Here is a 62,978-nt window from a genome sequence, read left to right on the forward strand (position 1 = left end):
AAAAAAAGAAGATAAAGAATAAGAAACCATACCGATTGATACACTGAACGATAAGTCAGTGTAGTGTGTGTTGACAGGCCTGTGTAGGTTTCGGTGATCTTTTTGTCCATCTAGAGCCCACCCCTATAGTCCAGCCTCTGTGTTTGGGAGCCCGGTTTTATGAGATGCTTTCACACTCCGCTCTTTGTGTGTATAGGGTCTGACCTCGCCTAACACAGACACGTACGAGACCATCCACGTGGACAAGAGGCCCATCGTGTGAGAAACAAACCCGCTTCAGCTCATCTTTCACTCTTTAAGTCCAGATTCATCACCACATTATGCTGCAAACACTCGCTTCAGGAAGTGGTGTCATTAACCAACGCCAACGGAGCCCAGTGTGAAGTTCAGTTCCCACGCCGTGCATTGATGTTTTGTGATTAAATCTGCACTGCGTAACTTTTCTGGTGGAGGTTGGAGATTGAGATATGATTGCTTTGTCTGGAATGTTTCTGTGAAGAGGCGACTCCGCTCACAGTCAGAATGTCTGTTTTTCTAGGCATTTTTGAGCTATAAAACCACCTGTAATTGGATAAATATAAAGTAGAGCTGTTAAATGTCATACTGTGGAACATTCCAGGTAGAGCAATGACGTATCCATAGAAACAAGAAGGTGACAAACCCCCACCAAAAAGTTACATAGTGAGCATTTAAAGGTCCTATATTACGCAAAATTCACCTTAAATCTCCAGTTCAGACAGATATCTTGTTTTGATAACACTTTACTTTATGGTCCACTTATTAAAATTGAACTAGCTGCTAATTTGCTTAAAGTTATTTAATTTGGTGTTAACTGATATTTCCTAATCAAATTGCTGCTTGTTAGTTTGATGTTAGGAATTGTTGTACATGCATTATGATGATAATAAGGATGTCGTTATGAGCTAGAACTACAAAAATATACAAAAATGAACAAAAAAGCATACTGATTAATTAGACTTAGACTTAGACTTGGGGAAATTATTTGGACATAGCAGCTCACACATCACAATATAATATAAGAACAAAGAGCAAAAATATAAATGTAAAATAAATTCTAAGTAAGTAGCAAAAAATAACTCACAATTACATAAATGTATATGTACAAGTCAAAATAAAATTGAAAAATAAATAAAATATAAAATCTCAGCTTTATACAAGAGGTCATAGGAAGACATAGGGCTATCCATTGCGTAAGGGTGAGTTGTTGTACCGTTGTAGGGAGTATTATCTGTTACATAAAGTTGAGTTTTGTGAGTTATACAAATTAGCAGTAAAAAAGAATGTAGAATAAGTTTATGTAGACATGAAAAAGGATTAAGTCGATCCTGATTAACATCAAATTAACCACTTATAAATATTAAAAATAGCAGCTAGTTAAATTTTAATATGCGTACTGTTGACCTGCTGCCAAGGTTTATTTGAACACTTTATTGTGAAGAAATAACTGCACAAAACATGACACATGACTCTTAAAGTTTTGTGGAAGTTTTCAAGTGACATTTTTTTTACCTTTAGTCCAGTAGAGATTGACGAGTCCAGATCTGAAATGATCCAAATGGTTGAACAGAGTGATTTCTGTTTGAGAGAAGAATGCTTCGGTTTTGTGTGTTGAAAGTGCACTGCAATACTTTTCTTGTTCTAGCTTCCATGGAGATGTTATTGCTTTACCTGGAATGTTCCATGGTATGACACATCCGTCCAGCTTTTATTCATTACGGGTGTTTCTGTTGCTCAAAAACACCTTCGTTCCTTCTGTGAATAGGGGAGACTCTTCACAGAGCTGAACTGTAATGTATCGTAGTGATGTAACCTGCTCGTCTCCCTCGTGGCTGAGTAGACAGCCTCACAGCAAGAAGTTTGTTCGATCTCTCTCCATACAGTGATAGTCATGAGTTAAAATACATCAATTCATATTGAGGACACTTCACCCACATTGCCTAGTAAATGTGTGTGTGTGTGAAGGGACCGATTCATCGGCCGCGCTCTGTCAGTACCCCAGGGCACTTGGCTACAATAGAGCTTACCATCATAGGAAATAATGCTTATGAATGAATGCTGAATGAATAGTGCTGAATAATGCTGTGTAAAGCGTCTTTGGGGACAGAAATGTCTAAAGCGCTAACTTACGTGTACACAGTTTACTCTATACTGTGAACATTCTAGACAAAGTTTCTTCCACTAGAAATGTTACGCAGTGCAACTTTAAACGTGTGAAACAACTCGAAGTCTAGTTATGACGAGGAAACTAAATCATAACATGTATCAGAAAATTGCGTAATATGGGCCTTTTTAATAAAATAAAATAAATAAAACTTTTGTATGTATGCTTTTATTTCATTTTTAAGTAATTTAATCATTTTGGTTTTGAATAACTTTGATCAAAACTGTCTCTTTATTCATATTATAATCATTTCTGTCACTAATATTTGTATGTAATGGGATTCTGTTGTAATGTGTGTGTGTGTGTGTGTGTGTGTTTTTTTTTTTTCATGTTTTCAAGCCAGTGCAATGTAATAATTACTAAATTAATCAGTTATAAATAAAAGCTTTGTGCATTTTTTTATTTGTCAGATTTGGTTTGTAGTCATGGCAGCAGTCACGGTTTGTTCAATTTTGTTGCTTAAAGGTGCAGTGCGTAACATTTCTAGTCAAGGGACCGCCACCTGCTGGTCTCCATGGAAACTATATAGCTTGGAATGTGAATGGAATGTTAAATGTATCCATCTTGCGTTTACTCCAACGTTGGTTTTTATCAAAAATATGAAAGTACTTATTTTGAGGTCTAATAAAACTTCAAATGTAGTGATTTTAATACAGACACATACCTATCTGCTGTATTTGTATATTTTTGTTTGCCCACATTAAGAACGTGATAAAAAAAAAAAAAAAAAACCTCAGCCTTTTCAGCAGATCCCACACACTAGTAAAAATACTTTCGAACTTTTACAAAGTTCAGAGTGTGTGTGACTTACGGACAGAGAGACCGCACAGGAAGTTAAAATAAGATGAAATGTTTTTCAAATATCTAAATATGGAAGAGAGATGAAGATCCTCCCTGTCTGTTTCACACCTCTTCAGTATCTCAGCTACAAATCGCTTTCATTTCTAAAAGTGAAAATACTACTATAGCATACAGTAGTGGTTTTTAAATCGTATAATTTGTATATTTGTATATAGTAGTAGTAGTCGTAGTAGTAGTAGAATTATTAGTAGGACATAGTAAAATAAGGAGTAATAAGTATTTGAAATAGAATGAAAAAGAGTACTGCAGTTCTCAATTAGAAGTTGAAGTAGTAGCAGCCTATTCTTTTAATAGTAGTAGCCTAGTAGTTGCTGCAGTACGGTAGTTATAACAATAGTCATAGTAGTTGTAGTAGTGGTAGTAGTAGTAGTAAAATAATGAGTTGAAGGAGCCTGGTATTAGTAAAAGTATCAGCAGTATTAGTTGTTGTGTAGAGTAGTAGTAGTAGTAGTAGTTGTAGTAGAATGAGAAGTCAGCGTGGTATTGGTAAAAGTACTAGTAGCGGCAGCAGTCTATACTTTTATTAGTAGTACTAGCCTATAGTTGCAGAAGTAGCTGTAACACTAGTAGTAGTGGTAGTAGTAGTAGTAGTAGTAGTAGTAGTAGTAGTAGTAGTAGTAGTAGTAGTAGTAGTAGTAGTAGTAATAGTAGTAGTAGCAGTAGTAGTAGTGTAGTAAAATAGTAGTAGTAGTTATTAGTTAGTAGTAGTATTAGTTGTTAGTTATTATTATTGTAGTAAAGTTTAGTTAGTAGTAGTAATAGTAGTAGTAGTATTTGTTATTGTTATATAAAGTAGTATAGCAGTAACATTAATCATTGTTATTGTATAGTAATAGGAGTAGTAGCAGCAGTAGTAGTAGTAGTAGTAGCTGCAGCATTAGTAGTAGTAGTTGTAGTAGCAGCAGTAGTAGTAGCAGTAGGAATAGTAGTAGTAGTAGTAGAAAATAGTAGTAGTAGTAGTAGTAGTAGTATTTGTTGTTGTTCTATAGGTTCGTATTAACTATTGTCATAGTAGTAGTAATAGTAGCAGTAGTAGTAGTAGTAGCAACAGCAGTAGTAGCAGCAGCAGTAGTAGTAGTAGAAGTAGTAGTAATAGTAGTAGTCATAACAGTAGTAGTAGAAATACTAGTCATAACAGTAGTAGTACCAGTAACAGTAGTAGAACGAGTAGTAGTAGAAGTGTGCCAGTAATTCCAGAGGGAAAGTCTAAACATGTCATGTTGACACAGCCACAAACACGAGTCTGCACTTGTGTATTTTCACCTGTAAGTCCCGGCCACATCACACTGCAGCTTCCTCTGTGTGTCAAAACATCTGGAGCACGAGGAGCAGAGCAGAACTATCATCTGTTCACATCTGATCTGATCATGGAGGACACACAGCTAGTCCGTGTTAGTACCACTAGGGGGCATTACTTCAGTCCTGTTTAAAAAGATAGTGGAGTAGAAAGTACAGATACCTGCTCTCAAATGCAGAGGTGGGGACTTGCAAGTTGTGACTTGGACTCAAGTGAGACTTGAATCACTATTTTTAGGACTTGAGTCTTGACTTGATAAAATGGGCTAAGACTTGGGTCTCAACTTGGACTTGAAGGTCAATGACTTGGTACTTGACTCGGATTTGAGGCCTGTGACTTGAGAAAACTTGAAGCTCTTTTAAATCTGAATTCTTTCTATTGTGACCATAATGATTCACAATAAGATCTTGTCAAAACATTTAAAAAGGAAAAATTAACTGAATTAATTTCTACAACTCTTATATACTTTATAAATACTCATACATATAAATGTACTATGACTTTATAAGCACAATTTATCTTAAAAGTCAAATAAATTGCAAAAATCTAAGCTATATTTGGTACTTTGGTTTAAAGACGTGAAATGACGTCTTTAAACTGCAAGTCCAAGTCGTCTGCTTTGACTTGACTTGGACTTATGGGCCAGTGACTTGAGACTCAACTTGGACTTGCCTGTATTTGACTTGGGACTTGACTCGGACTTGAGGTCAAAAACTTGTAGTGAAGTCAAAGTAAAAGTATCCACTGTAGAATCTACTTAAAGCTGCACTGTGTAACTTTTCTCGTAGATGGTAGATCAGCCAAGTCAAACTCAGGCCTGGGGGCCAAATTTGGCCTGAGATATAATTTTATTTGGCCCGCAAGATCATATCAAATATCTATTAAAGCTGCCTGCCAGCTACAGATAGGCTATAGAGATATTATTTATTTAAAATTGTGTTGTTATTATTATATACATTATGCTTGTTCTGGATTCAGTGTTTAAGCAAAACTATTATTAAACATTTATTTTAATAAGAAAATTTAATTGAACTGAAATTGAATGTTCTACAACATGGAGTTTAATTTAACAATCTTCATGAAAACAAGCAGCCACATCACCAGGCCAAGTTACAGGTCAGATCTGAGGAGAACTGGGTCTGCTCACCTCATGGTAGGAATGCATGTTTTTAAGATAGTTTTGAGAAATAAAAACTCAAAATTTTCAAATAAAAAATTCTATTATATTAGTTTAATGCCATATTGTGGAACCTCCCAGGCAAAGCAATAACATCACCCTCCACCCATGGAAGTGGAACCACCAGAAAAGTTACATAGTGCACCTTTAAGTAAAGTGCAGATACCTTTTTTTTTCTTTAAAAAAATCTTTCTAAAAAAAATCTTTAGCACGTTGAGTAATGCAGGAATGATCGTCTATCTAAATAATGGAGGGCAGTCACACAGTTAGTCCGTGTTTGTACCGCTAGGGGGCGTCGCTCTGCTTTGTATTAGGTAATTACGGGTCTCACTACGGCTGCTTCCTCACGTCTGTTTTGCCCCGGGTCAAAAACAAAACTACAATGCTTTAATAACCAACGGTCTCTCATTTGAATGTTGGGTAACTTTGTGCAAACCTGTTTAAGTAACACTGTCGATGAGTTGTGTTACTGGAGTTCCTTATTGGTGTATGGGAATTTCATAATGATTGTTGTGATAGGCAGGTGTGCATAGGCCAATATTGCAAATGTCCCTGGTATTTTGTATGCTGGCACGCAAAACAGTTTATTTTGAGTCTGTATTTCAATGTAGTGTTGTCACGATACTAGAATTACTAATAAAAACATGCTTTATGTAGACAACAGTTTGTAATTTTCAGTTTTAAATTGCAGTGCTTTCTTTTTTTATTCCAATGTGGCCTTATATGTGTTTAATCCCTCAGTGGTCCATGGGCGTATAACTAATCTATGTGCTATTCTGTTCTGTAAATGTGACTTTTTTTTGAGTATGGATACCTGCGAAAAATGAGGTCCGAGACTTAAAACCAGAGAGCTTTATGCATTTTAATACTTTTGATTTAATGTTTTATTCATAATTTACTTTGCAGCACTTTGAAAACTGTAGTGTTTATAAGATGTGCTATAGAAATAAAGTGGACTGGATTGAAAGTACCTGATTTTTTACTTTTTACAACATTACTTTAATATTATATATATATATATATATATATATATATATATATATATATATATATATATATATATATATATATATATATATATATATATATATATAAAATCAGGCCTATTTGTAGTAGCCTATAGTTGTAGAAGTAGTTGTAACAGTAGTAGTAGTAGTAATCGTCGTCGTCATAGTAGTATAGGCCTATAGTAGTAGTAGTAGTAGTAATAGCAGTAGTAGTAGAAGTAGTAGTAGTATAGGCCCTATGGTAGTAGTAGTACTATAGGCCTATTGCAGTAGTAGAAGCTGTAGTAGTATAGGCCCTATTGTAGTTGTAGTAGTATAGTAGTATAGGCCTATAGTAGTAATAGTAGTAGTAGTAGTAGTAGTAGTAGTAGCAGTAGTATAGGCCCTGTAGTAGTAGTAGTAGTATAGTAGTAAAGGCCTATAGTAGTAGTAGTAGTAGTAGTAGTAGTAGTGGAAGGAGGAGTAAAAGGCTAGTGCACGCAAATCGGCTATGCTGTAGGCTATCTACTATTTTATTACTTATGGATGTTGTAAACTCGTCTAGCTACAAGTTTCTCACATTATCTTACCTGCTGTGGGCAAAGTTTTATAAACTTTAGCCGTCTACTCAGGTTTGAAAAACTCATCAAAAATGTTGCAACTAAAAGGTCAAAGGTGACTGCAATACAGACCTTGCGCTAGCATTGTCTTCTGTTTTAAAGTCATTTGTTAGCTTGGACTACTTCCTGTCTGTTTTTGGTCGTAACACACTTTTCTGTGTTAGCCTATTGCCAAATCATTCAGCTGAGATCTCTCCTGTGCTCACCCACGCGTTCAAACTAGAAATAGTGGGTCTTGTGTCCGCTCTGAAAATACCTGCACGCAAAGACACCTGCAGGAGGGGGCGGGGCTTAGTGCGACAGGTGTCAGTGCTTACCTGCGTGCGTACAGTCTGCTCGTGTCCTCCAGCGACTGAAGACGTTTGAGCTTAGTTTAGCCAGGACAACGCGATTCGGACAGATACACAAGCATTTTCAATTTTGCAGATTTCTGCCGTTTTCATAACAATAGCTGCACATTTTTAGCACGTGTAGAGAAATCGCGGACTTTGGAGCAACGTGGTTTTGGTTTGATAGCGATTTTGGGAATAACTTTCGCTTAAAACTCTGCATTACGGACTTTCACGGCTTCTCCAATGAGATTTCTGTAAAGATCTTTGAAAGGAGAGATACGTTTGACTGGAGTCGATTTTAAATTTAGTTTGACGATGGATTTGTGTACAAAAAAGACGTGCCCGCTGTTGCTACTACTACTTTACGGTAAGTTTGGCACCTAGCGGCTTCATTCACAACTTAACTTTTAACACTATCTTTAACTCACTTTATCTCACTCATTAACTCCTTCTTGTTAAGCTAATCTATGCATTAGAGGCTTACTGCAATGCTGTTTTACTTGTTTTACGTAGTCTGAAATTCTTAATGTAGCTCATTTTAACATGTTTTATTTATTTTTTTTCTGTAGATTCGTTGAACAGAATCCGTGTTTATTTATGTTGAACTACATTTGGCATACAACATATATACATATATATATATATTTTATTTTTTGTATGGTATTACTTTCATTTTTCTAGTTCTGTGTGTCGCCAGGTAATTTGCAGTTGCTTTTATGCTCTGTTCAGTGTGATGTTTTGTTTTGTTTTAGCTGCTTTGCTGAGCTTAAACTGGTTCCTAAATAAGCAGGTTCATACTGTCCTCAACGTGCTATTTGCGCAAAGGCGTCACTGCACACTTCAGGGCCCCAGACGCACCCAGCCCTGGGGCCCCACGTAGTTTTATAATCTATAGTTAAATTGGTCTGAAATTGGGGAGACCGGTTTTCTTTGTCAATTTTCTAACATATGAATTCCACCTTAAAGATGCACTGTGTACCTTTTTCGCTATACTTGTCACCATGGAGATGTTACAGTTTTGTTTTGAATCTTTCACAGTCCCGTATTTTTCAGACTATAAAGAGCACCGGATTATAAGGTGCATTAAGCGAAACAAACGGACGACACTTGAGACTGATTCCTTACCCCAGGTGTCCACGATCCATTGGATGCTGATGCTTTCAGCTTTTGTCGAACTAAGGACTGTAAATTGGGCTTTACTCCATGAGACTCCTCACTATGGTAGCCATAATGCCCCGACAATCCATCAAACGGTGCAGCTTCGTAGCTTACTAAAACATTTTGACAGATTTTTGAGTGCCGTGTACCATGATTTTTGAAAAAATTGAAGGATTTTAAGTGCGCCATATAGTCCGAAAAATACAGTATATAAATAAACTTGATTAGAGTAATGGAGACAAGTTAGTGGTCAGATTTATGAAGGCCCAAGCCTGCACATATTACGAATTACTGGTTTTCATGACATTTTTGAGCTGTAAAACATCTGTAATTGAACAAATGCAAAGCAAATATCTTTAATGCCATACTGAGGAACATTCCACGCAAATAAATTACATCTCCATGGAGACAAGTTAGCAGTAGACCTTAGAAGTTACCTAGTGCACCTACAAGGGAGCTGTATGTAGCCTGTACTGCCTAAACCTGCAAACACAGGACACATACAGGTTTTTCTCAGTATCACATGCTCACATGCCTCATGCGGAAGCTCAATGTTCATAATTCCCTCTCTGAGCTGCAGAGGCTGCACTAGCACTGACTCATGCTTGGTGCAGGTGCTGGGGTTTAGGTAGTGACCATTCAGATCAGAGAGAGGCACTTCAGGTTTAAACCAACTCTTTCTGAATGGATAATTGTCTCGAACCAAAACACCAATTTAGAACATAAACAACTTGGCCATCCTGTCCCATATTTTTGTAATTAAGATTAAATCAGCTTTAGAATTTTCACTGGTAGCTCTATGTTTGATTTGAACATTTGTCTCATATCTTGGGACACAGATGCCTTTGTAATTTATTTAATCTATTTCTTTTGAAACCATTTCCACTTATAATTTCCAGTAATTAACATCAAACTTCTAACGTCTGTAATATCAAACTGCTAACGTAGGTAATAGTTTTATTATGACTATTAGTAATGTGTAGTGAGATGAACTTCTTCTAACCCTGTGATTACAAGAGTCCTATTTCCTTTAGGCAGGTCAGACACATACCAAAACTTAATCTCACTGAGAAGCTGCATGAGAAAGGTGCAGAGATACATTTTCCACACAGATATCTGATAAGGTTAATGTAGAGAACATATTTTAAATGCCATCGCGTGCCACAGTGAGGAAACGATGTGAAGTGGTTTGTGCAGTTACAAGTTAAAGTGCAAATATTGTGCAATTTTCTGATCTGTGTTCTAATGTTTCTCCATCACAAACAGAACTGGAATTGTGTTTTGTTTCATTCACACAAATCCTGTATATTTAAGCTTCTCTGAAACTGAAAACATTTTGTTCCACCTTGATGTCATGTGGTAATACAGAAAGTGCTCCACTGTGTTTTTAAACTTCATACACCATTTGAGCCCTGGAATTGCCAGTTTCTACTGAAAATGTAAAAGGAGCTGTTAACTTGAAAACATAGCATTTTGACCTCTGGAGTCGTAGACAGACTAATAATAAAGTGTTACTTAAACATGTGCAAATGAAACAAAACACAACTCCAGGTCTGTTTCTGAGGCGGCAACAACATTCTAACATGGCTTACAAGAATTAGTTTGTGTAATATACGACCTGCAGTTGATTCACATTTTGATTGAACGTACTTTGACAAAATAACATATTTACATGACCAGTACAGAACTTTGTATGGAAAAAGAAAGTTGGCACCATAGTTATTAAAAAAGGATGCTCATTTCCGTCTAAAAGTGGTTTTAAGTTAATTCTGGTAATAATTAGAGTTTAATTCATTTCAGGAAGTTGCTGCTGAAATCCTCCCCACGCTTTATTTGTGAAACCAATTATTGCATTAGTACAAAATCACTTAATCCATTAATGACTTTTGTTCAAACACTGTGCTCTCAGGAGAAAATCATGGTTTTTAGATATTTTGGAGTATGACTTGGTCTGGTGGGATCGTACCTGTAATACATATGTGTCATAGTTTTACATCAGTTAAAGCTGCACTATGTCACTTTTTTGTCACCTGCTTGTTTCTATGGAGATGTCATTGCTATGCCTGGAATGTTCCGCAGTATTACATTAAACATACATTAAATAACTCCACCATACACGCCTACGTCTGGTTTGGTCTCCATGAAGATAGAAGGGTTTAATGCCATACTGTGAAACATTTCTGAGAAAGCAATAACATCTCCATGGAGAAAAACATTTGAGAAATCCTCCACCAGAAAAGTTACACAATGCACCTTTAAGTGGCAGTTTGTGGGAAACAGTTGAGGAAAAAGGTACAAAAATGCAGGAAGTAGTGGTAAGTTGTAAATCAGAATACCTCTATATCACTAACACCGAAAATGACTGAATGAATTAACTCATCACCAATTCTATAATAACAATCTCGATACTTTTTGGCCCTTTTTAACATGATGGTTGTTCGGTAACAGTTATGTAATGACCTCTATGTACGTCATCATATCTGCTGCCAGTGTCCCCGTCAGGAAGTACAGTTATAAATTATTTAATTAAAAAAAAAGTTTTGGTAGTGTTAACTAGTTGTCTAAATCTGTGAGCTTTCATTTGAGACATTATTTACACTTGACATCATGCTAGGGGGTTCTACATATATCTCTAATGGTGAAATGTGTAGGAGTTTCCATGGCGACACAATGCCTACCTTAGCAAACACCGGTAAAGATTTAAGATTGTCCAAAAAATTGATTTAAAGAGTCTGTGATCAGTCTGAGCATTCACGTTTCTGTTTAGGAGTCTGATTTTCAACAAAAAAAAGTGAGAGTGACCAACTGAAAAACTGTCGGCATAATGTTAAGTAACTTGCAACTGTGACTTTAGGTGTGAAAGACTTGTTTGACAGCAAAAATCAGAACCGTTGTTGTAATTCCAAGTAAGTCAGCTCTTTATGGTCCGCTTGTGTTAAAGTAAAGATCAGATTAAGTCTAATTTGAGCAACAGAGCTTCAGACAGAGCAGAGCCTGCAGTTAGCATCACACCCCCAAGGAGTGTTGATGACATCAGCCACAAAATATCAAGTGAACGTTAAATCGATCGGGACAGGCGTAATGATGCTAACGATGTTTACGTGATGTGAGTGGTCCGACCCGTCAGCTTTCACATTCTAGACGTTAGATCCAGTCTTTAGTTTAAGACTTTTTGAGTAATTACAAGAGTGACACACAGGGAGAACACTACAGGGAGTTAATGAGTTTGTGTAGTGTGTTTTTCTAAAGGATCTGATGGTGTCTCAGGTGTGTGAAGATAATGACAGATGAACAAAAGACTCTTTGGATGTCAGCAGACCCTAACTAGAACTAATGCAGCTACACATTTATTAAACTGGTGTTGATTTAAGCTGTAAAAATTACATTGCGGCATACATGACTGACATTAGAAGAAAATCAGGATAGTTTTTGTTTTGACCTTTTTGTTTAAACGATCATATATTGATCTGTTTATACTAGGGGTGTAACGGTACATGTGTTCGTGCCGAACTGTTTCATACAGAACGTTCGGTTTGATGCAGGGCTATGCATGAGTGAGTTCACGCAAATTGTGTGTGTTTATATTCCACCATTACATGTGCAGCTATGCAGAAGGCTCGGCTCATTAATATTCATGAGGGACCTCGTCCGTGATTGGGGTGGCAGTGTTTCCTGCAACACTTTATAGTTAGGGCAACGCCTTAACAACAATTGCATGCTGTGCCATGCCATGACTATATCCTTCTGAACCACGTGAATCCTCGCAATACTACGGTTGTCGCGCCCCAGTCCTCTCTCTCGCCTTTCTCCGGTGTGAAATATTGTGTAAAACTTCATGCTGGAACTGTTAGTGCTGCCCTTTACTTTTTGAAAATTTTGTGTACTGTTTACAAGGAATTTATTTTTTATAATATTTCATACATTAGTTGCTTATTTTAGAATATTTGATTTAACTTATTAGCGTTACCACACAGCACTTTGCATTTATTTAATTTTCCCGTTTGTAATGGTAAAACACATTTTTGGTTTAATAAACACACAAATAAACAACAAGCAAATGGTTTAGCATTTTGTTCCCATACTATACCGAGAATGAACCAAACCGTGACCTCAAAAACAAGGTACATACTGAACCATGATTTTTGTGCACCCTTACACCCCTAATTTGGGTTGGGCATCATTAAGAAGTTGCCGATATGATACATACCTCTATACATAGGCCACAATACGATACGTATGTCTATACAGTGAACTTTCTGTACGATACGATATATTTCTAATCAATTTGATATGGTTCAATAAAAAATAAAGTCTAAATCATGACTGTGATACTAAAAGTGTTTGTTAAACCACTTCTTGTGCAAAGTGAATAAGAAACACAAACATTTCAATTCTCAAAGCAGTAAAAATGTCAGATGTGTTGCATAAACATGTTTCCTTCCTCTGAACAAGCAACAAAACTGTAGCTCTGTAACAAAATAATTTAGTAAAATATACCAAAAAACACAATGTTATAATGTTGTTTGTTACCTCCTCAAAAACAGACCTGGAGTTGTGTTTTGTTTCATGCGCACATGTTTGAGTAATCCTTTATTATTAGTCTGTCTATATCCCCAAAGCGCAAAATGCTCTGTTCCACCCTGTGATGTCATGAAGGGGTAGTTTTCAAGATAACAGCTGCTTTTACCTTTTGTTCAGTAGAGATGGGCATTTCCAGGACTGAAATCATCCAAATGTGAAGGTGTATGGAGTTTAAACACAGTGGAGCATTTCTGGTATTACCACTAGGTGACATCACAAGGTGGAACACTGTTTTCTGTTTGAGAGGAGAACTTAGGCTAAATATGCAGGGTTTGTGTGTTAAAGGTATGAATGAAACAAAACACAACTCCAGGTATGTTTGCGATGAGGAAACAAGATTAGAACAGTTTAAAATAGCGTAATATGCTCCCTATAAATGTATGTTTATTTTCCATTCATTTTAGATGAAAAATTCAAATATTAAACGTTCAAAGGCATCACAGAGGCCTTAAAAAAGTCACACTCTCGGGACAGAATGGAACCTTTCCTGAATAGCTTTAGAATGATCTTGAGCTGTATCAGAAAAAGTATAAGAGCACATGGGAATAGAAAAGAAAGTACTATGATTTGTCTAAAGAAAGAAGTGTTTTTATTATTATCATAGTATCAGAATCGGTATTGAGTATCAAGTGTGTTCTTTTGAAATGTTAGTATCGTGACGGCACTACGATTGGTTTTATTTTAAGCAGAATTCTTAAATATTTCTGTGTAACTCAATGATCGGATGTATAGTGTGAGCTTGGTGTAGTGCAGTGTGTTTTTGCTGTTCCCAGAGGCTGTTTCAGAATGTGGATGTGTGGCATTCTTCTTCTCATGTTTCTGAGGAGAAGAAGGAGGAGGCGGAATCACGAAACATTTCAGCACTTCCTGTTTTCATCTGGTCCGACCCCTCCCTCCTTTGTCTCGTGATGGAGATTAAACAGATTAATTAATGAATCAATTACGACGTGGACTGTTTCCAAATGAATCATTTTTGATACTTTGTTGCTGATGTCATGTACTTTGTCGCTGGGGGTGTGATGCTAACTGGAAGCACTGCTCTGTCAGAAGCTGTATTAGACTTTAATCTAATCTTTGTTTTAACACAGTCTGTCCAAACAGGGATGATTTATCACAGGCTCCATTTTGTAATTCCTTTTCAGAGTTTTCAGACAGTCTTAAAACTTAATTGTCTGTGTTTGTTTGTCTCCATGGCAACTGGTGAGCATTCCGTCAATAGACATACATGTAGAACACCCTCAGAATGATATAACTGCAAAGTATCAATTGACTCACAATCGTAATTTGAATGGACGCAATTAGCAAGCTTTTTACGATGATTTCCTCCTCAGAATTTCTGGTCTTATTCAGCATTTTTAGAAGATAATAATGAATTTGAAATCTTCTATTTATGGAAATTGGAATTAATTAGTTTTGATTGTTTTAATGATGAAGTGGATAGTGGTTATTTTAAGGAGACACTGTTAATGATTAATTGTTGTTGTGTATATAGTTTCCTTAATGTATTTTGTACCTGCCCAAGAACTGCAGATGGAAAGGAGCTTGTAGCTAAATCTGGAGCAGAGCATCTTTTCTCTCAGAGTTTAATGTTTTCTGTGCACTGTCCTTGTTTAAATAAATAATAATAAACAAAATGCTAACCCTGTAGTTTAGATCTGTGCAAACTGGAACATGGAAACCCGACGGAAAGCCGACCGAAGTCCGAAGGGACGGAAGGGTTCAGACAATTATTTAGAACACTTGGAACACTTGTGGGTAAAACCAACAAAATATTTCATTGGAACTGCTTTTCGTTTAGACGGTGATGGCATTTTTGGGGCTTAAAAACGCAAAAATCTGAAACCATCCTCCAGAGTTGAAAAGTTGAATACGCTCCACCGTAGTGTTTCCGTCTACACTGCCCAAGACGCAAAACTCTGGTCACATTTGCTCACGTTGTGTACACGTTTACATCACATACATCACCACCTAGCGTTATTACCCAATTGAATTCCACACATGCAGATTTCCATTTTACATCTTCTGTTCAGACCATCATCATATAATCATCATACAGCCTAAGTCGGGCTTGGGTCGGACTTGGATACATCAGCACATCAGCTGTTTCCTGTCTACAGTAAAACCACTCAGTTTAACTCTTAAGTGTTCAAAGATTAAAGCACTGCACTTCTGGTTTAGATAAAAGTCAAAACTGTCAAAAGATTACTTGTGAAATGTGGTGAAATACTTCAGATACATGATTTTTAATGCGTAGAAGTTTGGCGATAAAATCCACAGGACGTAGAGTCATTATTATATAATTATTATATTATATAATCTGCAGCTTCACCTTGATCCATGCTCTGTGTCGATGTAAATGGGCACACGTGAGGAGTCATCTCGCCTTTTTATTTTCAAAGAACGCCTTTAACTGGATTCACAGCACGGTTTTGTGGCCTGGATGTCATTATTTGGAGAGGACAATTTCAATGGATAATGTGGGTGAGATGCGGCACTTTAAATTTACAACTTTACAAGAAGTGAGGAATAAAGTCTTATTATTTTTGCTATATCCTGAATTTGCGTTTTTTTTTTTTTTGTCTCTGTGTTCGTTAGAGGCCACACAAACAATATCCTACGTGTATCATTAGTCAGCCCATGAAAATAGTGTGATTTTTAATTGTGTTGGGCTTGGGTCGGATTTAATCACTGCTCTATCGGACGCGGGCTGGGCTGGAACAGAAAAATTCGCCCTGATCCACACTCTAATACAAACACATTCTTTGTCAGTTTATGTTCCAGTCTTTTTGTCAAGTTTTCTGGTTAATGAACTGTTGCAAATGCTTTTGTGAATGAAACAAAATGCAACTCCAGGTTTGTTTTTGAGGAGGGAACAACATTACAACATGACTAAAAGCTCACAATTTCATCAGTGTCAGACATTTAAACCTCGTCAAAGCTCTTTATTTCTCATTTCGTGCGTTGATGTTTTGATTTGAGATTTCCTTGACAGCTTATTGTCACGTGACCCACAGTTGGCAGACAGGACATTACACTAACAAAGCTGATCCCAGATGATTGACAGGTCAGACAGTGCCGCCACACATCAACTCTTCCGTTAAGCCCTGGACATTGTCTCTGAAACCAGGTTCAAAACAACTGCTGAATCATGACCAAAACAGGACTATGTTCGACCTGATTTAGTCCCGGTTTAGTCCCAGTTTAATCATCCAGTGCAGTTGTTTTGTTTACTGGTCTATATTTGGTCCTGGTTAGTCCTGGTTAAGACCTATTAAATAATCTTGGTTTAGACCTCTGATTTAGACGCCTGGTGAAGTCCTGGTGGAGTCCTAATGGTGTCCTAATGGAGTCCTAATTTAGTCCTCGTAGAGTTCTGTTTGGATCCTAGTGGAGTCCTGGTGGAGTCCTGGTTTAGTCCTAGTTTAGTCCTAGTTTAATCCTGGGGTTTAGTCCTGGGTGGAGTCCTGGGTGGAGTCCTGGGTGGAGTCCTGGGTGGGCCCTAGTTTAGTCCTGGTGGAGTCCTGGTGGAGTCCTGGTCGTTTCTGGGTCAAGCCCTGTTTGGGTTCTGGTTGAGTCCTGGTTCAGCCCTGATTTAGACCTGGGCCAGCCCTGATTTAGACCTGGGCCAGCCCTGATTTAGACCTTGTCCAGCTCTGATTTAGACTCAGTTCAGCCCTGGTTTAGACTTAGTTCAATCCTGGTTTAGACCTGGTTCAGTCCTGGCTTAGATCTGGTTCAGTCCTGATTTAGACCTGGTTCAGCCTTGATTTAGACCTGGTTCAGTCCTGGTTTAGACCTGGTTCAGTCCTGGTTTAGACCTGGTTCAGTCCTGGTTTAGACCTGGTTCAGTCCTGGTTTAGACCTGGTTCAGTCCTGGTTTAGACCTGGTTCAGTCCTGCTTTAGACCTGGTTCAGTCTTGATCTAGACCTGGTTCAGTCTTGATCTAGACCTGGTTCAGTCTTGATTTAGACCTGGTTCAGTCTTGATCTAGACCTGGTTCAGTCCTGGCTTAGACCTGATTCAGTCCTGGTTCCGACTGGTATTAGTGTTAAAGTGCACTTTATTGTACCCTTAGAGAAAATGTCGTCTGCATTTGACCCGTTCTTCAAGATCTCTGGGTTAAACCTGTCAGACGACCCATCTCCAGGTCTGGGGTTAGTCTTTTTATTATTGCCCCCTCCTGCTCTCTCCTCTCTCCCTGTCTTCTCTTCTGTCTGCAGTCTGTGAAACTCTGAACAGGAAAGTCTTGAAGAACCACTGATGTTTGTGTGAAAGAGTTTATTCACCTTGAGTTTATTCTGCTCTCTTTCTTTCTCTCTCTCCATGCCCTCCTCCACTCCCCGTCTGCTGAAGATTCTCTCGTTCTCTCTTTCCCCCTCCTTTTCTCCTCTGTTTGTCTGTTCTCAATCTCCTCAGTCTCTTATCTGTGCCCTCTCTCCTCTCTGCACCCCCTCATACCTTTTCTATGCTCCTTTCTTGCTCTCCCCATTCTCTCGCCTCCTCTCCTCCTTTGTTCCACTTGAGTCTCTCCCTTTTTGCAGGTTAGTGAACTTTGCAGCAGGTCTTTTTTCTCTTTATGGAACAGAGAGATAAAATCTGACCAGGACAAAAGGAAGGAAGCGCTGCAGACTGACCCACATACACAGGAACCCAGGACTGAACCCAGGACTGAACCCAGGACTGAACCCAGGACTGAACCCAGGACTGAACCCAGGACTGAACCCAGGACTGAACCCAGGACTGAACCCAGGACTGAACCCAGGACTGAACCAAACCAGGACTGGGACCGTTACAAGAATAAATCAGCTAAACAAGTATTCATTGGTATGTCTGAGTTTGAAATGACTTGACTTTGAAAGGACTGAACCAAGGCTTAAAAATCCGTGTGTCATTCTTTCAGGTGTTTTTCAAAATAAAAAAACAACAAAACTATTTGTCTCCAAAATCAAAATGAAAAAACAGATGATGATTTGTTTTTGATTTTGTGTATAAATGAAAATAATGGAAAAAACGGATAACGGATAACGTTTCCCATTTCCGTGACCTAAGCTGAGATGCCAGACTTTTGTGCCGCATATGGACTGAACCAGGACTAAAACAAGACCAAGAGGTGCATCCACGTAGATTTGTGGGTGATCAGGACTGAGATCGGTACCAGACCGGGACTAGACCAAGACTGAGACCGGCTTAGTCCTGGTTCATTTCTGGTTCATTTCTGGTTCATTTCTGGTTTAGACCTGGTTAATTTCTGGTTAATTTCTCGTTTAGACCTGGTTTAGACCTGTTTTCGTCCTGGTTCAGTCCATTTGCGGCACAAAAGACTGGGAACTCAGATTAAGTCACTGAAACCGGAAATGACCGTTATCCGTTTTTCACATTATTCATTTAAACACAAAATCTAAAACTGAAAAAACAAATCATTATCTGTTTTTTCACTTTGGTTTTGGAGACAAATAATGAAAAAAATAGTGGTTTTTCATTTTCTTATTTTTGGTTTTATTTTGAAAAATGAATAAATGAATGATACACGGATTCTTAAAGTAGTATTAGAACCAGGACTAGGCTGAGACTCAACCAGGACTCAACCAGGACTCAACCAGGACTCAACCAGGACTCAACCAGGACTCATCCAGACTTTTTCAGGACTATAGATATTTCAGCATTTACCTGCACAAGTGAAAGAAAACAGACACTGGACAAAATTAAGAGTAAATATAAGAAAACAAAAATAGACGATAAATATACTGTGCACCTTTTTTATTCGAATGTCAAGTCAGTACAGAAATGATCGTGACAAGCCTAACTTTTACTTCAGACACATAGTAGGTCTCCTTATCTGTCCTAAGAGTAATAGTTGAAAATGTCCCAGATGCATTTAAAGTAGTAAGTCTAATAAGATGCTCTTGCGGTGCATAATCAAGTCTTTCTACAGGTCTTTATCCGGGGCTCTAATGACTCGTCCACACAACATCTCTTTGTTAAAGCTCCTCTGTGCAGTCTCCTCTCGTCTGCACTGTCGTTATGAGTCAGTGTCCTGTGCTCGTCCTCTTCAGGAGAATCACTGAGACATTCTAAACAATCACATTTAGTTAAAGGAAGTGTTATTTTGGATGTGATTATTTCTAGGTTTAGACCAGTTTCTGTTCTGCTTTAATTATAGTCTAAACTTAAGATCTGATGTAGTTGTCTTGTAGAGCCCTGGTTAAATCCTGGTTTAGTCCTAGTTTTTCTTCTGGTTTAATGTTGGTTTAGCTCTAACTTACTTAGCCGAGGTTTAGTCCTGGTGTGGTCTCAGTTTAGTCCTTTTTTGTAAATCCTTTTTAAGTCTTAATTTAGCCCTGATTTAGTGCAGTTTTAGCCCTGGTTTTAGTCCTTATGTAGTTCTGGTGTGGACCAGTTCTCGCGTAGTCCTGTTTTAGTCCTGTTTTAGTCCTGTTTTAGTCCAGCTATAGTCCAGGTGTAATTCTCACATAGTCATTTTAGTGATTTAGTCCTGGTTTAGCCCAAGTTTAGTTTAGTTTTAGTTTATTTCTGATTTAGCTCTGGTTTAGTGCTGATTTAATTCAGTTTTTTCCCTGGTTTAGTCCTAATTTAGCCCTGATTTAGTCCTGGTGTAGTCCTGGTGTATTCCTGGTTTAGTCCAATTTTAGTCCTGTTTTAGTCCTTATGTAGTCTGGGTGTAGCCTGTGTGTAGTCCTGGTTGAGTCCTGGTTGAGTCCTGGTTGAGTCCTGGTTGAGTCCTGGTTGAGTCCTGGTTGAGTCCTGGTGTAGTCCAGGTGTAGTCCAGGTATAGTTCTTGCATAGTCCTGGTTTAGCCCAAGTTTAGATTTATTTCTGATTTAGCCCTGGTTTATTGCTGATTTAATCCTGTTTTATTCCAGGTTTAGTCCTAGTGTAGTCCTTGTGTAGTCCTTGTGTAGTCCTGGTTTAGTCCAATTTTAGTCCTGTTTTAGTCCTTATGTAGTCCGGGTGTAGTCCATGTGTAGTCCATGTGTAGTCCTTGCGTAGTCCTTGCATAGTCCTGGTTTAACCCTGGTTTAACCCTGGTTTAACCCTGGTTTAATCCTGGTTTAACCCAGGTTTAGGTTTAGTTCTGATTTAGCCATGGCCTAGTGCTGATTTAATCCTGCTTTATTCCTGGTTTAGTCCTGGTTTAGCCCTGGTGTAGTCCCTGTGTAGTCGTGTTGTATTCCTGCTTTAATCCTGGTTTAGTCCTGCTTTAGTCTTGCTTTATTCATGGTTTAGCCCAGTTTTCACTCCCTTATCTCAAAACATTTCCTACCCAAGCTTATGCCGTGCTCATATCGACTTCAGGCTAATCATTGAGCAGTTTTTATGAATAAGTAACCACAGTAACAGAGGTCAGACTGGACCATTTCAGTCTAGTACACAATACTTCAGTTAGTCACAATACTAACATTTCAAACTCAATTTTGATACTAAGAAATAGACTTGATACTCAATACCTATTCTAATACCATAATGACAATAAAAAACATTCTTTCTTTAGAATGTTAGCATTAAATGGTAGTACTTTCTTTTCTATTTGTAGTCTTATATGTGTGTAATCCCTCAGTGGTCCAGGTAGGTACACATACTAGTCTATGTGCTCTTGTACTTGTTCTGATACAGCTCATTCTAAAAACATCCAGAAAAGCTTCATTTCTGTCCTGTCAATGGGATTTTTTTTTGTAACGATACCTGTGAAAAATGAGTATCTAGTTTCTATACTTTTTTTGTTATTATTCACATTTTTATTAAGCTGACAATAAGGAAGACAATGGACATAACTATAACATAATACTAATTTACAGCCCTGTTTCATTCACACTTTTATTTGAGTCCTTTGATATAGTTTGATAAAGGTAATAATGTGATACGATAGTGAAACTGTTTTTTTAGTCAGTGCAGTGAGTCATGAAGTCCGGTCATTCTGTAGTCTGGTTTTTCCAAGTAAATCATGTTGGTTTTACAGCTTGATGTGGGTGGAGAAACTACTTTTAGTTCTACTTGAGTAATATTTGACAGTGTAGCATTAAATGGTACTTAAAGGTGCATTGTGTAACTTCCGGAGAAGGGTCCATCACCTGCTTGTTTCTGTGGATATGTCATTGCTCTGTCTCGAATGTTCCACAGTGTCACATTAAACAGCTCAACTTTACATTTATTCAGTTACAGGTGGTTTTACAGCTCAAAAATACCTAGAAAAAAAAACATTCTGAGTCGCCTCTCCACAGACCTGACCTGTAACTTGGTCTGGTTTAATCTCCGTAAAGATAAAAAGGTTTAATGCCATAAAGTGAAACATTCCAGACAAATCAATAACATCTACATGGAGCATTTGGCAGACCCCCACCAGAAAAGTTACACAATGCACCTTTTAACTTGAGTAAAAGTTGTGTTCCTCTTCTCATGTTGACAATATGAAGTGATTTAAACATTTGTGTTTTTTTGTGCCGCTTCTTCAGATATGATTTAGTTTGTCTTGTTTTTGTTACTGTTGTATGTGCATTACTTAGTTTTGTTCTCCTAAATAACTTTTAATTATACATCTTCAGCCAGAATTTCTGGGAACTTCTTGAGTAATAGTTTTCAATGAAGATGTTTTGCTCTTGGCTAATTTCTCACTTTTTTGTAATTTAACATGAGTCAGACTTTTAAGTAATGGTGCCTTTTGGCTACTCTACCCTTTTTTGGTAATAACCATGCACAGCTGAATGTGTAATCTCAAATGGTACTTATTATTATATCGTTATTTCTTCACTTTATAGTTGTGACATCCACAGCAAACAATGTAGTGAATATTACGTGAAGTGTCTGCCAAAAACTGTACACTTCTTCTGTCAACAATGTATTATCTTGTGTGCATAAAAACGTCTCTTTCATGTTATTCTTGCGTAATACAGCCACATTACAGTGAAATGTGAGTGAATTATATGCACACATGAGTTTCTGGTCTGATATAAGGTTGGGTGGTATTCCAAATTTTACCAGGGTATACAGTATTATCTTGACTAATTAAGAATTATTTTGTAGCTTGCGCCTATACCATTCAGAAGCAGAAAAACAAGCATTATATTTGCCTAAAAATATTGAAAAGTATCAACAAAACATGTACATCATCAACAACTTTTATTAACATTTGTGCAAATGTACAGAACATAATTAAATAACAACAAATTGTACGAGGTGGGCTAAAGTGCACTTCCAGCTTAATCAAAACGAATCAATTAGCCTAAATTAAAACGCAGTCCTACCGCATCTTACACTCAACAGTACTTACAGGCTCATAATAAAAACACTAATAATAAAAGAACAATAAATAACAAATACAGTAAGGAAAATATATGCTATGGCCTAGGCTATAGCCTACAGTGTATTCTCAGATCATAATGGGTATGGTCAGTTGGTTTATTTACTCGTCTCTCCTGTCATTCTGCCAGAAGCCAAAATGCTGCCAAATTACTTTTTTGGGGGGTGACCAACTGACTTGCCATCTTGTCTTTGTCTCTGTTATGAGTTATCAAGTGACAACGGAACGAAACTAATTGAACGTCATCTCTCCACGCAGTTAAAAGAAACATTATAGACAGTATTAGTTTTAAATTGTAATGACATTAAAATGAAAACACAACCACACATTCATTTGTGCTGAGCAAACAAATTTAGATATCAATAAATTCTAATATTATATTAGGTCCTTTTGCGTTGCAGATTTTTAAAATGATGGTAATGAAACTGATACTGTTGCCACTTTTTGTTACCGTGGGATACCGTAATACCGTAATACCGTATTACTGCCCAACCCTAGTCTGGTATCAATAATCAATCTGCACCATTGGTCCCTTCGACCACACACACTCCACTTTCTTACTAGGCAGTGTGGGTGAAGTGTCTTGCCTAAGGGCACAATGACAGTTTTTGACAATGGCAGCTCCAGTGTGGCTCCTGATTTTCCCAGTGGTCTCCCATCCAAGTACTAACCAGGCATGGCTGCTTAGCTTCTGAGATCTGATGAGATGAGACTTTGACAAGCCGGTATGGCCACTATACTATGACTTTTTTTTTTTAACATTAGATAATAGAAGTAAGTGGCAAGAACTGATTCTTTGCCAAAAAAGCTGTACACAAATTACAGATACAGCTCCAGAGGTACTTGGAACAAAAAATGTTGGGAATCACTGTACTGCAGACAAAAGCATAGTATGTCATTGGTGAATAACAGACAAGCACATTAACCGACATTTACATAATTCAGTTACAATTGGATCTTTAAATCCTGATACAAATCTTAAACTTTACTGTTATAATGTTGGAGATTTTGATTGTTTTTCCTAACCTTCTGTCTCTTAATTTTTCCCTCTTCAGTATCATTGGCTCGTGGCGCGTTCGTGGAGCCCTCTCAGCCTCGTTCATCTCACCGCTCCCTCTCAGACTCTCAGACCAGGCTGCCCTGTCGGTACCAGGCGGGTCCAGATGAGAAGGTGGTCCAGGTCACGTGGTACAAAGAGTTGCCGGACCGGACCAAAGACCAGATGATCACAGCGCACTTCACTGACGGACACACAGGTAAACAGCCCCAGAGAACTGCATATTTTGTCTTTATTAAAATAAATACAATTGATCAGTAATAATAATGTCCTGAATGTAAACAATACAGTGTGATACATACTCCACCAGTCACAGGTTTGGACACACATTTTCATTTATGTTTCTTGAGTCTCAGTGAAGTTTCCAAAACTATGAATGAACACTTGCAAGGAAGCAAACTAAATTAAACTCCAAATAACTCAAAACTTGTTTCAGATTTATAAATTATAGCCAATCCCCTGTCAGTTAGAAGAAAACCTGTATGGATTACCTTCAGAAAATTAACATTAAAAAGAAAATGGACAAATAAAAGTGCATTATTGATACGAGGCACGAGATTAGGTCCACAAGAATGAGAGAAACTTTCACAACTATAATTTAAAAAACGTGTCATCTTGTTTGCTCTTTTGGTCTAACATTTTTGTATTCAATATTTTTATTGTAATTGCAGACCTACTTTTTAAAAACCACGGCTTTGTAAGAGATGTAACTTACCAGCCCTTAAGTCTTTTTTTGTCGAAATGGAAACTAAATGGAAAAAAATCTCATGAGATAATTTTTCTCTGATCTTGTGGTAATTTTTACTCATCACGAGATCTTGTGGAACGTGATCTTGTCCCATCGCTGCTAACATGCACACTTCTCTTCCTCCTGTGCAGAGTTCGGACGTTACGCAGGCCGTGTGAGGTTTGAGAGCAGCAGTCCCACGGAAAACTCAGCGCTCCTCATCCCCAGCACTGAAGTGTCTGATGAGGGAGTTTACACCTGCCACATCTCCACTTTCCCCAATGGAAACTTCGAACGCACCATCGCCCTCACTGTCTGGAGTGAGTACTGCACACACACAACCATCTAAAGTTTGGACACACACACACACTCATTCATAGAATTTTCTTTAAATGTACATTGTGTTGCTTTTTAGAGCCCTGCACTCCTGCAGGCTTTCCATGGGTCCCACTGGACCCAAAGCAAAACAGTGTGGTGCGGGATACATTTTGAAAGCGCATTACGGGCGCAGGAGTGCATAATGTGGAAGCGGGCAGGTGGAATGTTAAACTGCAGTCCTGCAACCTAAATATGAGTGTAAAGTAAAATATACAAATGATTAATGTATGCCTATCATACATCATTTGTGCTGGATATTTTATTTGGCATTAATAAAAACATTTTAAGTAGGCTAAATTTGCGTACATTGCATATATCGCGCACATTTTAGACAATACCTTTAATTGATTAATTTGAAAATATTATCTGTTACATAAGAGTGTGTTGTTGTACAGTTGTAGGGAGTATTATCTGTTCCAAAAGGGTGAGTTGTTGTACAGTTGTAGGGAGTATTATCTGTTCCATAAGGGTGGGTTGTTGTGCAGTTGTAGAGAGTATTATCTGTTCCAAAAGGGTGAGTTGTTGTACAGTTGTAGGGAGTATTATCTGTTCCAAAAGGGTGAGTTGTTGTACAGTTGTAGGGAGTATTATCTGTTCCAAAAGGGTGAGTTGTTGTACAGTTGTAGGGAGTATTAACTGTTGCATAAGGGTGACTTGTTGTACAGTTGTAGGGAATATTATCTGTTACATAAGAGTGAGTTGTTGTACAGTTGTAGGGAGTATTATCTGTTACATAAAGGCTGAGTTGTTGTACAGTAGGGAGTATTATCTGTTCCATAAGGGTGAGTTGTTGTACAGTTATAGGGAGTAATACCTGTTACATAAGGTCTACAGGTACAAGAATATTTCCATAAAAAGACACCTGTCCCTGTGATAACTGCAGTCTTTGTTATTTGTTAATTGTACCAACTCAACCTGCGATCCAATTTTGACATATTTTTCACCGTGACACCTGTTTTCTCTGGATGATTCAGAGCAGAACGAGGGCAGCCCGGGTGTGAGTGCGCGGGTTATCCGTCATCGTAAAGTCACCTGTCAGAGGAAGCCGTCATAATGAGTCAATTACAGTTCGTCATGTCACACACCTACTGAGCCATTTTAATTATGACAGGATCAGAGGGCTGCTTCTGTGGCCTTTGTAAAGTTCCACTATTTTGTTTTGGTCTTTTCTCTGCCTTTGTGCTGTAGTTACTCATGTAAGATGTAGGATGAATACCAGATTATGGAGCTGAAAGTACTGAATGAGTGACTGACAGATTTTCAGGGCGTCCCCAGGGTGTCTTAGAAAACAAATTCAGATTAGATTGTGAGAGACGCCATGCTAATTGCCCATATAAAGTATTCTGTAGTCATTACTGTTTTGTGACATGTTTTAAATCAGAAAATAACTGTATTTTTCTTCATAAGACAGTATCTTATCAGGTTTGAGAAAGCTGCTGTCGACAACGTATCCACGTGTGAAATAGGGGTCACTGGGAGAACAATGACCGCGTCTCATTTCTCTTTCCTCGCTTTTTTCTCCTCGATCCTGGATATAAACTCCTCACCTAGACCAATAAAGTTTGATTCTTTTAGCTGATGTCTGCTCCTGAAACCTCCCTCAGGTTTACTCCTCCCTTCATATAACACATTTGATTGACAGCTGTAAAACGGCGGATCGAAGAGAGGAATCAAGGAGAAGAAAGTGAGGAAAGAGAAAAGAGAGGATGATAGGAAACTTTTGCAAGGATTCTGAGTGACATAATCTACAATTTAATCAATTAATTTAAACCACTATGTAACTTTTTGGTTGGGGGGGTCCGTCACCTGCTTGTTTTTATGGAGATATCATTGCTCTGCCTGGAATGTTCCACAGTATGTCTTTAAACAGCTTTACTTTACATTTATTCAATTACAGGTGGTTTTACAGCTCATAAATACCTAGAAAAACAGGCATTCTGACTGTTAGCTGGGTCGCCTCTCCACAGATCTGACCTGTAACTTGGTCTGGTTTGGTCTTCATGATGATAGAAAGGTTTAATGCCATACTGTGAAACACTCCAGATAAAACTATAACATCTCCATGGAGAAAAGCATTTGACAGACAATCCACTAGAGAAGTTACACAGTGCACCAGATCTGTGGAGAGGTGACCCCGCTCACAGTTAGAAAGCCTGTTTTTCTAGGTATTTTTGAGCTATAAATCCATTTGTGACTGAATAAATGTAAGGTAGAGCTGTTTAATGTCATACTGTGAAACATTCAAGATAGAACAATAACATATCCATAGAAACAAGCAGATGACGGACCCCTAAAAAGTTGAATAGTGCACGTTCAGTATAATCATTTTGTCTTATTTTGATACTTGTTCCAGCGAGCTTCAGAAACCCTAGACGTAAGTGACACTAAGTGAGTATGGGAAGAGAATGGATAAAGCCTTATAAAGACATGTACATTATCATTATCGGATCATAATATTAGTGCTGCTCTAGGTTTTATATCTAAGTCTAAGATAGTCCTTGTATAGATCTGATTTAATCCAGGTTTAGATGTTTATGTAAGTGCACTGCAAAAACTCAAATCTTCCCAAGTTACCAAGGTTTTATCATGATTTCAGTAAATTTAACTCGACAAGTGAAGTGTTCTACCAATGGAAAAAGACTTTTTGGACTTAAAATATGAAAATACATCTTTATTACACTTAAGATAAGAAAAGACAACTCTTTGCACTTAAAATAATAAGCAAAACATGAAAAACATGAAAAAATGTCATAAAAAAGCACACAATGGTAAATAATTTGACTTGTGATGTTGAATGTACTCAAATAAAGTCATGAATTTAAGACATTTTAACTTGCCTAGATATTTCTCTTTGCAGTGTGGTGCCTGGTGGTATATTTAGAAGGAGGTCTAAATATTGTGTTACTTGAATTAAGAAAGTTTTATCGAGATTGGCCAATTGAAGACTTTTTGTACTTAAAATATGAAAGAACATCTGCTACACTTATGATAAGAAAAACACACTTAAGCACACTTATTCCACTGGTAGATAATTTTACTTGTCAAGTTGAATCTACTCAAATAAAATAATTTATTTAAGTAATTTTAACTTGCCTAGATAATTTTTGCAGTGGAGTCTAAATATTGTGTTACTTGAATTAAGAAAGTGTTAGCATGATTTGAGTACATTTCACTTGACAAGTAAAATTATTGACCAATAGAAGACTTTTTGTACTTAAAATATAAAAACACATCAACAAGAATCACAACAACAAAATCTAATGTTGCTTGAATTAAGAAAACATACTTATTCCATTGGTAGGTAATTTAAATTTTCAAGTTGAATCTACTCAAATAAAGTAATTAATTTAAGTAATTTTAACTTGCCTAGGTATTACTTTTTCCAGTGTGGTACATGGTGGTATATTCAGAAGGTGTTACTTAAATTAAAAAAGTTTTATCTTGATTTGAGTAAATAAATTTCACTTGTCAAGTTGAATCCACTCAAATCAAGTAAAACCTTTAAGTCATTTTAACTTCTTTAGAGAAATGCTTGGCCAAAATTTAAGATATAAACGCTTAAATCTATCAGAAAATGACTCTGTCCATGCAGCAAAATAATTTTACTTGACAAGTTATCTTAAAATGAACTAGCTCTAGACTATAATTAATCTAATTCCGAACTAGTAAGTAGATCATAAATCTGAAAACAAGGTGAATAACAATATATAAGTTTTAAAATCTTTGCCAGAGCAGAGAAATTTGCAGTGTATATTCTTATGGTGGTCTCAAAATCGTGTGAATCACTGCACAAACCTTTACTACATTACGCACTGGGATTACATTAAACCAGTGGGATCGGTGAGTCTGTGTTTACAGTTTGGAGAAAGTTCATCAGAGGTTAAATCGTAGTCAAGTTTTGTTGATTATCTTGATCCGAGGCGTGTCCGAACAAGCACGAGACAACACAGAAGACGACTGCCAGAAACATCTATCACAATAATTTGATTCTATCTCTCTATGGGAGAGCTGAACTCAAGTGAGAGTCATTCAACACGTGAGAAGAGGCTGAAGCGGCTCAGTTTGGATTATAACGCTAACTAAAAGTGAAAGTGTCTTAGTGTCTTTCTTCAAGTAGTGTTTAAAGCAGACCTATTATGCAAAATAAACTTTTCAGATCCTTTAATCATGTCATAGTAGTTTCCCCTCACCATTGACTCACCTTAAGTTGTATTTGGAGTAATTCATGCATGTTTGAGCAATCTTTAATCGCTTATTTTCAAGATGTCATTTTGCAGATCAGCCCTCGTTTTCACCTCCAGCGGCAGGATTCTTGTAACCTTTAAGCCATGTTAGAATACCTGGAGTTGTTTTTGTTTCACGCTTGAGTAACCCTTTATTATTAATCTTTCTGCATCTCCAGAACACAAATTTCTCTGTTCCATCTTGTGATGTCTTGAAGCGATAGTACCTTTTACTTTTTGTTCAGTAGAGCTTGGGAATTCCAGTGCGGCGAAGTGAAGGTGATGGAGTTTTGTAATGCAGAACTCAGCGGAATTATTTCTTTTATTAAATCGTTTTAGACCCGGTCCACACTAGTATGTATTTGAGTTGTTTTTGTTGCAAATGCAGTGTTCGTCCACACTAATCTGATTGAAAACGGCTCCAGAGACGGAACGATCTGGTGCTGCCAGCTCCCACGAATTCATCTGAGTACGGATCTGATCTAGCTCTGTGTGGACGCCTGAAAACACTGATACACTGATGTAGATCTATGCGCCGCGAAGTAATTCACCGCCAAAAAACTAAGAGGCTAGAATATATGTCCAGTCATTTATACGGTCTATGCGTACGACCTGCAGATCTATAATCTCTGAAAAGTTTAACATGAACCATCTCCAACTCAGTAGAAACACTGAACAGACTCACTATCAGCAGAACACCCCTCTGTCACAGAAAGAACACTTATATTCCACTGAGTCATGTCCTTTAGGCCGACAGAAGCTGAACAGCATTAGTGCACAACAGCCATGGGGTTTTAAGTTTCGTATCTGTCAAATGTAAACAAATATGCTCAAAGCTGTGTGTATAGGGAAGGCTTGCGGACACAAAAACGATCTGTCTGGACGCACATCGTTTCTGATACAGTGATACGGTGATTCATTTCAGTGTAAACGTAGCCTTAGATCAATATTGTGATTTAAAATGTCCAAATTATAAAGGGATGATCCATGGGTGTCGTAGGTTATAACTATATATTAGACACGTCTTCTTTAAAGGAACTGTTTGTAAGAGTTTGATTCTCAATTCCATAAACGTGCAGAGACACATGTTCAGATCAAATATGGCTTTTACTAATAACAATTGTAATGCTGATTTATTCTTAATTACAAAAACATTGTAATTTGGTCTCTCATTTAGTTTGTTTCTTCTAGAATGTCCCACAGTAGGGCATTTAACTTGTCTGTCTTACATTCTTTCAATTGCAGTTGTTTATTCCAGAAGAATACCTTGAAAAACCATGAATTCTTACTTTGAGCAGGGTCGCCTCTCCGCAGATCTGACCTACCGGTCGTACCGGTGGACATTCCAGGCAAAGCAATAACATCTCCATGGAGACAAGCAGAAAAGTTACACAGTGCACCTTTGTGTCGTGTTTCCTAAGTGTTTCATTCTCTGGAAATGAGTCTTGTTTTGATTGATGACGGTTGTGACAGGTGCAGCAGGTGTGACAGTTGTGAGGGATGACTTCAGACTTTTGTCATAACTGAGTTTAAAGACTTGGCAATAACAAATGTGTGACACACTGGTGAATCTCAATCAAAATGAAATTAAGTTTTATTGGAGTTTATTGGACTTTTTTTAACCCAGATGCCAGAGTCACATGACCTGATTTGTAGTGAGCTGCGTGTTCGAATCTCGAATCGAGTGTACTGTACAGGGCTCTAAAGAGTGTGGGCTTCTGTGAATGAGGGGGTAGCAGTGGCGATCCTACACAGATTGGCAACATTCGGAGAATCAGTCTTTGTTAGGCAGCGAGTGGGCCCTAGCAAATGTCAATCAAACCTGTTGCTAACCTTGGGGAAAGGAGAAGCCTCATTGGTCTGGTATTAACGTTATCTTGATTTAGAGACAAAATAACAAAATAAAAACAACAGGATCAGGTAGAGCGGGTTTATACGAACAATTTAAGACAAAAATGAGGAGTCAGCAGCAGTTACAGAGAGAGAGGTGAAGTGATTTGGAGTCAGTGTAGCAGAAAGCAAACACTTCCTGTTTGGAATGTGGTGGCTAGTGGGTTAGCAATGTCCATTTATCCATTTTATTTGTTTATTATTTATTATTGTTCCCTCATCAAACACATGCCTGAAGATTTCAATTTTCAATTCTCCAGCTGATCCTTCATTATCATTGTAACGACTGTGAAAAAAGTTTGGATCATATTTGTGTCCGTAGCGTAACAATAAACCGAGATGTCAAAAAAGCCGGTAGAAGCTGAAGTGTGTGTTTTCTTCCGGTAGATGTAAATGTGTTTGTGTCCCTGTCCAATCAGAACCCTTCCCAACCCTCAGACATTGAGTGGAATTAAATAAAGGCGATTTGACATGTTTTCCATGTAAACCTTAATTTGGAATTATTATTTACATTTTAATTTCTAACTATTTAATTCAGAACAATTAATAATAGAAGAAAACATAATGTAAACAACCCAGAATGGCATTAAACCTTTCTATCTTCATAGAGATCAAACTAGACCAAGTTACAGGTCAAATCTGCGAAGTGGCGACCCGCTCACAGTCAGAATACCTGTTTTTCGAGGTATTTTTGAGCTATTAAACCACCTGTAATTGAATAAATGTAAGATAGATCTGTTTAATGTCATACTATGGAACATTCCAGGCAGAGCAATGACATCTCTGTAGAAACAAGCAGGCGACGGACCCCCAACCAAAAAGTTACACAATGCACCTTTAAATAACATGAGAGAAAGTGCCATAAAATCTATACACTGGAGACAGAATTTAAACCCAGACATTAACCCAAGGGGAGTTTCCCTTTATAATCCTCACATTACCCACAAACCAGTTCTTCCGTCTGAGTCTGAGCAGAGTGACAGTAAAATAAATGTCAAATGCATCAGTGCTATATATGTAAGCTCTATAAACATCGTTATTACTCAGAAAACACTTGAATGGCCTGATAAAGCTTATGTCTTTGGGTTTGGGTGAGATAATGACTCATATTTAACACCAAATAAGGAAACAGGATTAAAAAAACTTCATTGGATTTGCCCGAAATAGGTCGGGGAAGTTCATATGAAAAACAATTAAATCAGCCCAGTGGAATGATCAAAAAATACTAATGCTAAAATAGTCATCATAATACCACTGAAAACAGATGATAAAAGTAAGTGTTGATACTAAGAAACAGGCCGTCGACAGAAATTTGGGGACCGGGGCAAGAAGCCTCACATGGGCCCCCCACTAAAATAAATGAATAAGTAAAGGATCCAGATATTATGTTTGGCCAAAGCGGCTGCCTGAATGCAAAATATTTATCTTCAGAGAACCAATTGACCAATATGGATTTTCTCATGGCTGATTCTCGTGGCAAATGTTTAGAATTCTGAGCAGCTGATAAATCAATAAAGGGCGAGTTTTGAATATTTCCCCAAAATTCTATAATTTAAATTCACTACAAACTCACCCACAGCCCTTTTTTTAAGACACAAACTCTTATAAGAGCTATGTAATTATTTTTTGTGTTGTTATCGCTTCTTTGCCATGAAATTCTGGAAAAGTTAATTCCCTGATCATGTCTATTATTGACTAGACCCAAGACCATGCTGTATAACAATTGAAATCTGCAGGTGAGCAATATTTATTTTATCTCCCCCCATTTGTATGAAATAATCTTGGTCTTTACACTGTTATGATGTCCTCTGAAACCCAGCAATCAATATCTCTCTGAATCCTATATATAATATTATAATATATATACCCTGTATCCTCTTTACACCAAAAACAAATAACTTCTCTTCTCTAGTAAAACAAGATTGTGGCGAGTTTTAGTTAATTAAATTAAAGATTAAAGATCATTTCGGGAAAATATCAGCCTTATATATATAATCTCTCAGTGGTCCAGGTAGGTTCCATAGTGGTCCATGGGTGTTTACCAGTCTATGTGCTCTTGTACTGGGAATGTTTTAGTTTTGATACCAGCTCAAATGAGTATCTAGTTTCGATACTAATTTTAGTGTTGATTAGTATCTGATTTCCTATGTTCTTAGCAACTGCGTAAGTTAATATTGCCTGTAGAGTTAACATTGTGATCATTCAGCTCCTCAGTGTCGGAGTTTCACGTGTCTGTTTGTTTTTAGTTGTGGTTTCTCTGGGTGTTGCCTTTCTTTGTTTAGTCACAAAGACGAATGCTGCAAATGTTTACTCCTTTACTTCTCTTTTTCCTCTCCTCACCACACTTGCACCACACTTTTCTACCCCCACTTTCTCCTTTCTTTTGCCCTTTTTCTCTTTCCCCTCAGACCATACCAAGTGTCACTGTATTACTGGGTATTAAAAGCCAGTTTGAATACATGAGTTTTAAGCCTGGATTTAAACTATTTGAGCCCTATCTGAGCTGTGAACATACAGGAGTGGACATCCCTACACCCTTTCCCTCCTCCCTCTTTCTCCCCTTCCCTCCTCATCTCTTTGGTCCATCACATGAACAGTGGTGCAGGGAGGACTGTCCTTTCTGTGGGCTCAGAGAGAGAGAGAGCGTGTTCCACTGTTTCTGGGCGTTTGTGTCTGACATAGCTGTTCCACCTGCAGGGGGCAGTGTTCAGGAGTGTGGGGCAGGTGTTTAATGCACAGGTGTTTGTGTGTAGGCTCAGATACTCTGTGCAGAGCAGGAGGAGGAGCCAGTTGCTGAGCTTCCGGTTAGGCCAGGCCAAGATGGTGGTGTATGTGAGCAGGAGGAGGAGTCTGCAGGCTCAGAGCTGGGTCAGTGTGAGGGCCTGTTTGGACCAGGAGGATGAGGCTGCAGGAGGATGTGGGTGCAGGAGGAGGTGGCTGCAGGAGGAGGAAGAGGCTGCAGGAGGAGGAAGAGGCTGCAGGAGGAGGAAGAGGCTGCAGGAGGAGGAAGAGGCTGCAGGAGGAGGAAGAGGCTGCAGGAGGAGGTGGCTGCAGGAGGAGGTGGCTGCAGGAGGAGGTGGCTGCAGGAGGAGGTTGCTGCAGGCTCACAGCTGGGTCAGTGTGAAGGTTTGTTTGGAGCAGGAGGAGGAGGCTGCAGGAGGAAGAGGTTGCAGGAGGAGGAGGAGGCTGCAGGCTCAGAGCTGGGTCAGTTTGAGGGTCTGTTTGTCAGGATGGTGCAGACCAGACTCAGGCTAGACTTTGGCCTCTACTCTATGAACAGTGATGAGGCTTTGGTGGGATGGTAGCCTCTGTGAAGGAGGGACAACTCTTATTTGGACCTCTGTTTTTGTAAATAGTGTAAATAATGTAAATAGTGTAAATAGTATGTACGTGTAATGTCAGTACTTTTTATGTAAATAGCACGAGGTGTGGATGGAATTCAATGCAAAATGTTTTTGACAGAACAATAAAGGTCTGTAAAAAATCCAAATCCACCCCTCTCTCTCTCCCTCTCCTCCTCTCCCCCCCTTTCTCTCCACCTCTCTTTCCTCCCTCTCCTCCTCTTCTCTCTGTTATTCATCTAAAGTGGTTGTTTTGTCAGTGGGGCGTGAGCTGCTCAACCCGTCCATGACAAACAAACACAAAACTCACAAGTATTTCTGTCACAATAAACTCTGTGTCCAAATACGTGTGGACAAATGGAGAGGCCTCTTTCCGAACAATGAGGAAACATGTTAATGGAACGTTTACTTGTGTTTGTCAACAGCATGTGCTTCTACTCACTGATGGATTATGTTATGGTGCATTGACTTCTGAGTGACCCTTGAGTGACCTTTTAGTTTATCATTCCCTCTTTGTGTTTAGATTCTTGTCACGGAGGTTGTAAGAAGTGGAAAGTCTTATGTCTATGTTGCTTTGTCTATGATACCACATTGGACCAACAGAACATGCACACACAGACGCACATTGAGACGTGCACACAGACACACACGCACAAACGCACACACGCACATTCTCTGACTGTACTCAGTAAGTCTAGTAAGTCCCACATCCAGAAAGCCCCACATCCAAATTGTTCCGAGCTCACTTTGTCCCAAAGTCACTTTAATGTCCCAAATTGCCCATTTTGTCCCAGATGCACCTTGTCCCATGTCCATTGTTTCAGAAGCCCAACATAAATCCAATCTCTTGTCCATATCTATTAGCTGTCCACAACTCTGCGCTTTTGTCCTTGCAATCAATAGTTAAATTAAAGTCTCTCCCATGTCTTTATGAAATGTTCCCAGCATAGTTTTACTACATAACAAAAAAACAAAAAACAAGAAAGTGCATGAGCACATCCATAAATAATCAATTTTGTGATTCAAATTTATTTCCCAAAAATCTAAATTAATCCCCCCATTACTAAGGCACTAACAGAAATCACTAGTGAATTGAGCACCATTATCTGAACTGATCAAGATCTTTACAATCCCTCACCATTAACACTTTGGCTTGTTTTGGAGTGGCTCCGTAAAGCTGGATGAAAACCTTACAATTTCTTGTCCATGTTGATTTAATCTTGTTTTTCTTCAGGATTCATGCTTCTTGAGCAATATCGGCCGTAGTTATACGTTGTGTTTCCTACTCACAAGGCAAAGGATGATAGCAGGTTTTGTTTTGTCCTTCCATGGAAGAGTGTGGCACGCTGAGATGTTGTTGTGTCCAAGTGAATATTATCATTCAGAAATTGCACGACTTGCCCCTCCAATGTTTGCAAATAACCAATCTCTGCATCCTCATCCAACATTTCTGCCTATCGATACAGCTCTGGGGTAAGACTCCAGACTTTCACTAGAATCATTTGGATCATTTCAGTCCTGGAATTTCCGAGCTCTACTGAACTGAAGGTTAATGCTTAATGACATCACAAGGAACAGAGAATTTTGAGATTTGGACCTAGACACTCTAATAATGCAGGATTACTCAAACATACTGTATATGAATGAAACAAGACACAACTGAGCAACATTCTAACTTGGCGTAAAGCTCACAAGAGTCAGTGGTGTGTAATGTAAGATCTGTTTTAGCTTGCATAGTTGTTCTAGATCAATATTTAATAAGGGAAATGAAAATGAAACACTAGTGTGTGTTCTATTAAAGAACAAGTATTGTGCATTACTTTTATTGTTATTGGCCTTTGCATAGTTTAGTATAATTAAGATAATTTCACAGCTTTAGTGCTCCCTATATTCTGAGCTTGCCATCTACTGGCAGCAGAGGGAATTACCACAGTGAAAGAAATTAAACTGTGTAATGAGGAACATGTGATTTGATGACAGGAATGCGTAAAATGATTCTAGAGATGATTTATAGACATAAAAACAACAGAGCTGTCTATGACATCAATATCCTGGGAAATTTCAAGTGGAGTGTTTTAACTCTACTGATTATTTGGACATAATTTATTAAATTATTTTTTCCATTATAATTCTGAAACTAAACTTTTACTTGAAAAATTGGTACAACAACACATTTTTCCCCAAAGAATTTTCTTTGTTTTATTTTACCAATACACATTCACACATTCTACTTCTACACTTATTTATGCAGCTGAGCCTTCAGGACTCTGTCATTATTATTATACGTCAAGGAACCACATAAATAATTTATGACAGTTTTACAGATGTATAATGAACTTACTACACAACATGTACATTCATTAAGCTCATAAAGCGATACTAACAACAGTGCACTGTTTGATAGGTGCACTGCTCAGACATGTGCATTGGTCTGACAGGTGCACTGGTCAGACAGGTGCACTTATAACACAACTTGATGTGTCACAAACATCCCCTTAAACACAGCCCTGCGTTAGAACCATGGATCTATAATATGGTTAGCACAGAGTGCTCACACTCACCTCTCATAAATGCAAAAGCATGTCTGTCCTGAAGAAATGTCCTGTAGTTCCCTGAAGTAGAGTAGGTCCAGAACACACACATGTTCCTCCACACGTTTGTAATAGTGGTGATATTCCACTGACACTCCTTCATAAACACAGATGAGAGCTCCTCTCCAGCCGTTTACTCCACTGCTCCATCCGGATCCTCCATTTCACACAGACTCGCCCTGAAACTAACTCACTGTTTCATTAAATGATGGCCTGTATTTCTAACTAACATCTAATCATTACAAACAAGACAGAAGTCGAGGGAAAACGGGATTATGTGGCTATAATTCAAAACTATTTAATTATACCTTTGACACACAATGATTTTAGACCCACTGCTTGCTTTGGTTGCCCTGACTGCCCACCAGTGGTCTAGAATGTTCCACAGTAGAGATTAAACCTCTATATCACAAAGGAGACAAGCAGCTACATTCCAGTTCAGATCTGTGGAGACTCGCCCCTACTGTATTCACAGAACAAATTATTGTCTTTTTGAGCAATAGAAACACCTGTAGTGAATAGTATTAAATACTAGATGGATCACAATGACCCTGTTTTACCTCATGATAACACCTGGCTATAATCTGGGAAGTCCTGTGTTATGTCACATATTACTTGAAATTGCAGAGGCCACTGAAGACAGCACACAACTGACCAGAAAGAACTGGACTGAAAAGTATTTTTATTGTAGTTTGAAACTTGCTGATAAGACTGCAGGGTTTATTTTTTCAAAAATTTGTAGTTTGAGTAAGCAAGCAAAAAACCCTAACCTCACTCATTATAATCTATATATTTTTTGTCTCTCCCTTCCAGGTCTCCCCATCTCCTCCCTGGAGCCGGTGGTGATGCGTGAGGGTCAATCCTTCGGTGTGGCTGCCTCCTGTCGCTCCATGGGTCGACCTGCCCCACGCCTGTCATGGGACACTCCTCTGGCGGGACAGGTGCAGAACAGGAGCAGTGAGAGCGGAGCTGTTACCTCTCTCTTCTCCCTCCACCCTCTTCGCTCCATGAACGGAAAACAGCTGGACTGTCTGGTGTGGCATCCAGGCTTCGACCAACCCAAGAGGATCTCCAACACGCTGGAGGTTCAGTGTGAGTATAGAAAAGTTTTGAAAATTGAGAATTGGTCAAATCAAGGCCATATTCATGTAATGTCAGAATATTGTAGAATCCTTTAGTGTGGGTCAAGTAATATAAAAGTAACACTAAAACAAGGACAGGACAGACAAAATGTTAATGAGGAGCAGTCATGTGTGGTGATTATTGGCTGTGAAGGAAAGATGTATTTTGAGCAGTTTTTTGAAGGAGTATGTGAGTCTGAGTTTCTGAGGTGAAGGGGGAAAGACTTCCAGAGGGTTTGGGCAGCCGTGGCAAATTCTCGGTCCCCCAAGGTTTGGTGCTTTGGTTTAATTGTGGGAGAGAGGAAGTTTGAGTTGGCTGACCAGAGGTGGTGGGAGGGACAGTGGGGCTGGAGGAGTCTTGCTTAAGGACACTTTAGGCACTCAGTCTTCCCAGAAATCACCCATCCTACTACTAATCAGGCCCAGTCTTGCTTAGCTTCGGTGATCTGATGAGATCAGACAGGCTTTGACATGGAGGTTTGGCCACAAATTGGAGGTGAAAGACAGGTCAAAATTCTGTTGAAAATTTCTGTTTAACATCCACATTGCAGGTGTCTTGACCTGGTTTCTGGTTGACCTCTGTAATTACTGGGCCTATTTACACATCCTATTGTAACTGATTGCACCAGAGAGTTGCTGATTCAAATCCAGTTGTAGCGTGTTACTGTGTCCATGGGTAAGGTCAGGTGTCAAAGCAGAGTTCTAGAGTTCATTGTGAATATTATGAGGATATTAGAAAGTCATTTGAAAGTGCCATTTACAAAGCCAATCGTGTTTTTACCGCCAGTGATTTTCTGTTGGAGAGGAGTCTGAACTCACTAGCTGTTTAATTAGCACCATTATCGTGATCCATGACACAGGAGCTCATCCACCCATACATTAGCCTCTTTACACACCTTACTTAGACCCATAATTATGGACCTGAAATTTCTCTGATGAACTTTTTGTGCTCTTTGTTATTACATCCTTGTACCCAAACAAATGCACAGTGTTATTATCTTGTAGTGTGGTCAAGATACTAAAACTTCAAAGTCTCTTTCAGTTCTAATAGACTCATTCAGCTTCCTGTTACATGACGACTATTAACCATTCAAATGATTGGCTCTAATATTTTGTTTCAAATTGTTAATCGCTATGACAACAGTCCTACTTTTCCAATATTCTGAAACCCATTGATACCAGATCATGATTTCACAGTTATGATTAAAGCGGACCTATCATGCAAAATTGTCTTTTTAGAGCTTTTAACCATTTCAAAGTCAGACGCCATTTTGACGATCAACTCCTGTTCTGCTCTGTACTTACTTTGATCTTCAATTTTATTTTCTTTATCTGGGAAATGTGTAGGATTCTACGTTGCGTAGTTGTTTTGGTTTCGCTATTGTGATGTGCAGCTGCCGATTGGAGCAACTAATAATGATCATTTCCCTTGTGGATCAATAGTTTGTCTAAGTCTAAGCTATCCATAGGAGGTGCCCACAACTTCACGACCCTTTGTTGTGATGATGTTTACGGTGATGACTGCTCCCATTGAGCGCCACAATTTTCTAAACAGAAGCCAATTATTGTTGCTTTAATTGAATAATGGAATTTAAAATGTGCAAACACCATGATCCACAGGTGTCATAAATCATGAGTGTATGGCAGACACAGTCACACCTTACATTTATTGAATTACAGGTGGTTTTATCAGACCTGTAACTTGGTCTGATTTTGTCTCCATGAAGATAGAAAGGTTCAGTGTCATACTGTGAAACATTCCAGACAAAGGAAGACAAGAATTTGATGGACCCCCACCAGAAAAAGTTACAGGATCCACCTTTAAATAATAGAATGCAAATTTCTACACAAAACAAGAACCACTGATTTGATATTGCCATCTGACCTTATACTAGTTCTAAGAAAAAATTTTATTAAATGATTCAGGAAAGATCTAATCACGTTTCATCTTGTCTTCATACTGCTCTGATGAGTGTCTAGTTTCAGCACTAGTTTCACCAGAGACTATTATCTGGGAGATGATTTTTAATATGATAACAATCTTAATGTAGTGTTAATGTTTTTAAATGGTGATGCTTCATCACCAGAAGTGTGACATTCCAGGTTGAACACAGTCATCTACCAACCATTCTGTAAACAACGGCCAACCTCTGTCTAATTTACACAGTAGTTCTAATAAACTGACAGATAAAAATATAAGATGCCACATTAATTTTTTTGTGTGTGTGTTTCTGTATGTATGTATGTGACACACACACGCGGGGTGTCCTTTTACACTGGAAACCCACTTTGTATCTTTAGCTACTATTTTAAAAGCAAATATTAGTTTAGTTTATTTATTTAAAGGTACATTGTGTAACTTTTCAGGTGGAGTCCATCAAATACTTTACACAATGTAGATGTTATTGCTTATTGCTTTGTCTTGAATGTTTCACAATATGATATTAAACCTTTCTATCTTCATGGAGCCCAAACCAGAGAGAGTAACGGGTCAGATCTGTGGAGCGGCAACCCCGCTCACCGTCAGAATGCCTGTTTTTCTAGAGATTTTTGAGCTATAAATCCACCTGTAATTGAATAAATGTAAGGTAGAGCTGTTTAATATCATTGTGGAACATTCCAGGCAGAGCAATGACATATTCATAGAACCAAGCAGGTGACGCACCCCCAAGCAAAAAGTTACACAGTCTTACATTGTCTGTTCAAACCTCAAACCAATAAAAATGTTTGTATTAAAGATCCTATATTATGCAAAAAATGACTCTTGTGAGCTTTAAGCCATGTTATAATCCTGTTACCTCCTCAAAAACAGACCTGGAGTTGTGTTTTGTAATCCTTTATTATTATCCCCTCTACATCTGTAAAGCTTAAAATTCTTTGTTGCACCTTGTGATGTCAGGTAGTGGTAGTTTTCATCTATTTTTTAGCTTTAGTTCAGTAGAGATTGGTATTTCCAAGGCTGAAATTATCCAAATGATTCTAGTGACGGTGCATGGACTTCCTGTATTAACACATGACATCACAAGTTGGAACGTGTTTTTCGTTTGAGAAAAGAACTCAACCTAAATATGCTGGACTTGTGTATTAAACATGTGTGAATGAAACAAGACACAACTCCAGGTCTATTTGTGGTGAGGAAACAGCATTAGAAAGTAACATAGATCAGAAAATGGCATAATATGGGCCATTTTAAATAAGACAAGTTTATCTAAAGGTACACATTGGGATTCCGATGCTGAAGGAGCAATGACGGGATACAACAAGGTGGAATCTGCAGCTGTGAGATAATTATGGGAGTCAAACAGGCCTGTCTCTGTGTATGTGAGAGCCGCTACAGTGAGACGTGAGGAGGCGGACAGCGGCACAAAGCTCTGTTTACTCAGCCTGACCTCGCTCTGTGATGAATGTGAGAGAAGTCTAAACATTAAACTCTATTGACAGGTTTAAGCTCTGGGAAACACTATAAGTAATGACATACTGGATAGAATTAGACTGTAGAATATAGTGAGGACTGATGGTAAAAACATCTATATCCTGTTGGCATTCTTTTGTTTTTGTGATGTCGTAGCATTGGTAATAATTAATGTTTTGTGTATAAGTTTTTGTTGGGAACTCGTCAACTTCTTGTTTTTATGGAGATGTCGTTGCTCTGCCCAGAATGTTCCACAGTATGACTTTAAACAGCTCTACTTGCTTTTAGTAAAGTACAGGTGGTTTCATAGCTCAAAAACACCTAGAAAAACAGGTATTCTGACTGTGAGCGGGGTCGCCTCTCCACAAATTTGACCTGTAACTTGTTCTGGTCTCCATGAAGATAGAAAAGATTAATACCATACTGCAATAACATCTCCATGGAGAAAAGCATTTGACGGACCCTCCCCCAGAAAAGTTACACAAAGCATCTAAGTCGTAATATATGTAAGGAAAATGGGTAAACGATAAAATTAAGCTACACTCCAAATGCAACTGCAGATATGTTTTTGATAAAGAAAAGGCATTATAACTCTACAGATCTGTAAAGCATAATATGGGCTTTTTAAAATATGAATTGCTTTGACAATTATAGGTAATTAAAGTCACAATATGTCACTTTTCAGACAAAAAATAGAAAGTAAAAGGAGTTTTCTTTCAATGAAAAACATGCGCCTTGCTGTTAAAGGCATTACATCTCCACGAACCTGACTCTTACTTGGCCTGGACGAGGGCCTTCTGCTTGTTGTCATGGTAGTGTTGTTCCTTTGGTTGTTGTTAAGCATTAAATGATTTAAGCATTGGATTTATATTTTGCCTTTCAACATACTCTGAGCTCTTTACAGTGCATTATTCATTCACTCCACACTCAGAGGTGGTAAGGTGTTACAGCTACAGCTGCCCTGGGTCAGACTGATGGAAGTGAGGCTGCCCATCTGCGTCCCACCAACAACTCACACACCACATTCATACCACGGGTCCATGTTTGGAGACCCGTACATGCCCGCACCCACGCAGCACAGCACCAGACCTGCCCGTTAATCCGTGATGATATCAAGGTTAAATCCACATTAACATTCCACACGTTACCTGCCCGTGCCTGTGATAAACTGGGGTCAGCACATTAGTCCGACAGCCCAATAGTCCAGGAATAAACCAGGACTAAACCAGAACTGAACCTACGCCATGTCATTGGCGAATTATAAATATATACACGCCACAACCACCGAGCCGATGGACCAGGACTGGACCAGGACTGAACCAGGACTGAACCAAATTGAACCAGGACCAGATCATGTCTAAACCATGTCTAAACCATGTCTAAACCAGGTCTAAACCAGGTCTAAACCAGGTCTAAACCAGGGCTAGACCAGGGCTAGACCAGGGCTAGACCAGTGTCATTAGCATAAATATATACATGCCGCAACTGCTGACCCGATCACCAGGACTACACCAGGATGGGACCAGGTCTAAACCAGGACTAAACCAAGACTTAACCAGGTCTGAACCAGTACTAAACAAGGACTTAACCAGGTCTGAACCATGACTAAACCAGGACTAAACCAGGAGCACAGCCGCCAAGCTGATCCCCTCTGTCCATCGTTTCAGGAAAAGACCAGGAAATGGCACTTGTTCCCAGGGCAACGGACACCCTGGACGCGCGTCAGGTATTTTTCTCCCGTTTGACGCTGATTTGATTCTCCTGACCCGCCCGTGTGTAATCACTACCCGCCCTCATACCTGTCCATAAAAGTCCATAAAATTCCATAACATTAAAACCCGCCCATTTCAGCAACTATTTACCTCTAAGTACCCGACCTGGTGTAGGACTCAGATTCATACTAATCCATGAAGTGTCTTGCCAAAGGATACAAGTATTTTGGCGCCCCACTGTCTGTAAACGTCCACGGTGTGACATAAAGTGTGCCTGTGTCTGAGGAGTGTTGTTTTAACCTTGTTTACATGGAAACCATCAGGTGACTTCTTGGGTGTTGTGACTGTTTCTTGGTTCATCACGTGGAGCCAGTTACTTTGTTGACATAAATATTCTCTTCAACACAAAGGCTACTCACAATGTGCCCTTCTGCTCTTGAGCAAAACACTTCCACTGTGTCTGTAAAGAGTGAATGAATCATGCGGCGAATAGGAAAACAGCTCTGATTGTTGAAAAAACCCTGCTTAAGACGAACGCATTATTCTTATTAGTGAGTCACAGGAAGGACATTGTTGAAGCAGTGCTAATTATAAGCTAGCTCCAAAGCCTCTGGGACAGGTTCAGCTGCATTCTGCTCTCGCCGATGCTAATGCTAGAGGATCGAACGCACAATGAATGCAGCTCTGTAGGATTTCCTTATTTCGTAAAAACATTGTTGGAATGTATTTTCTAACATTGTGTAATAACGTATTCGGCATTTATCATTTCGACATTTGACATTTAGAATTCATTTATCTTTAAGGTGGACGACACAGCCTTTCTGGCGCCACTGGTTTGTGCTTGTCTCCATGGTGATGGTATTGCTTTGCCTGGTATATTCCATGGTATGGCATTAAACACATTTACTTTTATCCATTATGAGTTTGCATTTGCTTTTACACTTTTTTTTTTTTTTACACTATACCAGAGCCAAGTTTTGACGTGACCACAACAACTAGCATGCTAACCCTGCACTGATGACACAATGATTTACTTTTTTTTTTTTTTTTGACATACTGTGCTTTTTAATAAGAACTGATTATACAATTTATCTGTTCTGGGGCTCAAAAACTAGCCTGATTTATCAGCAGGTTTCACTTCATGGAAACCATCTGACCTCGCAGCATTAGGATTTGTTCACTCGACAATAGGCAGGTACTTTTTTTTTATTGGACCAATCACTGCTGTTTGGTTGTGACGTATGTAATGCACCAAATCCCAATAATGTCTTTCCCCTTGATAAAATTCACCAAACATTCTCTTTGTTCCAGCTTTAAATCCTTGAACTCGGGAATGGTTGCCAAAACAGATTGTATGTCTTCGTCTACATCCATCTCAACCACTTTGTTTACTGTTGTGCTGTTCCACAAAAGGGACACAGACAGACGCTTGAGTTTGACGTCATGGCTTCACAGCTCTTCGCTGATTGGCCAGTGCGCGGTCTACAACTTCCGGGGTTCTTACAGACCGTCTAGTGTATTCTGATTCTTGACCTAGTGGCTGGAGAGAAATGAAATTGAGCGGAGGCACTAGGTGGCACCAGTCTGGCTACTCAACACCATGAAAAAAAGAAAAAACAATGCTTGAGGTGCACAACTTTCTCACTTTCTTTCTATGGATATGTCATTGCTCTGCCTGGACTGCTCCAGAGTGTGACATTAAACAGCTCTACCTTACATTTATTAAGTTTTATAGCTCAAAAATCTCTAGAAAAACAGGCATTCTGACTGTGAACGGGGTTGCCTCTCCACAGATCTGACCTGTAACTTGGTCTGGTTTGGTCTCCATGAAGACAGAAAGGTTTAGTGCCATATAAACAAAAATACAATAATTCTCTCTGTAAATAGAGTAGGGTTGCCTCTCTCCACAGATCTGACCTATAATGTACCCTACAGTTGTCTCCCTTGACCTAGAAAGGTTTAATCTTCTTCGTAGAACATTCTAGACAAAGCAATAACATCTCCATGAAGAAAAGCATTTTACGGAGCCTCCACCAGAAAAGTTACACAATGCACCTTTAAATTAATCTTTTTAAAGGTTCTGTTTAGGTTTTGGTTGTTGAACTATAATGCAAAATTGTGTAACCCTAAATATACACATTATACACATTAAAAAACAAATATTATGCAAAATGTAATTGACGCTGGTTCCAGTAATCCTCTGAAGAAAGTCCTCTGAGCTTTACTAAACTTTTGAAAATCCAGTTTGATATTTCCTGTGTTTGTGATGTAATAGATAGAAGCCTTGTGCAGTTTTTAAGTCCATAATTCATCTCTGGATTCGTTTGAAGCATTTTTGGCTCAAATCATGTTCATTACCGTTGCATGTTTACATGAACGTGTCTGAACATGTTGCCCATTACAAAATGAAATTGTTTTCGCAGTGATAATTCTCTGAGTAAATGACAAGCTGCACCAGATCAGAGTATGGGAGGATGGGGAGCACTGAGGCTGGGAAGTTAAAAAGGTTTTTTACTTAGACATTATTTTAAGGGTGTATTGTGCAACTTTTCAGGTTGCGGGTCTGCTACCACAGAGAAGCTATTGTCTTGTCAGCAATGTTCCACAATTGCCACGTTTCCATGAGAAAAATAATTTAATTCTGCATAAAAATGAATTCCACTTATAATACCATGTAAACAAACACTTCATTCCTAATGAAAATGATGATTCAGAATTAAACTTAATAAGTAAGTGGGTGGTTTATTCTGATTTTAAAGCCAAATTAATTTTATCCTCATTCATGTAAATGTTTTTTTTTCTTAAAAATAATTCCGGTTGATTAGCACATGCTCATTGGGTCACCCCTCTGACGCAATCCGGATGATCCGGCTCCACCAGTCCTTGCTTCGGACTTCCATCCACGTCTCTTTAGATTTGTGAGGGGATTGTGGGAGTGGACTGAAGTAGAGCAGCCATTGACTCAGTTCGTCTTCTTCCTCCCTTCTCCGACACTCTTCCCTTCTCCTCCTCAGCTGACAGACATAAAGCGTGATGAGAGAATTCTCCAGCTGCCATTCAATTATCATCAGAATGACGGTAAAAGTTTGGATCATGTTTTGTGTCCGTGGTGTAACGACAAACCGAGATTGCAAAAAGCCGATAGCAGCTGAAGTGTGTGTTTTCTTCCATTAGACGTAAATATGTTTGTGTCTCTGTCCAATCAGAACAGTTCCCCACCCCCAGAGGTTGAGTAGAATTAAATAAAGGCGATTTAATGTGTTTTCAGGACAATTAATTTGGAATAAAAAAAAAACATCATGTAAACGTGGTCATTATGGTATTAATGAGATGTTATTGCTTTGCCTGGAATGTTCCACGGTATGACATTAAACATACACTTCTGCATTTCTGCAATTTCTTCTGTGAATAGGGACGACTCTCCACAGATCTGAACTGTAATGTAGCGGATTGCTGTAACCTGCTCGTCTCCTTCATGATAGAGAGCTTTAATCTATACTGTGGAACATTCCAGACAAAGCAATAACATTTCTATGGAGATAAGCAGATGGCAGAACCTCCACTAGAAATGTTAAGCAGTGCACCTTTTACAAAAAAAACAAAAGAATATGTCATCAAAACTGGCCACAAGCAGCCACATTCACACAGACAAGTTGGGGTGTCTTGCTCAAGAGCACTAAAGCAGTAACTTTTTAGTAGTTGCAATTGAACCATTGACCTTTGCATTAGTGGGAAATAGTCTATACCCTCTGTGTTCTGAATGTTCCCTTGTTATTTATCTTGCTTAAGGACACAACAGCACTGTGAAATAACAGTAGTGTGAATTGAACCCCAGCCTCTCTGACTGTTTCCTTGTCGTTTCCAGACCCTCCAGAGGTGAAGATCGTGGCCGGGTCGGGGGACTGGTTTGTGGGGATGGAGAAGGCTGAGCTCCAGTGTGAAGCCCAGGGACAACCTCCAGTCTCCAACGTCACATGGAAATGGTACGAACATACAACTTTACACTACTTAAGAATATCATATCAGGGCTAGACCAGGGACTAGACGGGGGACAAGACCGGGGATCAGACCAATTACTAGACCAGGAACCAGAGCTGGGACCAGACCAGGGATCAGACCAGGTGACTAGCACGGGGACTAGCACGGGGACTAGACTAGGATTTAATCATCAGTACTTAACTGGGCTCAAACCAGGACAACCGTAAATTACCCTTTTTTTATTTTTTATTTTTATTTAGATCTTGGATCCAGACTTGGTTAGTCCTGGTTAAGTCCTGGTTGAGTCTAGGTTTCATTCTGGTTTAGACCTGGTTTAGTCTTGGTTTCGTTCTGGTTTAGTTCTGGTTTAGTCCTGGTTTAGTCCTGGATTTGTCCTGATTAAGTCCTGGTTTAGTCTTGGTTCAGGTGAGAGTTTTGCTGTGACTGTAAAGCTAACAACAATTAGCATGCTAACAGTGGACTTCCTGATTTTTTGACAATACCTTGTTTTCTAATAAGATCTGCTTATACAGTATATCTTATCTGGGGCAAGACAATTTTTGCAGCATGGGGGAAAAACAGGTACAGGGGCTTTAAACGTGCACCATGTAACTTTTTGGTTGGGGATCCATCATTGCTTTGGCTGGAATGTTCCACAGTAAGGCATTAAACAACTGTACTTTACATTTATTCAAATGTATAATTTTATTCCACAGATCTGACCTGTAACTTGATCTGGTTTGGTCTCCATGAAGATAGAAAGGTTTAAAGCCATACTGTGAAACATTCCAAACAAAGCAGTAACATATCTCCACCAAAAATGTTACACAATGCTCCTTTAAAAGATTCTATATTACGTCATGTTATAATGTTGTTACCTCCTCAAAAACATAACTGGAATTGTGTTTTGTTTCATTCACACGTGTTTGAGTAACCCTTTATTATTAGTCTGTCTATATCCCCAAAGCTCAAAATCCTTTGTTCCACCTTGTGATGTCATGAAGCTATAATTTGAAGTTAACAGCTACCTTTTGTCTTTTGTTCTGTAGAGATTGGCAATTCCAGGGCTGAAATTATCCAAATGATTCTTATGAAGGTGTATGAAGTTGGAAAAAAAAAAAAACAGAAAAAAAAACTGTGGAGCACTTCCTGTATTACTGTATGACATCACAGGGTGGAACAGAGTGTTTTCAGTTTGAGAGAAGAGCCTAAATATGCAGGGTTTGTGTGTTAAACATGTGAATGAAACAAAACACAACTCCAGGTCTGTTTGTGATGAGGAAACGGCATTGGATCAGAACATAGCATAATATGGACCCTTCAGACTGTTGAGTAATATTGACCCATAACACAGCACATAAGGCTATCCACACACACACACACTCACACACACAAGGGGACAGCTCTCTTCTCTCTGCGTTACCGTTAAAACTGCCGTGAGCCTTTCTTTGTGAAGAGTCCCAATTATTTCAGAATAAAAGCTTCGGCGTTTGGAGTCAGGTTTCTCAAAAGGAACAGAGGCATTTTCACACGAGGAGCAGATGAGCGGGAGACGAGAGATAAGCTTTTAATCACAGCCCTGCCTCGGATAAGACTCGGTAATGCAGCTAAAATACAGGGTGATTCTAATTAGAGACACTGAGCCGCTACAGACACGAGCAGGCCCATGGGATAACACAGAGAGAGAGAGAGAGAGGGAGCCATGTTAGAAAGGTAAATAAAATGTTTCAAACGCTATTTTGAATCAATACGGAATAGACTCGATACTCAGTAATGATTCTGATACTAAAAACAGTCTTTCGTAGTACTTTCTTTTCTGTTCCTGTGTGGTCTTATATGTGTTTGATCCCTCAGGTGTCCAGGCAGGTTCCATAGTGCTCCATGGGTGTATACTAGTCTATGTGCTCTTATACACAGCAAAAACCGGAGGGTTAAAATTTCAGGGTTGTTTTTAACACAAAAAGTGTTATTTTAACTATTTGAAAGTTAAATGGGGGTTTGAGTTGGGGTTATTTGCCAGAGTTGATATGGTTGAAGTTAATTCAACTTCCCCTAGTGTTCATTCAACACTTGGGTTAATTTGGCAGCTCCCACACACCACTTCAAACTCCCATGAGAGAAGATCAGTCTGAACCAGTTTTGTACAGAATTTCATCTTAAATTAACTAAAATAAAACACCTCTGTGTGTTGTTTCTCTCTCAAAAATGTTAATATAACTCATAATTTTGGGGTTAAAGAGGAACTTTGGTCCAGTGTTACTTAATTAACATTTTTAAAAACGTAAAAATTAACTGTAGAACAGATAGGACTCATATAAACTATGAGAAAATGTTAAAACAGATTCTGTGTGAGTCAGTTTTAACGCTCCACTTTTTTGCTGTGGTCTTGTTCTGATACAGCTCAAGATCATTCTAAAGCAATAGGCTCTATTCACATAACCATATCCACCTAGTGCCTCCACTCAGTTTAATTTCTCTCCAGCGACTAGGTCAGGAATTCGAATACACTAGACGGTTTGCAAGAACCCCGGAAGTTGTAGACTGCACACCGGCCAATCAGCAAAGAGCTGTGAAGCCATGACGTCAAACTCCCAAGATGGATGTAGAAGAAGCCATATTTTCTGTATTTGCAACGATTCCCCAGATCGAGGATGTAAAGCCGGAACAAAGAGAATGTTTGTTGAATTTTATCAAGGGGAAAGACGTTATTGTCCTTCTTCCTACGGGATTTGGTGCATTACATGCATCATGACCAAATAGCAGCAATTGGTTAAATAAAAAAAGTACCCGCCTACTGTCGAACGAACGAATCCTAATGCTGCGAGATCAGATGGTCAGATGGTTTCCACAAAGTGAAACCGGCTGATGAATTGGGCTACTATTCACGCTTACCAGAAGACATTTGGAAACATGCAGGTGACAACAAGTGTAGTTTCCGACACTGGGTCTGTGATAAAACCATGGATTCAGCAGCAGCGTCTTCACAACCTGCCAAAGCTTTCCGTGGGGGACGGGACTCTAATCACATTTTTGATGTGACTCACAGGCAGCTGGTTGGAACTGTTAATCTGCCAAATATATCGAAACGCAATGACATCTTTTTTTTTTTTTATAATACACAAATGAATATGCAATTTATAAAAGGAAAAACAGGAATACAGTGACATCAAGGTGAAGAAAACCGGGCCAACTCATGGCCAACCGGGCCATGAGTTCCTATCGCTAGCAGAGCCCAAAGGAAGTCGTCATCCGCATATTTCCAAATGTCTGCCGGTTATGTGATGTAAGTGTGAATAGAGCCCATTCAGGAAAGGTTAATTTCTGTCCCGTGAATGTGACTTTTTTAGTATCGATACCTGCTCAAATGAGTAGTTTTGATACCACTTTATTATTCATTAGTTTCAGATTTTTTTATACTTTCTATAACCCTGAATAGAGTAGATTTATACTGTTTTATTTAAGGAAAAAACATTAAATTCATTGTTGTTATTGTTTTGTTTTTTTCTATTTATTCTATTTTCCCCTTTAAATTTCTTTCTTTTCTACTGGTTTTGGTTCCCTTCATCTTTTTTGGGCTGACTTCTTCAACAAGGGATATGTCTTCAACAACTAACAGAATAAATTCTAGACGTTTTTTTTTTTTTATGTTTTACTGTGAAATATTCAAGGCAGAGCAATAACCACAGAGACGATTGGGTGGCAGATGTTTTTTTACTCCACGATTTACACATTTAGTCAAACTTAATGAACAGCTTTACTCCTTTGACCTCCGCAGACTCATTACTGGTCTTATCTGGGTGATTTCGAAGCGTCTCTCCTCTGCTTAGATCCTATCTCCTCTCAGGCGATTCTAAAGCCACAGACAGTAAAGCTAGGTGGAGTTTTGGGAGCAGAAATTCGAGCTGGTCTTTTTTGGAGCTAAACTGTAGCTAAGTGTCCACAAATCCCAGCAACCTGACCCTCTCTGTGGAGTAGAACCAGAAACCGCCTCTCCTTTGTATGTTCTGCAGGTTTCAAGTCCATTCATTTAAACTGTGACAGGGCCCATAGTGCAGGAGCATGGGGAGAACAGGTGGAACACAGCAGCACAAGAGAGATTTAAAGCTGCATTGTGTCACATGCAAACCAGACCATGTTACAGGTCAGAGCTGTGGAGAGGCGACACCGCTCACAGTCAGAATGCCTCTTTTTCTATGTATTTCTGAGCAATAAAACCACCTGTAATCAGAGGTGCAGTGGGTGTGGTACGCGGGGGTACGCTGTCCACCCACTTCCTCCGACGTGAGATATAAAAAAATAATAAATATAAAATACCTACAACTTAAATGTCAAAGCAGAGCTATTGGCAATGGTGAAAACAACCTGCTGTAGTCCTGGTTTAGTCCTGGTTTAGTCCTGGTTTAGTCCTGATGTAGACCTGGTGTAGATCTGGTGTAGACCTGGTGTAGTCCTGGTTTAGTCCTGGCTTAGTTCTGGTTCAGTCCTGGTTTAGACCTGGTTTAGTCCTGGTTTAGTCCTGGTTCAGTCCTGGTTTAGTCCTAATTGAAACCTGATTTAGTCCTGGTTTAGTCCTGGTTTAGACCTGGTTTAGTCCTGGTGTAGTCCTGGTTTAGTCCTAGTTCAGTCCTGATTTAGTCCTGGTTTAGACCTGGTTTAGTCCTGGTTTAGTCCTGGTTCATGTATGATTTATGTTTTCTAGGTGATTATGAACGTCGTTAATGTTAATGACATGATTCCGCCTCATTTTGAGTTAAAAAACAAACAAACAAAAAAAACATAAAATATTACAGATTTTTACTGGGCTTTTTAAAATAAATTTATTTTCATTTTAAAGGTAGATAGATAGATCATCACATCGATGGCGTCACAAATCGTGTACCCCCACTTAAAAAATCCCCACTACACCACTGTCTGTAATTAAATACATGTAACGTTGAGCTGTTTTAATGTCATACTGTGGAACATTCCAGGCAGAGCAATCACATATCCATAGAAACAAGACGGTGACGGACCCCAACCAAAAAGTTACACCGAAATTTGGGTGTATTATGTCATTTATGGATTCATTATATTATATCCATGGCTTATTTTATTTATTTTTTGAATTGTTGCCTTTGTTTCTTTATCTCAAAAGTGTGTACTACAGATAAAATATTAGATTTTTGCCATCTTAAAAACAGATTTAGTTCACTTGAAACAGTTTGTAGTAGTCCAACGTTCTTCCTCACTTACTTACCTTGTGCATTCAAAGCATCCTAATTATTCACCATGATGAGTTTCAGGCTACTTTTATATGATGACAGTCTGAACAGAAGATGCAAAAGTGGCATCGCGTCTTCACTTTATTTTTCTGAGTTTAGACAAGTGTTTTCAGGAGGAAATCTGCGTGCATATGGTGATGCAAAAGTGTGTTGAATGCGATTGTGTATGCATGTCAGGTGGCTCGGTGGTAACGCTAGGTGGTGATGTATGGGACGTAAACGTGTACACGACTTGAGCAGATCTGACTAGAGTTTTGCATCTCGGGCAGTGTAGTCGGAAACGCTACGGTGGAGCGTATTCAACTTTTCCACTCTGGAGGGTGGTTTTAGATTTTTGTGTTTTTAAGTTTAGATTTTTGTGTTTTTAAGCCCCAAAACCACTGTCACCATCTAAACGAAAGGCACCTCCAATGCCCTAAAAGTGCTTTACATAACTTTCAGAACCCACAACGTTACCGTAAATCAAACTAGCATGTTAACAGTGCATGTCCTGATTCTCTGGCAGTAAAACCTTTTATTATTAGATGCAGGAAGCACACAGCTGACTTATTTTGACTTCTGGAGCTGCTTATACAATACATCTGTACTACATGACAAGACATGTTTTGCCCCAATGTAATTTCACTAATATACACAAGCTGCTATCTCCTATTTGTGCCATTCCCAAACCTGGATAAAGTCTCACCAGGAAGGGCATCCGAGCTTACCACTGCATTACAAGGCTTGTTACTTGATTTAAAAATATATATTATTAGTGTGGGAACACTCCAACACAATTCTGTACTACTATATAATATAATATAATAGCATACATTCCAGAGCTATTCGAGAACTAGTGGGACTTTTTCTCAACATATCGAGGCTGTATTTAATTTCATATCCAGATGTCTCTCAGCTCTTATTTCCTGGTTTAAGTCTCATGTTTTGTTTCTCGTGTCACTAAAGTTCATGCATGTGTTTGTGTGGAGCAGGAAAGGAGGGGCCCTGCCTCAGGAGGCGCTGGTGATTGGGACCAAACTGGTTTTCAAGCGCGCCCTGCGTCTGAATGACAGTGGAGTGTACGAGTGTGTGGCTCTGAACGCTGCAGGACCCGGGAGGACAGAGTATGAGTTCACTGTGGCAGGTGAGAGAAACACTGCCCTCTGGTGGTAAAACAACAGGACTTAGACTTAGACAAACTTTATTGATCCACAAGGGAAATTATTTGGACACAGTAGCTCACACATCACAATATAAAATAATAACAAAGAGCAAAAATATAAATGGTAAAATAAATTCCAAATAAGTAGCAAAAAAAGATGGCAAAAGACGGGTGTCAAATAAGACAAAATTATATAAATGTAAACGTACAAGTCAAAATAAAATATAAAGATAAGTAATAAAATATAAAAATAAAAAATAAAATAGAAAGATAAGTAATAAACTGTTTTAAAAAAATCACAGCTTTAAACTAGAGGTTTAGTGCAACCACAGGAAGACAGTGCAACAATGATAACTGACAGGACATAGGGTTATCTGTTACATAAGGGTGAGTTGTTGTACAGTTGTAGGAAGTATTATATGAGTATGGTATGAATGTAGGCCTGTGTCTCTCACTGTTTGAGTGGAGGACTTCATGCAGGATTTATTTTTCTTTGATTATTTGACAAATCAAACAATTATTTTGATTCTACATTCAGATTTTGTAACCAAAATTAAAGCTGAAATAGGATGAATGGAGGCTAGACAGATTATTAACAAGTAAAGTGAATAATTGATTTATTTTTTTGCATTTTATGCTCAATTTGGTCAATTATTTTATTTTACTTTTATTTTACCCAAGAGAGACCTGCCCAGGTAGCTGCCAACACAATACAAAACAAAACAAAACAGTCAAATCACAAAGTATCACATTATAAAAAGGAGGTGGTACCTCCTACCATCACCTGCTTGTTTCTATTGATATGTCATTTCTCTGCCTGGAATGTTCCACAGTATGACATTAAACACCTTAATTTACATTTATTCAATTACAGGTGGTTTTATAGCTCAAAAATACCTAGAAAAACTGTCAGTGCCTGTCAGACCTGTAACTTGGTCGGGTTTGGCAAGATTGAAAGGTTTAATGCCATACTGTGAAACATTCCAGACAAAGCAAAAACATCTTCATGGAGAAAAGTGCAAAAAATTTGATGGACTCTCCACCAGAAAAGTTACACAATGCAACTTTACACCCAATGAATACACTTTTTCTACATGATTTTCTGTTATAGCCTGTTTGTGTGTTTTTGTTGTAATCCTAAACGAGCTCTTCTTTTTCCAGAGCGTTCCTTTCGTATGGCGGACCTGGGAAGCGACAACTTCCTGTTGATCATGATCGGGGCAGGGGCGGCGCTTCTGGTGCTGGTCATGGTTGTGGTCATCGTCCTGGTGAATCGACATCACAAAAACAAACACAAGAAACTGGAGCTGGAGCTCAGCGAGAAAACGTGAGACTCAAAACTGCCCCCACTGTATAATATGTGTTCAGTGTATTTAAACTAAAGACTGAGACTAAAGTGGAACTAAACCTGGCACAGAACTTGAGTAATGTCTTGTAGTATGGCTGATTCAGTTATAATAATTTTAAAAAAGACTTAAATTTAACAAGTATAACAGCAAATAAAAATACAGACTTACCAAAGACAAAACTGGGACTAAATCAAAGCTAATTTTTAAAGGTGTATTATGTAACTTTGTGGTTGGGGGTCTATCACATGCTTGATTCTATAGATATAAAAGTGAAAAAAAATGCATAGCACACTCAGATGACCAAGCTTTTTTAATTTTACAGTATACTGTGGTTCAAAGCAAGAGAAATTATCTGATGAAAGTTTTTTGTCAATGTTATTTAAATTTTTTTTTAAAAGCGTTTGGACATCGACCATCTGAGTGTGCTCTGCATTTTTTTCACTTTTATATTGTTGTTCCTTGCATTTGCACCTAGAAATTTGGTGTGCGTTTTCTGTTTCATTTGTTTCTATGAAGATTTTGGAGTAATTTTGGAGTCATTGCTCTACCTGGAATGTTCCACAGTGTGACATTAAACAGCTCTACCTTACATTTATTCAATTACATATGTTTTTATAGCTCAAAAATACCCAGAAAAACAGACACTGTGACTGTGAAAGGGGTCGCCTCTCCACAGATCTGAAGTGTAACTTGGTCTGGTTTGGTCTCCATGAAGATAGAAAGGTTTAATGCCATACTGTGAAACATTCCAGACAAAGCAGTAACATCTTCATGGAGAAAAGCATTTGACGGACCCTCAAACAGAAAAATTACACAAAACAATAAATAAGGAAAACTGCTTTATTGGACAGTGTGATTGTGTGTGGGGGTTATTGTGATATATTGAGTATGTTGCTGTAAATATTACTACAGTTCATGTGTTAATTCCTCTATGAAACTGTGCCACTCGTTTCTTTTTTGTTGTTGTTGTCGTTGTTGTTGTTTTTTGATCTGTTATTTGCTGAATCCTGTTTTGCTGCTGTTATTTTCAGGGAGGAAATAAACTCTCTGTCCAGACAAACATCCCTGAGACGACTCAACTCGGTCAGCACCGACCCCAGAGTCCAGGTAATGTGAGGAATAAATATACACAATAATGTTCTGGTCACTTTTCTTTAGTAAAAAATGCAATGTCTCAATGAAAGACTTAAAGGACACAAGATATGAGGTAAATGTCTTCAAGTCAAACATAGCTTTTACTGGTAACGATTCTAATGCTGATTTATTCTTAATTACAAAAATTTGTTTTATAATTTGATGTTTTGATTATTCTCTAATCAGAAAGCAGAATGAGCCTCACATTTCTGTTGCCAGTTTCAATGGTGAAATCCATTGTATTTAAACCTAAAATGCCTCTCTGATATGAACGGTCACTCCCTAAACCCAGCTCCTGCACCAGTCATGAGTCAGTGCTAGTGCAGCCTCTGCAACTCAGGAAAAGAATTCTGGAGGTGTTGAGCTTTCATATAAGGTCTGTCCATAAACTGAGAGTGAGGCACACTTGGATGTGTCTCCATCTGCACGTTCAGACTCTGGAGACACAGGTTCAGTTGTGATTGTAGTGCATATTTTCATTGTTAAAAATGACACCTTTCACTGTTAAGGACAGCTTTAATTCACTCATTCGATTCTCAGATTTTTACTTTTTATATTGACCCAAATAATGATTTGCCTCAGCCCCTGGGCATGCTGGGGTATTAGTTAAAGCAGTGGCCATTTTGTGTCTAGTGTCCATAATTACAGCTTGGTGTCTTCTAAATCCACTGTCTCCAAAAGAGTCCATGTCTGTATTTGTTATAATGAGGTGTTTAAGTGTTCGTTTGTGACGTCGTGTCTCACCTTCTGTGTTCAGCCTGAAGATTACGCCCTGCTCCGAGTAGACAGCAGAATGAAAAACAGTCAAATGTCTCTGGTGAGTTCAGTGACCTCAGTATAATCTGTAATTATGACACTGTTCTGAGCCATTAAGACCCATGGTTCATTAAAGTCCTGTGTTACACTAAATCCACTTTTACTCCGCTTTTAGCCTTGTCGTACTAAAGCCACCTCCCTGGATCCTCTCAGAGCTCAAAACATTTTGTGACATCATTAAGTGCTAATCAAGGACTTGTTTTTAAACTCAACTGACCTTAGCCAGACTTAATATTTCAGGTTGCAAAGGACCTCCCATGCAATGCAGCTCAAAGTTTGTGGCTATTGCTTTTAGCTTTATTTAAACTGCTTTATTTGCTCTTACACCAGTGGAAAGCAACTTCTGATGTTTTACATATATAGAAGAAAGGACATCTGACATTAAAAAAAAAATCTACTTTTAAGCAAATCAGGGAGACTAGAGACAGAGATGTATTTTTGCAGTAATTGCAGAAGTTAAAATCTGAGATGTAAGTTATTTAAAGGTACACTGTGGGGGGTCAAGTATTTGCTACATGGAAACCCTTGAAAATGACTGGTGTTTTAATAGCTTTAAAAAGCCTTGTAGAGTCACCTGCTTGTCTCCACAGAGATAGGAAAGTTAATGCCACACTGGAGAATGTTATAGGGAATGTGATACTCTCTCCACAGAAACCAGAAAAGTTTAAGTAGACCTTTTAACTTGAGACTTTTAACAGATCTAGTTCAATTTAAACAGTTTGCAGTTGTCTAAAGTTCTTCCTCACTTCCCTTCTGCATTCAGAGCATCCTAATTACTCTCCATGATGAGTTTGTAATAAACAAAGACCGATATATTGTTTGGCCGATATATTGAGCTGATATTTGGACTTTTTAGCACATTGTCTATGGACGTGAAAACTTTAGCACAGGCCACTATTTAGTTTTGGTCGATTTGCTGACTAAAAATACACACAAACCTTATTTTCACACTTTATTAAGCGTAAAATGTGACTACACAGGTCCCTTATGGGTTTGTGGTAAAAGAAAATGGCAGTTTGTAGTAAATTTAAATAGGATAATTTGAGGAAAATAATCAACATCGGCTCTATATATCGACTCAAAAATATCATCAGAGCTTATCGCTGTCAGTTGTTCTGGATCCTAAACAATCGGCATCGATATCAGCCACGATAAAAACCCATATCTGTTGATCTCCTGTTTATAAGAGCTTTTCACAACTCTCAGAGACTGGAGCAGAGTTTTGCTGTGCTGGTAAAGCTAAAAACAACTTTAATGCTAACATGCACTTCCTGATTATCAAATAATAAAATAATTAGATGCAGACAGTACACAGTGGATACTTTGACCTCAAGAGCTGCTTATACAACAGATCTGTACTAGGGCAACACATTTTGCTCAAATACATGTGGAGAAGCTGGGATCATGGTCTTTAACTTTGATATTTTTGTAAACACAGGAGAGACCCATCTACAAAGGCAGCCAGGGGACTCTGACGGGGAAGTGGGGGCCCCCTGGTGGTGTGGAGGTGGATGAGCTGGGTCGCCCGGTGGTGTGGAGTGAGACAGAGATGGAGTCGGAGCGAGAGGAGAGGAGGAGGAGGGTGGAGTCCTATCTAAAGAGCAGCAATATGTCTCTGGTAAGAATCACACTGCACAACTCTGGTTTCTCATCAAAGGGGCCATTAAATTAACTTGCGTTCACTTGACTTCAAAACCATTATAAACTGGGGCTGATTCACTCATTTCTATCTATAAAGTTACACTGTTAGCATGCTAGTTGTTGTTGCAGTGGCGTAATGGCAAAACTCCCCTGTTATTGTTAGATTCTTTAAACTGAACTTGCCCAGATACTTAAATGCAGCGTACAAGTTGCTATAGTAACCGTACTTTGGACAAATATAATTTTTAAGATTCGTTCAGTTACATTTACTCTTGAAATATAAACTGTTTTACTGATAAATATGTGCTCAAAGTCTGTGGAAATTGTGTATTTAAACTGTTACTAAATGCAACTAGAATGCCTAGAATGTTCCACAGTATAGATTAAACTTATCTATTATGAAGGAGACAAGCAGGCCGCAGCACTACGCTACATTACAGTTCAGATCTGTGGAGAGGCACCCCTATTCACAGAAGGAATTTCATGCGTTTTGGCTGAAATTATATTTAGTTTGCATAGTATGTAATTTATTTTGCTATATGTAAATATTTGTAAAGTTCTGTGATCAATGTACATAAGCATCCACATCATTTTTGAAACTATGTCATGAACAGGGGTGGGTTACCATAAGTTTTTCTTCTTCCCACTCCTTTTCGAGAAATGTGCCTTTCTGTTGTTTACATGTAGTATGTGTATGATTATTGTTTCTCTTTTGGCACAAACTCAAAATAAAAAATAATCAGTCAGTCTCAATTAATCACATAACAATATTTGCCCCAAAAGCAACATTTATTTTATGTAAGTGAATTTTAGTGGACGACTTCATCAAATAATACACAGTCACTTTTAAACTCAAGCTCTTTTAATGTCAGGAAATATGTCTTGAAAATATAAATTGCTTTTCATTTCATAACAGTAGATAAAGGTGAGGTCCCTGTCCAAAACTGAAGAGACTGAAGTGCCATTTTGTCATTTGTTTGAGTTTGTACTGTCTTGTGTGTACTCGGACCAACAACTCCAGCAGTTTCTGTGCTCACTGTCACTTGTTTTGCATTAAATTGTATCGTAAGGTTGAAGTACTTCTATGATATGCAAACTCTTTTCTGCACAGTTTGCAATAAATGACGCCTTTGTCAATACTTCCATCAGGTAGCTTTTTAAATAGAAATTTACCAGCCAGTAGACCCAGAGCTGTTTCATGCTCCATTGTTGTCTCATTATAGATCCATGTGTTGTAGTCAGAACTGTGTGTGTCAATATAATTGGCGCACAATGACACAGTGCACTGACAAATGTTCTGCGTTATTTCCTGCGATAAAATGCGATAATATTTTTACTGCATTATTTTAATTAATGTCCCACCCCTAGTTTCTATGGAGATGTCATTGCTCTGCCTGTAATGTTCCGCAGTATGACATTAAACAGCTCTACTTTACATTTATTAAATTACAGGTGGTTTTATAGCTCAAAAATACCTAAGGAAAAAAAAGGCATACTGAGCGTGGTCGCTTGTCCACAGATCTGACCTGTAACTTGGTCTGGTTTGGTCTCCATGAAGATAGAAAGGTTTAAAGCCATACTGTGAAACATTTCTGACAAAGCCATAACATCTCCATTGAGAAAAGCATTTGACGGAGCCTCTGCCAAAAAAGTTGCACCTTTTAAGACAAATTAAAATTTAATGAGGGGAAAACTGAAACTACATTACTTTCCAACGTAGTCCCTGTATAATGTCAAAATAAACAAGGAATTTTACATAATATTTTAAAATCTGTTCTCTTCTCTCCTCTTGTAGGACTCTGGTCTGCCCTCCTCTCTGGTCCCTCTGAAGCCGCAGCCAGAGGAGGTCCTTGTCCCGTGTCGCCACGAAGAACTGCCCCACCTAAGACACGCCCCCTCGCCAAACCTAAGACACGCCCCCTCGCCAAACATTGAGTCATGGAGCCCATCTGCCCCGGGGCAAGTGGACGACGACACGGACAGCGGCACTTACCAGATCTCTGAAGCTTTAAACAACCATTTCTACTTTAGCAATGGGCAGCTCAGACCAAGACCGCACTCAAACGCTATTCTGCTCAACCCAAGTCGACCAAGCTCTGTCATACGCACTCAAAAAACTTAAAGGACTCCACAGAAAAACTACATTTGAACTATAGAGAATATATTAAATCACATTAATACTGTGTAACTTCACAGGGTGTTTGACAAGAGACCTATAGTAGTTGGAACACTACAAAAATTAGGGTCTCAAGTAAAAAAAAAAAAAAAAAAAGAATTCAGAATATCTATTTTGATTTGAAGAAGTTTAACTAGTTTAGAGGTATGAATGGTCTATTTTTGTATTGGATATGCATTATTTGAGGATTTAAGGAATTTCTGAGTTGTTTCGATTCTTTGTTTAATATTACAAGCTATATTTTTTGCCAATTTGGTCTAAAAGTAAGTGAAATTATGCATAATTGTAAGTTTGTGTTATTAAAAGGCCCGTATTTTGTAATTTTCTGATCTGTTATAATGTTGTTTCCTCATCACAAACAGACCAAGGTTTGTGTTTTGTTTCGTTCGCACACAAACCCTGCAGATTTACACTGAGTTCGTCTGTCAAACTGAAAACGCTCTGTTCCACCTTGTGATGTCATGTGGTAATATAGGAAGCTCTCCACTGTATTTTTAAACTCACACACCTTCACTAGGATCATTTGGATGATTTTAGCTCAAGAATTGCCAATCTCCACTGAACTAAAGGTATAAGGAGCTGTTTTCTTGAAAACTACTGTTACATGACATCACAAGGTGGAACAGAGCATTTTGAACTTTGGAGATATAGACAGACTAATAATAAAGAGTTACTCAAACATGTGTGAATGAAACAAAACACAACTCCAGGTCTGTTTTTGAGGAGCTATCAACATTATAACATGTCAATTTTGCATAGTATAGGACCTTTAAAAAAGACAGATTGATATTCTGAAAACAATATTTAATTTTTATTTTTTTGTATATTAGTTTTGTTGCATTGAATGTGCTGGATTGTAAAAATGTGATCTTTTTTTTTTTTTTTTTTACAAGAATAACTTAAAAATCTATGAAATCTCAAAGTCTCAAAGTTAAAGCAGTGAATGAGGTGTATTATACAGGTGACAGCTGGCCCTGTCAATGTTGAGTGTCTGTTCAGGTAAAGATCCACCTTACTGACCCATACTTGTCCTCTGCATTTGACCCACCCACTTAGTCTGATCCTAATGGAAGGATTAGACATAGGGAGAACATACAAACTCTGTAAGTATCTCTCAGTCCAGGAATCAAACCCAGGATGTTCTGGCGGTGAGGCAGTGTGCCCATTTTAAACGCATGTGTGAGCAAATGGACGGTTTTGTATACTGCATGAATCCTGTATGTTGCAGTAAAAGGCACAACAAAATGTTACACAGCATTACGTTAAATGTAAATCATATTCATTGATCAAAGGGTGCATATTAGGCTATTTTGATCAGTTCTAATGTTCTTTCCTCCTCAAAAAACAGACCTGGAGTTGTGTTTTGTTTCATTCACACATTTAACGCAAAAATCCTGCATATTTAGACACCTTCACTAGAATCATTTGGATAATTTCAGCCTTGGAATTGCCATTCTCTACTGAACTGTTAACTTCAAAACTACCTCTTCATGACATCACAAGGTGGAAAAGAGCATTTGGAGCTTTGGAAATGTAGACAGACTAATAATAAAGGGTTAGTCAAACGTGTGCATGAAAGACAACAACTCCAGGTCTGTTTTCGAGCAGGTAACAGCATTAAAACGTGACATAAAGCTCAAAAGAATCCATTTTGCATAAATATAGAACCTTTCAAAACATTTTGTGTAAACTGTTAGTGGAAATCTTTTATTTTGTTTGTCTTATCATTCTGGGATCTCATGCTAATATATGCGCTCAACACTATAGATTTCAATGAAGGATATGTTTATTATGAGACAACATTTTGAACTCAATTTAGTGTATTTTTAAAATGCCTTAACTGCCTACATGGACTGTAACGTCTTTCCCATTAGGATGAAATATGTGTTTACAAGAGGAAAACTATTATTTTTGTCATTGGAGCTTGACATTTAAACTCAAGCTTAAAGGATTGTGGCTGTATATATTATTTGGTGAAAAGAATTGTCCATGTTTGTATGTAAGAGTACATGTGTAAAGTATGAATTGTATTTTCTGACAGTTTGAAAAGGTCAAAAAGGCTGTGACATATTCCTGACAATGAACAACTATGGACAAGTATTAAGAACATATGGGACTAAAGCCTATGGAAAAGAATCCTGCCACTGTCACGCTCAAATACTGTCAAATGTTTACTGTTTTTTTTTTTTTTTTTTAAATAATGTTAATATTTTGTTTGTTCATAAAACGGACATAATTGCAACTTCCAGTCACAAGTATTTTTTATTTAAGATCCTTGGGTATGTTGGGGTCTTGTTCACGAGTAAGGGGAGGATGGAGTTTGAGATTGACAGGTGGATTGGTCTGTTCTGATGCCTCCTGGACGCCTCTCTGGGGAGATGTTCATGTCCCACCAGGAGCCAAGACACAGGACACTGGAGGGACTGTGTCTCTGGGCCTAAGAACACCTCAAGATCTCCCAGAAGAGCTGGAGGACGAGTGTATGGAGAGGGTAGTCTGGGCCTCCCTGTTCAGACTGCTGC

General features: G+C 38.5%; 1 protein-coding gene across 1 annotated transcript; it reads left to right on the forward strand.

Annotated features, from left to right (window-relative positions):
- Positions 1 to 7,450: 7,450 nt before the first annotated feature.
- nectin4b (nectin cell adhesion molecule 4b) lies at positions 7,451 to 60,555 on the forward strand. Its single transcript, XM_020922208.2, has 11 exons — positions 7,451 to 7,822; positions 23,564 to 23,764; positions 24,445 to 24,612; positions 37,529 to 37,807; positions 46,826 to 46,943; positions 53,171 to 53,322; positions 54,502 to 54,667; positions 55,721 to 55,796; positions 56,581 to 56,640; positions 58,078 to 58,257; positions 60,076 to 60,555. The coding sequence occupies exons 1-11, from the start codon at positions 7,771 to 7,773 to the stop codon at positions 60,400 to 60,402; spliced, it is 1,779 nt and encodes a 592-aa protein (XP_020777867.1). The 5' UTR covers positions 7,451 to 7,770; the 3' UTR covers positions 60,403 to 60,555.
- The last annotated feature ends 2,423 nt before the right edge of the window (positions 60,556 to 62,978 follow it).

The sequence above is a fragment of the Boleophthalmus pectinirostris genome, unplaced genomic scaffold, assembly GCF_026225935.1.
Source record: "Boleophthalmus pectinirostris isolate CB_2022bp ecotype Guang Dong unplaced genomic scaffold, ASM2622593v1 HiC_scaffold_16, whole genome shotgun sequence".
NCBI classification, from domain to species: domain Eukaryota; kingdom Metazoa; phylum Chordata; class Actinopteri; order Gobiiformes; family Gobiidae; genus Boleophthalmus; species Boleophthalmus pectinirostris.

Coding starts and splice junctions, on each gene's coding strand:
- nectin4b (XM_020922208.2), top strand. CDS start 7,771: ATGGATTTGTGTACAAAAAAGACGTGCCCGCTGTTGCTACTACTACTT. Junction 24,613..37,528: donor CATCGCCCTCACTGTCTGGA/GTGAGTACTGCA, acceptor TCTCCCTTCCAG/GTCTCCCCATCTCCTCCCTG. Junction 54,668..55,720: donor CTGGAGCTCAGCGAGAAAAC/GTGAGACTCAAA, acceptor TGTTATTTTCAG/GGAGGAAATAAACTCTCTGT.